We start from the raw sequence: 62,116 nt of genomic DNA, 5'->3' as shown, positions 1-62,116 counted from the left end.
AACAGATTTATTGAAATGTAGTTCATATGCTGTATGCTTTACCCATTCAGTGTATTGTTTTCAGACCATTACCACTCAAGAGTATTTTCATCAGCTCAGGAAGAAACCTGTGCCCATTAGCAGTTACTTCTTAATTCTCCCTCCTTTCACTTAGATCTTAGCAACTACTAATCTACTTACTAATTCTATGTAAATGAGATCATATGATATGCCTTTTGTATCTGGCTTCTTTTACCAAGCATGTTTTCAGGATTTATCCATATTGGAGTATATATCAGTACTTCATTCTTTTTTGTCGTTAAAGAAAATTCCATTCTATAGTTGCCATATTTACCCATTCAAAAGTTGATGAGCATTTATTTGTGTCCTTTCTGCTTTTTATTTATCATTAATAACATTGATTTGTGTTGATCTACCTTTATTTGTCATTAGTAGTGCTTCTTTGAGGTGGGTGTGGTGGCACACACCTGTAATCCCAGGACTTCAGGAGGCTGAGACAGGAGGATCACAGTCAGTTTGAGGCCAGCCTCAGCAATTTAGCAAGACTGTGTTTCAAAACAAAAATTTAAATTTAGAAAAGGGCTAGGGATGTAGTTTAGAGGTAGAATGCTCCTTAGTTCATTCTCCAATAGCCAAAAAAAGCATTTTTATATCTACTTTTTGAATAGATACCTAGGAGTAGAATTGCTGGATTAAATACATGATAACTGTATTTTGTTTTTTGATAGTTGTCAGAGTGTTTTACAGAGTAGCTACACCATTTTATATTTTCTTTTTTTGATTTTCTTTTTAATTTTTTTGTTGTAGTGGAGAGTGAATCCAGAGGTGTTCTATCTCTGAACTACACCACCATCCGTATCTTATTTTTTATTTTGATACAGGGTCTCTCTCATTAAGTTGCTGAGGGCTTTGCTAAGTTGCTAATGCTGGCTGTGAACCTGTGATCCTCTCTCATACTCCCAACTACTGGGATTACAGGTGTATACCACCAAGACTGGTTGCCAGTTTACATTTTTTTATGAGCAGTGAATGAGGGGTCCAGTTTCTCAACTTCCTCGCTGTTACTGTCTGCCCTCCCCCCCTTTTTAATTGGCCATACCAGTGAAGTGGTATCTCACTGTAGTTTTGATTAGCATTTCTCCAGTGACTAATGATGGTGTTCAGACATCTTTTCAGAGGTAATAGAGGTATCTGTGCAGATCTGTGGACTGAATGTTTATGTCCCCACATATTTATACCCCCATGTGATGATATTTGGGTGTGGGAAGGCAAATGTGTCATGAGGGTAGAGTACTTGTGCATGAAGGTAGTGAGTGCTCTTATTAGAGAAGGCACAAGAGAGCTTGCTTCCTGCCTCTCTGCTTTGTGAGTGCACAGCAGAAAGGTGGGCATTTGCTGGCTTGGTGGAATGTCCTCACTAGACCTGCTCATGTACACACTCTGATGTTAGAAATTCAGATCTCTAGAACTGTAAGAAATATGTTTCTGTTGTTTAAGCCATATGGTCTGTGCTATATTTAAATTCAGAAAGGAGGTCAAACTAAGAGAAATTTTTTTGGCCTACTTTTAAGAATTGTTTTTTTATTACTGAGTTGTAATCCTAGATGTACCTTATATAAATGTTTTACCCATTTGATTTTGTTGCTGGTGTCTAAGTCTGACTTCAATAATAGAAGTGTCTATTATGGGTAACTGGACATTTCCTTTGTTTTTCAAGGCTAGTTCCCTTCGCTTCTCCACCCACAAGAGCTTTGGTGTAGGTGTCTTACAGGACATTCTTTTTTTCTTCCAGAATATTTTGTTTCTAAAAAATTCCCTATGTGATATTATCCTGTATGTTTGGTTTAATCTCATTTCTATCAACTGTGTGTATCTCACCCCTGCAAAAAACAAACAAACAAACAAACAAACAAACAAACAAACAAAAACAACCTGCTGGGGGCTGTTCTTGAGGCTCAATTTCATAGGATGATCATAGATAGGTACCTCAGACCTTAGCCTACCCAGAAGGTTCAGTTTAGGAGGCATGTCATGGTAGCTTCAGGAGGCTGCCTACTGGAAGAATTCCTTTTGTGTCCAGGAGTGATGGCTGGGATTGTGGGTTAACCAGCTGGCTCTCCACATCACCCTTGAATGATGTAGGTGTAGCAAGCATCCCAGATCTTAGCCTTGACTCCAGAGTGAATAATTCTGATGTTTTCCTAGTAAGTTCAACATTCACTTTAATTTTCTGTGTTACTAGTTAACTAGTTTTCACCGGGGGTGAGCTTTCCTTAAAGGATTATCTGAATTTGGGGTAAAGAGATATGTTAATCTGAGAGCCTTTGGATCATGAATCGAGGTGAGATTTCCTTATCTGAATATATTGAGATGTACAGGAACTGTTTTCTACTTTAATCTGATAATGTGGGTCATTGTGTCAGTATATGTTTGAATATTTCATAGTTCTAACATGCCTAGGATAAATCTGACTTTGCTGTTTTGGTAACTATTGCTTCTTAGTTAAATCCCCATGTCACAACTAATAGCATTTATATGTTACTAACAGCTCTTTTTATGGTTACTTTAGCCATAGATTTGTCTGTTTCATTAATCTTTTCAGACAGCAGACTTGGTTTTTTAAATTTTCTCATTTCAGCTATTTTTATTATGGCCTTCCTCCCACATATGGTTTAGTCCAGTTTTTTCCTTTGCCTTTCCCCCCTGCTTCGCAGATTTGTTAATTAACTTTATTTTTGGTGTGGAACTGGGGATTGAAAACAGGACATTCTACCTCCAAGTTACACTCCCTGCCCTATTTTTTTCTATTTATTATTTATTTATTTATTTATTTATTTATTTATTTATTTATTTATTATTGGTGGTACTGGGGGTGGAACCCAGAGGCTTTCTACCTCCGGGCTATACTCCCAGACCTTTTTTATATTTTATTTGGAAACAGGGTCTCACTAAGTTGCTGAGAGCCTCACTAAGTAGCTGAGGCTGGCTTCGAACCCGTGTGATCCTCCTGCCTCAGCCTCCCAAGCGCGGGGATTACAAGCGTGCGCCACCACGTCCAGCTTTTTTCTCTATTTTAAAACATGTTCTCATTAAGTTGTGGAGGGCCTCAGAGCCTTCCACAGGCATCATTCAGTTTCTGGAACAACAGCCCTGCAGGGCTGTCACTAACAGATCTAGACTTGCAGGTCATTGAGCCTGTGCTGTGCTTCCATCCATGAGGCAGGACTGACTATAGGGCTGGGATGAGAACCCATTCCAAACTGTGGTAGGCATATCACTAAGCCAGGCTGTGGAAATATATAGATTTAATAATATATATAATATATAAATAAATAAATATATAGATTGGTGTGGGAGTGGGTGATTGGACAGGCATGCAAGGTCGAGAGGCTTTTCCAGTGTGAACAATAATGCCTGGTCTCTGCTCCTTCCTGTCTCAAGCCAGTGCTTTGCCAGTGCAGTTTCTTCTGCATGCTCTCAGAGAGATTGAAGTTACTATGTGACTCTGTTTAAACCTATGCTTGACTTCTTCCATTCAAATTTATTTTACCTTCTTGTCTATATGTGAATTTTAAACAGAAAACAAGTAAAAATACACATGCATCTTGCCTGTCATTATTTGCCATTCCTCTTCTAGCTAAAGCTTTGTGTACCTTAATTTGCTTTTTTTTTTTTTTTTTTTTGGTCTTTTCAGCTTGCAACAGAAGACTGGAAGTGACAGTTCGGAACTTTGCTGAGATTGCTCTATCACATGATGCAGATATGGAAGGACTCTCAAGGGAGGGCCCCCGTTTCTCTATTCTAGGTGGCAGTTGGGACTTTGAAAACAGGGAGAAACATTTGAGACAATCTACTTTAACTCAGGAGACTCTAGGGGCTCAGGAAGCTGTTTGTGAATACCTTGGTTTTGGGGAGAATTTGAGTGCAAGTTCAAATTGGGAGGGCCTTTCACTTTCTCAGAGAGTGCCTACAATAAATGGTTTCCATATACATGATTCAGATGTTAAAGTTTTGGATTGTGACACAGCCTTACACAGTTGTCCTAAAAATTATGCAGCCAAGAGAGCTGGTGCCAGTGGTAACTGTGGAAAAACTTCTAGCCGCTGTACGGAGGTGGTTCAGCATGGAGATCAGCAGAGAGGTAGACCCTACAGAATCCTTGGAAGTGTCACGTCTTTCAGCCATTTTACTCCCCTTGGTGATCAAAAAATAATGAAAAGAGGTAAGAAACTTTACAAAGGTAAGGACTTTGGGGACATCTTTCCCCTGAGCTCATCTCTTCATGAAAACAAAAGTCACTCTATTGAGAAACCCTATAAATGTACTGAATGTGGTAAATGCTTCAAACGAAATTCTTCTCTTGTTTTGCATCACCGAACTCACACTGGAGAGAAGCCTTATACCTGTAATGAGTGTGGAAAATCCTTTTCTAAGAACTACAACTTAATTGTGCATCAGAGGATTCACACAGGAGAGAAACCCTATAAATGCACAAAGTGTGAGAAAGCTTTTAGTGATGGGTCAGCTTTGACACAACACCAGAGGATTCACACAGGTGAGAAACCATATGAATGTGTAGAATGTGGAAAAACCTTCAATCGGAATTCATCTCTGATTTTGCATCAAAGAACTCATACAGGGGAAAAACCTTATAGATGTAATGAGTGTGGGAAACCCTTCACTGATATATCTCACCTCACTGTGCATCTCAGAATCCACACTGGCGAGAAGCCCTATGAATGTAGCAAATGTGGAAAGGCTTTCCGAGATGGCTCATACCTCACCCAGCATGAGAGGACTCACACTGGGGAGAAGCCCTTTGAATGTGTGGAGTGTGGGAAATCCTTCAATCGCAATTCTCACCTCATTGTGCATAAAAAAATCCATTCTGGGGAGAAACCGTATGAATGTAAAGAATGTGGGAAAACATTCATTGAGAGTGCATACCTCATCAGACACCAGAGGATTCATACTGGTGAAAAGCCCTATGGTTGTAACCAGTGTCAGAAGCTTTTCAGGAACATTGCTGGCCTCATCCGACACCAGAGGACTCATACTGGTGAGAAGCCCTACGAGTGTAATCAGTGTGGCAAAGCTTTCAGGGACAGCTCCTGTCTGACTAAGCACCAGAGAATCCACACTAAGGAGACTCCATACCAGTGTCCTGAATGTGGAAAGTCCTTCAAGCAGAACTCTCACCTGGTGGTACATCAGAGACTCCATAACAGGGAGGGCTCCAGCCAGTGTCCTCAGTGTGGGAAAGCATTCAGACGGAGCTCATCCCTTGTTCGACATCAGAGAACACACCCTGAAGGGCAGCCCATGGAACATAATGAACATGGGCCACACTTTTCTCCCAGCTTAATCTCAAAACCCTGCACAAAAGAGGTGTGTCTTCAGGCAGGGCTCTTTTCCTGTCAGTAGAAAAGAACTTCTGAAACTAGTCAGAGAACTGATGAATGAGACATTCCATGGTCCTGTTACATCTATTAGGATAATCCTGGACCTTGGGTGATAATGTGGAGAAGGCTTCAGGGATAATTCAGATTATATGGACATGGTAGTGCATACACTGGAATAACGTGAGAGTGTGGGGCAGGTACTTCCTGGGGATACCCATCTTTACGTTAGGGTGCTTAAGCTGGAAAGGATCTGTGAGTACATTCAGCAGGTGATCAGTAGGAGGAATCCTTTAATTGGGAGCATCCCTCTTTGTGTGCATAAGAAAATGCTCATTATAATCAATTCTCAAGTAGAATCAGGAAGAGGAGTTTTTGGCAGGAGCTCCTACTGTCGTTTCTGTAGCAGTAAAGATACATTGGTGAGAAATCTGCCACACTTTTCCACTCATAGCAACCACAGAGAGTTAGATTTTACTGATTGAATGTATTTCTGTATACAGAACACTGAAAAGTCATTTAGGAAGAGGAAGCTGGACAAAGATGTTGCTTTTAATAAACAGTGAAGTTGTCCCTCTTAAGACTAAAACAAGCTCTTTCCAAGATGCATAGGGCTACTTCCAAGACATATAGTCTGTTGTTTTTTTTTGATAAAACAAAATACCAAATTGTATACCTCATTGCCGATAAAATACCAAGTTGTTTACCTCATTGCCCTCTATTCCCACCATTGTTGCTCATTTAGAACACTTCCAATTTATCCTATTCAACCACTGAATCATAACTAAAGATTTTGTTGCCATGTTGAAAATGCTTAAGTATGGTGAAAAGGCACAAAGTAGGTTTACTCTCATTATACTCATAAAAAGATGTGCACATATAGGTATAGATTAGAAGTGAATGATGGAGAAATAAATACGTAGTTTTCTTAGGGGACTGGAATTGTGTATGGCTTCTTCCTCTTATAAATCTCACAATATCATTATAATAATTTAATGAGTAAAAAGGGAAGCCAAGAGAAGGTGAATTTGGGCTTTTAATTTAGACCTTCTTTACCAGTTGGGGTGGGACCAGGGTTGCAAGAAGTTTTAAACAACAGGGATGCATCCAGGCAGAAGCTTATCTAGAATCTGCAGTGTAGGGCATGAGAATCATTAGGTTCTTTGGGACATGGATTATAGGGGGCTGTCATTACATTAGAGAGGGCGTGTCTCAGAGAATAGGGAATTGGAGGCTGCTGAGAAGTCTGGGATGATCCTAGCATGTCCTCTTTGAGGTGCTGCAGTGCTTGCTGATTGCTGATTGAGAGCCAGACAGTTGGAATGGATCCTCTTGAACTTTTGACTTTCCTTGTCTTCTATTCCCTGGCTGCTGTGGAGTGAGAGTCAGCCTAAAGGCTACTCTATGAGCTGAGCTGTGAGTTGCATGAATTAGAAACCCAGTTGGGCACTTCAGGCTTCTCTGTGAGTGCACATGAGCCTCCACAGAAGAATGAGAGTGGCCTTGTCCTCACCTGCCTTCAGTTCTGTCTGTCCTGTAGTCCTTGAATGTGTAGGCAGTCTTTGGGTGAAGTGAGGAGTGACTGGTTGATATGTATGGGTGTTCTTTTCTTTCTGCAAAGATGGTTTTTCATCAGATTTCCAAAGGATGGTACAAAATCCCTTAAAGTTCTGAGCTGCCACTTCAAGGCAGAGAATCCTCGGGAGTGAATCATGGCCAACTCACATCTTTCAGTGCTTGAACTCACACAGTGTTCAGTGTTACCTGAAGGAAGGAATTTTCTGAAACTCATTTCATCACACCCCTTCTCCAGGTGCACCCCTTAGATGCCTTCCTGCTCCTTCATATGCAAGCCAGAGAACAGAGAGGAAGAGGCAGCAGTATATAGGAATTCCCTAGCTTAGACTGCTCTCTGGTTCCTCTGCAAACTGTCTTACGCTGACACCCCCACTTTGATTTTCAACCTCGGTTTTTTCATCATGTGTCCAGATTTTGGCTCAGAGGATAGGCAGAACATTGGGCCAACTTCTAGCTGAAGTTTCAGGAGTTTAAAAGGATACTGCTATGCTTCTTCTGTGTATGCTGTCATGCCACAGAGCCTCACAGCCAACCAGATAGGGGAGACTTAGGACAGTTACAGGACTGGAATGAGTGTGGCCCTTGGCATGCCAGCTTCAATGATTGTTGGCTCTGTGCCTGATGTCTCACTGCTGGGATTCTGAGGGCGTGATCCTCAGGGGCCAGCTGAGGTATGGCTTCAGTAACCAGCCTCTCCCAGATACATCTTCTCTTGTACTGGTCTGTGGCCTGTGTGTGGCACACACTTCTTCCTTTTGAAAGGTAGAATGAGCAGCTGGTCCTGGCCCATGTGGGCTGTGTCATGAGGAGGGTTGGTAGGCAGCATGGGTGGCTAAAAGAGAGTTAAAGACCTCGGTAAAGAGAGACAGGAGGGAGGAGATGGGAAGTGGGGCCAGAAAGGAAGAGGATGGCCCTGGAAAGCATTTGGAGAGTCCCACACTCTTTTTTATTTTTATTTTTTCAGTACTGGAGATGGAACCCAGGAGTATTCTACCTCCAAGGCACACTCCCAGCCCTATTTATTTTTTTGTCTTGTTATTTATTTTTTATTTTTGTGGTGCTGAGGGCATTCTACCTCCGAGCTATACCCCCAGCCCTATTTTTTAATGATTTTGTAACAGGGTCTCACTGAGTTGCGAAGGGCCTCACCAAGTAGTTGAGGCTATCTGCGAACCACCATCCTCCGGTCCCAGCCTCCTGAATGCTGGGATTAAAAGCATGTCCAGCAAGTCGTACACTCCTCATGGTGGTGATCTACATGCGATTGGAGGGCCTCAGGCACTTTTACTTAATTCCCTTGGATCATGAGATGGTGGTGCTGTGTCCTGGGGACCCTGGGTGTGGGATGCAGTGATTGCATACATAAGAGGGGACCTGGCTGACCTGGGTTCTTTAGAAGGTTCTCCAGGGATGTGTATTTTATATAACCCACATTCAGAAAAGTATACTGACAATTTCACCTAACTTTAGTCCAGTTCCTTTGCTTGAGGAAGACTGACCTTCGCCTTCCCTCTGTCCTTGTAGGATCCACTTTGAGAATAATCCTGCCAAGTCAATTTAGCAAAAATACCCCATTCCTCTGTGGGACCATCTTTGATATTTAATTGACTTCTGCATTCCTCCCCTTTGCTATCTTATCAACTTGGCCTGACTTCAGCAAGAATTCTGTGGAGTTGGCCTAATAAGGATTGCTTCTTATTCATGGTGTATCCTTTTAGTAATTTTTTTTAATCTGACCTATACCCTGTTTTTTTGATTTTCAGTCCCTACTTGACCTGAGAGTTGGAGGTTGAGTCTCTCTGAACCTCTACTTATAAGGCTCTCTCCCTCATACTATCCCCCTTGAATAAAGTCTGCCATAATGTTTACGACAAATGTCAGTCTTCCCCTTAACAATGCAGAACATACATGTATAGGTGGGTGTCTCCAGCAACCAGGCCAAGAACAGCCTTTACCTCCCATGGTAACCACTGAACTGACACTTATCCCAGAGTAATTTTGCATGAGTGGAACCATACAGCATGGACTTTTGCCCAGTAATATGTACACTGGACATCTGCTGCTGCATATCACTAGTTTATAACTGCTGTATGCTACAGTATTGTGGATTTACCTTAATGTATTCACCCATTCTACTGGAAACAGTGGTTCTCATCTGAGGGTGGTTGTGGAGACATTTGGATGGCCACAGGCAGAATGTTAGGAACTGATTTGAACCCAGTGGGTAGAGACCTGGGATGCTGCCATATCACTTGAATGGGAAGTCCCTGCCTCAGTTACTCAGCTCTGTGTGAATGGGCCAAGGTGTGTGCATTCCTTCCTTCCCTTTTTCTTTTGAGGTACTGGGAATTCTACTTCTGAGCTAAACTTTTCTATTATATTTTTACTTTGAAACAGGGTCTGAGTTGTGTAGGGCTTTGCTGAGTTGCTGAGGCTGGAACCTGCAATATTCCTGGCTCACCCTCCCAATTACTTTTATTACAGGCAGGTGCCATCACACCCATCTGGTGTGTTCGGTTTTTTTCTATACTTTTCCTTTTTGTTTTTGGTACTGGGGGTTGAATCCAGGAACATTCTACCTTTGAGCTATAACTGCAGGCCAATTAAAAAAAATTTTTTTTTAAATTTGAAACGGGGTCTCACTAGGTTGATGAGTCACACTCCTTGCTGAGGATGTTTCAGCATGAGGATGTTTCAGCTGAGGATGTTTCAGCCTCCCAAGTGCTGGGATTACAAGCCTGCATCACCATGCCAGGCTATCTTTTCCATACTTTTAAATAAAACCTCATGACTAAAAAGGATGGCCTCTTTAGGCAAAGAAAAATATAAAGGGCTGGGGGTGGGGTGTAGATCAGAGATAGAATACACCTATCACGATGCATGAGTTAAATCCCTGGTACCAAAACAACCAACCACTTAGAGCCAAGGAGAAAACCCAGCTGGGCGTGGTGCTACATACCTGTAACCCCAGTACTTTGTATATTGTGACAGGAGGATGATAGGTTCGAGGCCAGGCTTAGCAACTTAAACCCTGTTTTGAAAAAAGAGGCTGGGGTGTAGGTCGGAGGTAGAATGCTCTTGGCCTCAGTCGCCAATGTCTGTCTGTCTGTCTGTCTGTCTCTCTCACACACACACAATTTTGGAGCCAGTGCTTGGGAAGCTGAGACTGGAGGATTGCAAGTGAGAGTGCAGCCTCAGAAATGTACAGACTCAGTAACCTAGCGAGAACCTGTTTTAAAACAAAAAGGACGAGGGAACATATCTCAGAGATAGAACGCCCTGGGTTCAACCTCAGTACCAAAAAACAAACACAAGTATACACGAACGAGGAAGTCCCAATGGCCAGAAATGCACGAACGCGTGCCTAGTTGTACTGAAGGAACCAGGTGAGGTCCGGCACAGCACCGCCCCAAGGGCTCATGCCCGGAGGTCCAGCACCTTGGCAAGTGGCGCAGGGCCGGCGGCGCGAGCCAGGCTACGTGCTGGGAGATCGTCTGCCACGGCTTGCCTCGGGGCCGGCGTGTGGCCCGCGTCCTTCAGCTCATTCTTCCTCAGCCACCGCGAGGAGCAGAGGAGCCTACCTCTCAGAAGCCTGGAGGACGCCGCGACTGTCCCGCCCCGCACGCCTGTCAGTCACCCAGCGCCTGCGCTTTACGTCCGGCCCCGCCCCGCACGCCACTACGTCACCGAGCGCCTGCGCTTTACGCCGGGCCGGCCCCGCGCCCCGCGCCGCTCTCCCTCAGGCTGCCCGCGGGGCCGCGCTCTTCAGGGGTCTCCCGGAAACTACTTCTGGAACCGCAGCGCATGCGCAGCTGCAGTTGCTCGCCAATGTGGGCGTTGAGGTGCTGGAGGTAGGTCCGCTGCCTGGCCTGTCTGTGGGCTCGGCTTCTCTTTCCCGCCGGCCGCGGAGCAGAGCCTTAGATTTGGGCGTGGGGGGTGGGGTCGGCCCAGATTCCTTTCTGAAAGGACGAAGCGGCCCTCTTCTGGCGGGTCCGGGCTGGACGGGGTCCCGGCCGGTGCAGGGTCCCGACCTCCTGTCCCCCGGCGCGGACTCTTCTCTTGTGGGGAGTTCCGGCCTTCCTCCCCTTTGACTCGCCTGCCCCTCCTCTCTTTCTGCTCAGGTGCACGGGGCTCCTCGCAGGGTTTGGGCCTGAACAACCTGTGTCCACTCCTGAGGAACGTTCCCTTTTTTTTTTTTTTTTTTGTTCTCTTCCCTAGCCATCATGTACCATCCTCCTCAGTGCTACATCTCAGTCCCCGTCCAGACACTGTCCCCTCCCTGTAGGTGTGTGTGTGTGTGTGTGTGTGTGTGTGTGTGTGTGTGTGTGTGTGTGTGTGAGAGAGAGAGAGAGAGAGAGAGAGAGAGAGAGAGAGAGAGAGAGAATATGAATCCTTTCCCTTTTTGCCCACTACGAAATCTCCCCATTTCTCACTGCTGGGTGTTGACTCTTTTCTCTCCAAGGCCCTTGCAGTTTTGGACTGGATTGCCCTTCCCCACAGGTCTCATATCCAGAGCTGATTTCCTGGGGTCTAGCAACATCTCTTCAAAATCCCATGTCTGTACCTCGGAGAAATTTCTAGAGTTTTGCCTCTTCATAACACCCTTTCTCTCTGGTTTGGGTAACTCCCCTGCCCCTCTGCTTCTGCCCCTCAGAGGGTTTGTTTCTCAGGAAATTGAGAGCCTGTTGTGTTCTCTCTACTGTAAATTTCTCAAGGCTTCCTATACTCAGTAACAGCCAAAATTCTGCTGAGCCACAGGACTGAAGCTGCTGATACAGGCAGGAACTGTTGCCACTTGGATGCAGGTGATAGGAGACTTGTTAGTCCTGGCTTTTTTGAGTAGCACATTCTGAATTTGTTTAGTTTCTGAGTTGTATCCCGTGGGTGATTGGGACAGTCAGGGATACCAGCCCTAACTCAGAAAGCTATTCCTCGTCTGGGTGCATCTTCTATTGACAAAGTGAGCGATAGTAACAGATTATGTATTTTGTTCTTTGTTTGCCTCCTCCACTAGAGTGCATCTGTCAGGTTCACTACAGAAACATCATCGGTGCCTCGAACAGGGCCTGGCTTTACAAAGTAAGTGTTGAGTACATTTTTGCTGAGCGAATAAAAAAGGGCCATCTCTGTGACCACAGGGAGCGCGTTCATGTTCTAGAGACTTGAGATGAGACAGAGTTGGTGTGTGATACACCCGGCAAACAATCTAGTCTAAAGAGGATTTTATTTTAAAAATTATAAAGTTTTCCCCTTTATAATATCCATTTCTTGGAGGAATATGGAATTTCCTTGTGTGTCTTGGTTTGGAGTTGATATGTTTGATGTGATTTGAACCCTTGTGATCCGCTTCTCATTAATTTTCAGTAATAGATGGGGCTTTTAGCACCACAGTTTTCACTGCCACTTACTCTTCCATCCTGTGAAGATGTAGTTTTTTGTCTTGCCCTCCTTGTTGATGAACTTGTTGGAAGTTTTCAGTTTTTCAATATTTCTAACAATGCTTTAGGGGACATGTTGAATATGTTTCCTTGTGAAACAGGTAAGGGTTTTTCTAGCCTGATGGCTTTCAAACTTGTTTGACCAAGGCACTGAAATACATATACACAGTGGCCTGCACACATATGTAATTGGACTAAAATTGGATGAAGCAGTACTTAATAAGTGTGGCATTATTTGTGGTACTGGAGATTGAACCCAGGGGCATTCCACTCCAAGTTACACCCTCAGCCCTATTTTCATTTTTATTTTTTATTTTGAAACAGGGTCTCACTAAACTGTGAAGGGCCTCACTAAGTAGCTGAGGCTGGATGTTAACCTGTGATCCTTCTGTCTCAGCCTCCCAAGTACTGGAATTACAAGCCTGCACCAATACACCTAACTTTTTTTTTTTTTGGTGGTACTGGGGTTCCTGGAAACCCTTCTACCTCCGGGTTACACTCCCAGACCTATTTTTTATACTTTTTTAAAATTTGGAAACAGGGTCTCTTAAGCCAGCGAGGCTGGCTTCGAACCTGCACCATCCTCCTGTCTCTGCCTCCCGAGCTCGGGGATTATAAGCGTGCGCCACCACGCCTGGCCTAGCTTACTTTTAAAATTGTTGGTGATACTTGTAATTGAACCCAGAGGCGCTGTATTACTGTGCTATATTTTTATTTTGAGACAGTCTTACTGAGTTTATATAAATGTATATACAATTTATGTAAGATTTATGTAAATTGGGCATGGTGGCACATGCTTGTAATCCCTGCGCTTAGGAGGTGGAGACAGGTGGATCACACAGGTTCGAAGCCGGCCTCGCTGGCTTAAGAGACCATTTCCAAATAAAAATATAAAATAGGTCTGAGAGTGTAGCCTGGAGTTAGAAGGGTTCCATCCCCAGTACCACCAAAAAAAATAAAAATGTAAATAAATTTTATAATTTTTTTTGCAGTACTGGAGATGGAACCCAGGGACATTCTTTTTTTTTTTTTTTTTTTTTTTGGTCGTACTGGGGTTCCTGGAAGCCCTTCTACCTCCGGGCTACACTCCCAGACCTATTTTTACATTTTTATTTGGAAACAGGGTCTCCTAAGCCAGCCCGCGCGGCTGGCTTCGAACCTGCGCGATCCTCCTGTCTCTGCCTCCCAAGCGCGGGGATTATAAGCGTGCGCCACCACGCCCGGCAACCCAGGGACATTCTACCTTTGAGCTACACCCCCAGCCCTGTTTTAAATTCTTTTTTTTTTTTTCTTTCAGTACTGGGGATGGAACCAGGGATATTCTACCTCCGAGCTACACCCTCAGCCCTATTTTTATTCCTTATTTTGAAACAGGGTTTCACTGAGTTGCAAAGGGCCTCACTAAGTAGCTGAGGCTATACTCAAACTGGGATTCTTCTGTCTCAGCCTCCAAAGTACTGGAATTACAAGTGTGCACCACCACATCTGGCTTTTATTCTCTATTTTTTTATCTTTTTAAATTTTTATTTATTGCCAGGCGTGGTGGCGCACGCTTGTAATCCCAGCATTCGGGAGGCTGAGACCTGGAGGATCGCGGTTCGCTGATAGCCTCAGCTACTTAATGAGGCCTTCTGCAACTCAGTGAGACCCGGTTTCAAAATAAAGAATAAAAAATAGGGCAGGGGGAGTAGCTCGGAGGTCACATGCCCCTGGGTTCCATCCCCAGACCCGCAAAACAAACAAACAAAAAAATAAAAATAAATTTTTATTTTTTGCTGGTCTGGGGATGAAACCCAGGGGCATTCGACCTCTGAGCTACACGTCCTGACCTGTTTTTTATTCTTTATTTTGAAACAGGGTTGCACTAAGTTACGGAGACTAAGTAGCTGAGGCTGTCCGCAAACCGCATCTCAGCCTCCCAAATACTAGGATTACAAGTGTGCGCCACCATGCCTGGCTTTATTATTATTATTATTATTATTTTTTGAAACAGGGTCTCAAGTTATGGAGGGCCTCACTAAGTAGCTAAGGCTAGTCGCGAACCTGGATTCTCCTGTCTCAGCCTCCCAAGTACTGGGATTATAAGCATGTGCCACCATGCCTGGCTAAATTTTTAATTATAATAAAAGTTTTAATTTACATCTTTCTTAAGAAAGGAGTCCAGCCAGTTGTAGTGGCACATGCCTATAATCATAGTACTTGGGAAGCTGAGATAGGAGGATTACAGGTTCAAGCCCAGCCTCATCTACTTACTGAGACTCTCAGCAATTTAGTGAGACCCTGTGTCTAAAACAAAATATAAAAAGGGCTGGGGGTGTATCTTGAAGGTAGAGTGTTCCTGGTTTAATCCTCATTACCACAAAAATAAGTGAATTTTTAAAAGGTTCAGTATTGACTCTCCGTACCTCTGTGCATTTTATTTGAATCTAGCACGTATGAAGTACTGTCACTGAACTGCCTGTTCACTCCTTGCAGTGAGTAGTAAAATATTAAATCAAATGTAGAATTTTATTTATTGTGGTACTAGGGATGGAACCCAGGGCCATTCTGCCACTGAACTACACCCCAGCCCTATTTTATTCTTTTATTTTTGAAACAGTGTCTTAAATTCTAGAGGGCCTCAGTAAGTTTCTAAGCCTGGCCATGAACCTATGATCCTCCTGTCTCAGCCTCCCAGGTACTGAGATTACAAGCATTCACCTCCCCACCCGGCTAGAGTTTTATTTAAATAATAAATTTTCCTGTTGAATCTATTTCTTTTCTTTTCTTTTCTTTTCTTTTCTTTTCTTTTCTTTTCTTTTCTTTTCTTTTTTTTTTTGGTGGCGCTGGGCATGGAACCCTGGGCTTTGTGCATGCTAAGTACCTGCTTTACTACTCAACTACAACTCCAGCCCCAATCCTGTTGAATCTAAAGTAGAATTCTATTTGCCCTATTTTTATTTTCAACTTCTCAGAATTATATTTAGCTCATAGATTAAATAGGCTTGCCAATTACTGGGAATAGCAGCTGGTGGTGGTGGGGAGGAGATTCCAGACTTGGCCCAAGGAATCTGAGTATTTGGAACAGCTGTTGCCCAACACCAGTCTCAGTTCTTAGAGGCACATATTCCTAGCCTTCCTGTTCTCTGCTGCATTAAAACTACCTACTACCTGGGCGTGGTGGTGCACCCTTGTGATCCCAGCATTTGGGAGGCTGAGACAGGATGATTGTGGTTCGTGGACAGCCTCTGCTACTACTTAGTGAGGCCCTTTTTCAAAATAAAGAATAAAAAATAGGGCTGGGGGTGTATCATAGCGGTAGAATGCCCCTGGGTTCCATCCCTAGTACTGCAAAACAACAACAAACCCCCCAAAACAACAACAACAATACACCTACTGTTTACAAGGACTACAAAGGACTTTACAAGCTGGTACTTTCTCCAGGTGGTAACATGTATGGTTTCTTATAGCTTCCAGCTAGTATATTTATTCTCCTTAGAGAACTGATAGCGATCTCTTAAACACCTTTTCAGGAATCTGTTAAGTTCTCATGAAGTTGTTAATGAATGCTGATCCTTGTAGTACATCTCCAGGGAGTATTTATATTTCCCTTGACAAGTTTCTGAAGTAATCTAACAGAAAAGATGAAAAAAGGGTAGTGAACATTTCTCACTCACCATCTAGATTTAGCAATAAATACATTTAATATGTAAGACAGTTATATATTGTGTATTATATATCTGCCTTTCATGGCAGAAGAACAAACTCATTACTGCAATCCTGTGTGTGTGTGTTTGTGGTACTGGGAGTGAAATCCAGGGGCCTTCTACCTCTGGACTATACCCCTACCCCTATTTTAATTTTAATTTGGAAATAGGTTAGCTATTGTTGCTGAGCCTCACTAAGTTGCTGAGGCTGACTTCCAAACCTGCAGTCCTCCTGTCTCAGTTTCCCAAGTACTGAGATTATAAGCATGTACCACCACACCCAGCTCCTGCAAGTCCTTTTATTTGTGTTATTGATCCATGCATGAAGACACTGCCATCATGGCCTAAACACTTCCCCCAAAAGCAACCACCTCTCACTTTTGCCCTGGTGATGACGTTTGTTTGCACCACATAAATTTTAACCATTTATCTATTCAAAGACATTAGGGTAGTTTTCAGGTTTTGGTTACTATGAATAAAGCCTCTCTAACACTAGTATATCAATTTTTGTGTGAGCCTTCTTGAATCATTTCTCTAGGATATATGCCTGAGTGCAATTGGTGTGTCATGCAGAACACTGAGAATTTTAGAAGAAACTGCCAAACAATATTCCAGAGTGGCTGTACCATCTTATGTTCCCATCACCAGTGTGTGAGTGATCAAGTTCCCTTAACTCTTCACTGGTGTTTGATTTATTACTATATTTTAGTGTCATTCTGAAAGATGTATAATATCTCATTATGCTTTTAACTGACATTTCCTTAATGAGTAATGATAGTGAACTTGATTTCATGTGCCTATTGATGCCGTTTCATGAAGTGATTATGCATGTCTTTTGCTTGTTCTCTAATTGGATGTGTGTGTGTGTGTGTGTGTGTGTGTGTGTGTGTGTGTGGTGCTGGGGCTTGAACCCAGGGGCATTCTACCTTTGAACTACATTCCCAGCCCAAATTTTAATTTTTTATTTGGAAACAGGGTTTCCCTAAGTTGATGAGAACCCTTACGAGGTTGATTCGAACCTGTGGCCTTCCTGTCTCCCAAGTACCGGGATTACAGGTGTGTGCCACCAAGCCTGGCATTTTTGTGTGTCTTAAATACAGTCATCCCTAGGTATCCATGAGGGATTGGTTTTAGGACCTCTTTCAAATGTCAAAATTCTCAGTGCTCAAGTCCCTTTTATAAAATAGTATATTTACATATCACCTGTATATATTCTCTTATATATTTTAAATCATCTGTAGATTATAATACCTAATATAAGTGCTAAGTAATAGTTGGCATATTCTATCGTTTTGGTAATATAGATGAAATATAAAGTCTGTACATGTTTAGAACAGTTGTCATCCTCAGAGTTATTGCTATATAGTATACAATCTGGTTGGACAAATCTGTGGATTCAGAACCTGCAGACATGAAGTTCTGACTGTATTGAGTTTTAGGTTTTTTACGTGGTCCAGATAAGTCCTTTGTCAGTTATGTGATTTGCACAGATTTTGTCCTAGGGCTGTAATTTGTTCTTAATTTTCTGGGTTCTTGACCCCAAAGTTTTAAATCATTTTTTTCTTTTTGTAGTACTTAAGATTAAACTCGGGCTTGTACTTGCTAGATAAGTGTTCTGTCACTGAGCTACCACCCCAGTCCTTTAAAAATTTAAAATTTTTTTTTCGTTTTGAGAAAGTCTAGCTTGAGTTGCCCCATTGGCTTTGATCTTGTAATCCTCTTGCCTCAACCTCCTGAGTAGCTGGTATGCACCACCATCTCTGGCCAAAGTTTTAATTTTGGTGAGATCTACATACCCATTTCTTCTCTTATGGATTATGTATTTGAGTATCAAGTCTTAAGTCATAGTTATCAAAGGATTGTTCCATTTTTTTTCTATAATTTTTATAATTTTGTATTTTACATTTAAGACCATGATCTGTTTGGGGTAGAATTTATATATAATGGTAAAGGTCAACTTCATTCTTTTGCATGTGGTTATTCAGTTTGACATTTTGTTGAAAAGGCTTCACTTTCCTTTGAATGGTCTTGGACCCTTGTCAGAAGCCACTTAACTACCAGATGTGGTAGCATATGCCTGTAATCCTAAACTGTTTGGGAGGTTGAGACAGGAGGAATGCAAGTTCAAGGTCAACCTGGACAATTTAGTGACATCCTTTCTTGAAATAAAATAACTTTTGGGGCTCCAAGAGGGAGTGATTTAACCACATATGCATATGTAAGAGATTATATCCAGGACCTCTGTTTTGTTCTGTGTGTCTATATACCTGTCTTTTTGTCTTTTTGCCATTACGATGCTGCTTTGATTACTGTCCCCCCCCCTTTTTTTTTTTTGGTATTGGGTATTGAACCAAGGGATATTCTATTTCTTTCTTTCTTTCTTTCTTTCTTTCTTTCTTTCTTTCTTTCTTTCTTTCTTTCTTTCTTTTTTTTTTTTTGGTGGTACTAGGGTTCCTGGAAGCCCTTCTACCTCCGGGCTACACTCCCAGACCTATTTTATATTTTTTAATATTTGGAAACAGGGTCTCTTAAGCCAGCACGGCTGGCTTCGAACCTTTGCCATCCTCCTGTCTCCGCCTCCCAAGCGCGGGGATTACAAGCATGCGCCACCACGCCTGGCGGGATGTTCTATTTCTGAGTGACATCCCAAGTCCTTTTTTATTGTTTATTTTGAAACAGGGTCTAAGTTGCTAAGGCTGTTTTCAAACCTGTGATCCCCCGTTTCAGCCTCTAAAGTTCAGGGATTACAGACATGCCATCAGGTCTGGCTGCTTACTCTCTGTGTGTGTGTGTGTGTGTGTGTTACTAGGATGGAAACCCAGAGGCTTTCTACCTCGGGGCTATACTCCCAGACCTATTTTATATTTTATTTGGAAACAGGGTCTCACTAGGTTGCTGAGAGCCTCACTAAGTAGCTGAAGCTGGCTTTGAACCTGTGTGATCCTACTGTCTCAGCCTCCCAAGTGCTGGAATTACAAACATGCACCACCACACCTGGCTCTTACTGTCACTTTTGAAGTTATAAAATCAAGAAATGTGAAACCTTTTTTTGTTGTTGTTGCCCCTCCCCCCAGATTGTTTTAGCTGTGTTCAGAATCCCTTGAGATTCCATATGTAATATATATGTATGTATATTTCTCGTGGTACTAGGAACCAAACCCAGGGGTATTCTACCTCTGAGTTACACACCCAACCCTATCTGTGTGTGTGTGTGTGGGGGGTACTGGGGTTCCTGGAAACCCTTCTACTTCTGGGCTACATTCCCAGACCTATTTTATACTTTTTTTTTTTTTTTTTGGAAACAGGGTCTCTTAAGCCAGCGCGGCTGGCTTTGAACCTGCGGGATCCTCCTGTTTCCGCCTCCCAAGCACGGGGATTACAAGCGTGCGCCACCACGCTCGGTAATATATTTTTGAAACAGGGTCTCACTAAGTTGTGGAGGGCATCATTAAATATTGAGGCTGGCTGTGAACCTGCAGTCCTCCTGTTTTAGTCTCCCAAGTACTGGGATTACAAGTGTGTGCTACCATACTTGGTTCCATATGAAATATAAGATGGACTTCTCTGTTTCTGTAACAAACATTGTTGAGATTATATTGACTCTCTGGATTGCTTTGAGTTTTATTGAAATCGTTCCAGTATTATGTTTTCCAGTTTGTAAACATATGATGTCTTTATTTTATTTTATTTTTTTGTGGTACCTGGGGGGTAGGACCCAGGAGCTTTCTACCTCCGGGCTATACCCTCTACCCTGTTTATAATTTATTTGGAAACAGGGTCTCACTAAGTTGCTGAGAGCCTCACTAAGTAGCTGAGGCTGGCTTTGAACCTGTGCAATCCTCCTGTCTCAGCCTCCCAAGCACTGGGATTACAAGCGTGTGCCATCAAGCCTGGCTAACATGTCTTTACAGTTATTTGTGTCTTTATTTCATTCTGTCTCTGGGTTATACTCCAGCCCTTTTTTTCCCTCTCTCTTTTTAAATAGGTCTAGTTAGGTTATTGAGAGTCTCTCTACATTGCTGAGGCTGTCCCCAAACCTGTAATCCTCCTGTCTCAGCCTCTTAAATACTAGGATACAGGTGTACACCACCACCCCTAGCTCTGTTTTATTTTTTATTTTGAAACAGGGTCCCACTAAATTGCTAAGGCTTGCCTCGAACTTGAGTCTCCTGTCTTAGTCTCCCAAGTACTGGGATTACAGGCGTGTGCCTGGCTATTCCCAGCCCTTTTTATTTTGAAACTGCTACTCACTAAGTTGCTGAAGCTGGCCTCAAACCTGCGATCTTCCTGTCTTAGCATCCAAAGTACTGGGATTAAAGTTATGCACCACCATGCCTGGCTTCCATGTGGCCTTTAGTATGTTGACGTTTCCATCTATTCCTCATTTGTTGAATGGCGCTTTTATGTTTTTCTTTGTTTTGTTGTATTATGTTTTTAATAGGGAAGAGTTTTTAATTTTATCTAGTGCTTATTCTACATCATTTAGAAGGCAGGTATGCTCACCAATATAGCACCAATGTACTTTTTTTTTTGTGGTATAGGGATTGAACCTAGGGGCAGTCTGCCTCTGAGCTATGCCCCCAGTCCTATTTTATTTTTATTTATTATTTATTTATTTTGGTGGTACTGGGGTTCCTGGAAACTCCAGGCTACACTCCCAGACCTATTCTATATATATTTTTAAATTTGGAAACAGGGTCTCCTAAGCTAGCGAGGCTGGCTTCGAACCTGTGCGATCCTCCTGTCTCCGCCTCCCAAGCGTGGGGATTACAAGCATGCGCCACCACAGCCGGCTTTATTTTTATTTTGAAACAGGGTCTTGCTAGGTTGATGAGAGTCTCACTACTTGCTGAAGCTGTCCTTGAACCTGCGATCCTCTTGTTTCAGTCTCCCAAGTACTGGAGTTACAGGTGTGTGCCCCCACATGGACCCAGTGTACTTTTTCTGCTTTATTTGGGATAATCATTTTGTTTTATTCTATTAATGTAGTATATTGATTAATTTGTATATGTTTGAACCATCCTTGCATTCTAAAAGTGCATCCTATTTGGTTGTGGTATATAATCCCTTTACTTTTTTTGTGTGTGGTACTGGGGATGGAACCCAGGGGCATTCTACCTCTGAGCTGTACCTCCATCCATATTTTTTATTCTTTATTTTAAAACAGAGTTTCACTGAGTTGCAAAGGGCCTCACTAAGTAGCTAAGGCTGTTCTTGAACTGCGAGCACTCTTGTCTCAGCCTCCCAAATTATGGGATTATTAGTGTGCGCCACCAACCCTGGCAATTAATCGCTTTACTTTTAAAAATTCAGTTTTCTGGTGTTTTTACATCAGTATTCATAAGTGATATTGGTTTATACATATATTTTTTTCTTAGTGTATTTGTCTTGCTTTAATTTCAAGAAAATGTTAGCTTCATAGAAAGAGGAAGTATTTCCTCACTTTTTGGAAGAGTTTGCGAAGGATAGGTATTCTTTAAGTGTTTGGTACACTTTGGCCATGCAAGTGACTAACACTGTTGGGCTGACTGACATAAGCCCAACATAGGAGGACACTAATGGTGATAGCCTGTTCACATGGAGTGTAGAGCAAGTAAAGCTGTATTGAGAAATGCAGGTTAGAGTCGTGGCTACCTTTGTGGATGTGGGATGCCTTACAGAGTGATCTCTGTGGTTGTCCCTGTGTGTACATACAGAAAAACTTCAAGATGCATTTAAAACTCAATGAGAAAACAGAGTGGGTACAGTTAAATTTATTTCAGCCATCAGTAGCAGTATGGATGAGATAAAACACTGCTGGCTGCAGTGCAGTGTTACTTTGGGTTGTCGGGAATTACATTCTCGAGGACATGGAGGGCCTGGGCAATATCCATGCTTCTTAATCTTTTCTGTGAAGGGAGCAGTACTTCTAACTTATTTATATTATTGTCATTCACCAATATAGAATTAGATAGGTTAAATGTCAGAGACATCTCGAGATTGTTCTGAGCATTGTGTGCTCAGAATCAAGGTGTCATTTGAGGCATTTATCTCCTGATGAGAGGAACATTACCTGGCTGTGCAAGGCCAGGTGATGTGGGGGCTGCCTCTTCCAGGGGTGGGCCAAGGGTTAGAGATTGTGTGCCTGACTAGTCAACATGGCAAAAAGTGGCACAGCTGTGGGGAAACTTGGTTCCCTTAGAAGAGAGGACCTTTTGTTTTTTATAATTAGAATATTAATGACAGCACAAAGTAGAGACATTTATTGAGGTGCAGAACCTCTGCTGTCTGGGTAGATTACACAGACAAGAAAAAGAAATGTGCATGGTAAATGTGTGTAGGGAGAAAGGGGCAAGATTTCACCATTTCCTTATGTGTGGCTTTTATTTTCACTTGAAAGTAATTGGGATCCTCAGGAGAGGAGGCATTACAAGCAGGTCCCCCCAGGTGGTGCTAATAATAGTACAGCATCTGGATAGATTGCTTTTTGTGTTGGTACTGTTGTATTTGGTGTTGACTTGTACACATAAGAATCTATGGTTTGCAAAATGTTACCACTGGGAGGACCTAGACAAATAATGTAATGAATCGTTTTGTATTTTTTCTGTAAATACATGAGAACCTAAATCTCTCAATAAATACTTCAAGTTAAGAAATAAACTCAGCACTCCATCTGATGTTCTAACTGTGCAGCCTGAGCATACCCAGCTGTTGAGCCTCTTTGGCTGAAGGGGAAGGCCAAGGCAGAGAATACAAGCCCAGGGATCAGAATGCACTTAAATTTGTGGATGAGAATAGAAAACATGAGTCTGTGGGTGGATGTGGGGGTATTATGCTTCCTGAGACAAGGGCCTGGAGTGTGAGATGGGCACGGGGTCTGGGAAAGAGGAGGCTCATTGTGCTGCACTTGAGTCCAGTCCAGCCAAGACTCCTGAGGGATTTGAAAGGAAATCGGTATTCCTCAGGAGCCCTTAGTCTCTCACCTGCCTGAGAGGTCTGTAGCAGCTGCGGCCTCGGAAGACCTTTGAGTGCACTGCAGGGTCAGTACATGTACAAGGTAGTGGAGCCTGGGTCCAACTGCGATTGCGAGGTCTCTGACCCCATTTGATGCAGCCTCTCATGGAAGTCTGTGGTGGCTGAGGTCCGTGCATGAATCTGGGGCTTGGGTGTTGTGTGTGGGGTTGTGAGATTCCGGTGAGTGGGATAGATGGGAAGGTGATCGGGTGGCAGCATGATTAGGTAGAATGCCATTGGGTTCAATCTCTAGTATGAGAGAGAATAAACGAATGATCCATCCAGTTTTGTGAACAAGGAAAGATTCACCTTGGTGGCAGATCCTGGCTTAATTGTGGATGCTTATGAGCAAATCAGTAAGTTAGCTTGCTTAGTGACTAAAACTCTTAATGATACTCTTTTAGATTTTTAGCTGCAATAAATGAAAAATTAAGTACATCAAACTGTTTTTGGAAACAGGGCAACTGTTTGAGTATTTGTTACTGACCCATCATTTAGGGTACAGAGACTTCCCCCAAATATGTTGTTTCAGTATTACTGATAATTCTAAAAAGGTAACTAATTTAATATCTGATGTTCAGCAACAACTGGATTATATTTAGTACTCACAGGGTTCATGGGCACATTGTGGTTTGCTTCTCAGGAAGATTATTTGCATGATTTGTTATTATGTTTGTTTATTGGAATATGTGTATAATTGGATGCTGTATGTTTTGTCATTATTTGTCTAAGTGGTTCACTGCATGTACTTCACCACCGTCTTTTATTATCATTAACCATGTGGTTGGTTTGACAGTATAGAGGCGGAGTGTATGGACAGTTAATTTTCCAAACATTGGCAGAAAAAAAAAAAAAAGCTCAAGGGCACTTGGTATAGTACTTACCAGTACTTATGGAAATCAGTTTGCCCCTTTAGGTCAGCTTTCCTGGGCATACACCTTAGGAAGTATCATAGATAGATACTTAGGGGAGGCAATTGTTACCTTTTCCTAACATAAACCTTAAATGATGAGATTGACTGGGAATTGTGGTAAGTGGGAGTTAGTTTTCCCTCTTCTCAAGGGAGCTGGCCACTCCCTTGGGGACATAGAATAAAGAAGCCTCACATACCTAATATTAGTCATGAAAAAAATACACCCCTGAGGGATGAATTGTCTGGGTGCTCCACTTAATAATTCCCCAAAGACTAGTTTTTGGGGAATCTAGTTTCCTTCTAAGAAATCACTTTTGTTTCTAAGAAGTGAAGTCTAGCAACCTGCTTCTTTTTCTTAGAAGAACACACCTGAATGGGAGATGTTATCTCTAAACTATATAGCTAGTAAAGACATATCTAGAATATATATTGTTCATAAAGATCTCTCAAAATTCATTCTCTCTCTATATATAGTTTGCCCAAAAATAATATGGGCAAACAGCTGGGAATGTTGGTGCATGCTTGCAATCCTAGTACTTAGGAGCCTGAGACAGGAGGATCACAGGTTTGTGGACCTCAACAAAGTAGCAAGGACCTCAACAGCTTAGTGTGAGACCCTGTTTAAAAATAAAATAGGAGCCAGACATGGTGATCCTAGTACTTGGGAGGCTGACAGGATGAGACCCTGTTTCAAAATAAAAAAATAAAATAGGGCTAAGAGTGCAGCTAAGAGATAGACTGCCTCTAGGTTCAACCTCCAGCACCAAAAATAAAATAAAATAATAAAATAAAATAGGACTAGGCATGGTGGCACACTCTTGTAATACCAGTACTTGGAAGACTGAGACAGGAGGATTGCAGGTTCAAGGACAGCCTTAGCCAGTAGTGGAGCCCTCATCAACCTAGTGATACTGTTTCAAAATAAAAGTAAAATAGGGCTGTGGTTGTAGAATTCTTGTGGATCCAATCCCCACTATTAAAAAAAAAAAAAAAAAAAAACCAAAACAAAAAATAGACATGGTGATAAGCACTTATAATTCCAGTACTTGAGTAGGCTGATATAGGAGGATTGCAGGTTCTCGGCCTAGTGAGGCCCTCCACAACTTAATGAGATCCTGTTTCAAACTAAAGAATTAAAAAATGGGGCTAGGGGTGTAGCTTGACGGTAGAGTGCTCCTCGGTTTAATCTCCAGTGTAACACACACACACACACACACACACACACACACACACACACACAGAGACACAGGCAAAATACAAGAATGCATGTTTCACTGAATTGGATACACAGATGACAACCATGTAAATTTATTCAATATTATTAGCAGTTGGGGAAATGCAAATAAAAACCACAATAAAATTCACTCTGTACAGAATGGCTAAAATAAGAAATAGTGATAATACCAAATGGTGGCAAGAATGTGGAGAAATTGGTACATATGTTGGTGATAGGAATGTAAAATGTTATAGCTACTCTGGAAAAGACCATGGCAGTTTTTTTTTAAAACCACAGAAATGTGCTTAATATATAACCTAGGACTCGCTTTCTTGGGCATTTATCCCCAAAAAAGTGGATAAATAGGTTCATACAAAAAGCCATACCTGAATGTTCATAGCATCTTTATTTTAATAGTAAAATATTGGAAACAAAATCCATGTCCTTCAACAAGTGAATGTTTAAACTACTGTATACCACTTAATACTACTTAGCAATAAAAAGGAACAAACTGTTGATACACATTACTTTAACGATCTCAAGCAAATCATGTTCGGTGACCTGTACAGTTAACATAACATTTATACACCATCTGTAAACGCAAACTGTACTCAGGACATCAGTATTGCCAGGGGTTGTGGGTGGGCAAGTGGCTACAAAAGGGGCAGTAGAGCTGTTCTTTGTCCTGACTAGATTCGTGGTATATGAGTTAAAAATTTCAGAATTTGATTAAATGTTTCTGAATGTAAACAAAAATATACACAGTTAAATAAACTGCGGGTATACATTTTAAAAATAATTTCATAATGACCACAGTGACATTGTCAGAAGCTATCCGGAGGGCGGTAGTTTCCTATCCAAGTCCTGTGCCATAAGAGTGGCTCCCCCCCACCCCCTTTGGGCTTGGTGGCGCACACTTGTTATTCCAGTACTTGGGAGGCTGAGATGAAGATTGCAGATTCTTGGGCCAGCCACAGCAACTTAGGTCCTGTTTCAGAATAATAAAATAAGGCTGGGATTGTAGCTCAGAGGTAGAATGCCTTAGGGTTCCATCCCCAGCCCTTGCCCAGCTGCCTATTTCAGCTACTAGTCGTAGCTCCTCCTGAAGCCTTGGCAAGGAAGTTCTAGATTTGTGTGCGCTCCCAGGGCTGCAAAATCCTTTCTCAAGAGTCAGCGTGAGGGACTCAGTGCCTCAACACCTGTCTCTCTATCCTGGGTCTCTATCCTAGGATCCTGGGCCTGTGCATTTGCAGCTCCTTGCCTGCCCCGGGTGTTTGGGGCTCCCTTTGCCATCTGGGTCTCCATTTTCTTGTCTCTGCCTCTTTGTCCTCTGTATCTCATTCCTGGATCCAGGGACTCGGTTCTCTTTGTGGGTTTGAACGTCTTATGTCTTTGGGTTGCTGTCACTGCCAGTCAGCGTCTTTCTGTTTCTAGGTCTGTCTCATTTATCTCCACCTCTCAGATCTTCCGTGGTCTACTCGGCTCCAAACGCATTTGTTTACTCTGTTACCTTGGTAGCAAAATTGACGCAGGCGTAAGTAGGTGGTGCCATGGAGTTTGAAGCCCTGTCTGATTGGCTGTTCGGCACGTCAGTGCTGCCTCGCCTCGCCCCGCCCGCGCGGGGCATCCTGGGAGTTGCAGTCCACAGGGCTGTCCGTTGCGCACGCGCATTGCAGCCCGTCGCCATCGTGCTGCTCGTGCTCTCTCCACTGCTGAGCTGCTGGAACACGCTGGTCGCCCCTGCGCAGCAGGTGGGTCGGGCCACAAGGCGCCCTGCGGTGCAGCTGCCGGCATAGGCCCAAGTGCTGCCTTAAGAGGATTGGGGCAGGTTGTGACCCCGAGCGGTAGGGAGTAGATAGCGCCTTGAGAGGACATGTGGCCCCTGGGGGCGGGCCCTGAGGTATGCATGTGGCCACAGGGGGTGTCCCCCAGTGTTGGGCCGGGCAGAGCTTTGTGGGTCCTCCGGTGGAATGTGGACCGGGGGCATTTCCCCTGAGTGTAGAGCCAGGGCAGGTTGTCTGAGGTTCTTTTCTGTTGGGAGTGTGGCACCAGGGCGGGGGGGGGGGGTGGCGTCCCTCCCTCCCAGTGCAGGGCCATAGGTCCGGGGTCTTATAGGGCAAGAGGGGCCGGGGCAAGAGGTAGAGGCCTCGGGTGGAAATGTGTCCTCGGCGTGACCCCCCCGCCCCCCGAGTGTGGGACAAGGCTAGAGTTCTGGGGGCCTTTCAGGTGGGAATTTGGCCCTTGGGCAGTCCCCTGACTGTGGGACCTGGGCAGGATACCTGGGGTCTTCAGGTGGGAGTGTGATGGTGGGGAATGGGTGGGAATGCTTAAACTCAGGTCCCAGTGTGGGTCAGGGAGGAGTTGATGTTGAAAAACTGTAGACAGGGTGCTGGGATTGGGTAGGATGGAGCAGAGCTTACTTCAGGCTGGGTGAAAGGAGATTAGAAGAGGGGCATGTGGGTGTAGGAGTGTGGGGGTGGGGGTGAGGCATCCAGGACTGGGAGGGCTGAAGTGCTCCTGAATGGGGCAGGCAGATAGAGAGGGACGACTTGAGTCTCTTTTTTTCAGTTCCTGGGGAAGGTTGGGCTGAGGGTACTCCTGGTGAGAGAGGATGGGCAGGCTGAGGCTCCCAAAAGGTGTGTGTGTGTGGGGGGGGGCTCTGGGGATGAGTCACTTGGTCAGTGAAAGCCTGTTGGACCTGCTCCTGGGGCACCAAGACATGGGGATGCCTTGCCTTTCTCCAGTCTCCTGCTCATGGGTTCTGTTTGAGTTTGGTGCCATCTTCTTACCTGTACCCCTTTCTTAGGAGACTAGCACGAGTAAGGATTGTCCCAGCCTCACCCTGACCTGGGGGATTTGGGGTGGGGTGCGGAGCATCAGTCTTCCCAGTGTTGCCTGATACCAGTGGAGGGGCAGCAGTCAGAGCTGGGGACCACTGAGCATTTTTTTTCTTTTAAAGTTTAAAAACTTTGGAGCCGGGCGTGGTGGCACACACTTGTAATCTCAGCATGCGGGAGGCTGAGACCCAAGGATCCCGGTTCACGGACAGCCTCAGCTACTTAGTGAGGCCCTCTGCAACTCAGTGAGACCCGGTTTCAAAGTAAAGAATAAAAAATAGGGCAGGAGGTGTAGCTTGGAGGTTGAATGCCCCTGGGTTCCATCTCCAGACCCACACACACAAAAAAAAAAAGTTTAAAAACTTTGTAAGAACCTTAAAATTCTAAGAAAAAGTCTTAGAACTGCTCTGTACCATTTTCCCATATTCTCCTGTTAAATTTTACCCTTTATCCTCATTTCTTTTCTTCCTTTTCACTGCACCTCAGTTTCCTTTGCCCATTCCCCCACCCATCTCTCTCTCTTACACCCCCATCCCCCATGTACATACTGGCTTCTTGTAGCCAAGTTGGAGATCACAGCATCCTCAATTCAGACCTCCCACATTCCAATAGCATTCTGTGTTCCTTTCCTTTCCTTCGGTACTGGGGATTGAACACAGGGATATTCTATTTCCAAACTACACCCCGAACTCTTTTTTATTTTGAAACAGGATCTTGCTAAATTGCTGAGGCTAGCCTTGAACCCATGATTCTCCTATCTCAGCCTTCCAAGTATTGTGATTACAGTCATGTGTTACTGTGCCTGGCTCTGTTTGTATTTCTTTTCCTTCTCTGGAGCAAAATCGGGCCCTGAAATACACCCAGTCCCTATTTTCCTCCTGAGCCTTGGGTCTGTGGCTTCCTGGCTTTTCTGACCTTGAGGCTTTTGAGGAGCCCAAGCCAGTTGTACAGGACATGTCTTTAGTTCTCTGTGACCTTGTGAGAGAATATAGTGTGGGTTCTTGCCAAGAACCACAGAAGGCAGTAGAGATGTTAATGGTGATCCCTCCTTTCATGTTCTTTCATTCTTTTAAAGGTACACTTCCCATTATTCCTATTATTATTCATTATTATTACTTGTGGTACTGGGGATTGAATGGAGTAGTGGTACAAGGGATTGAATTCAGGGGTGCTACCACTGATCTACATCCCCAACACTTTTTATTTTGAGACAGGGTTTCCCTAAATTGCTCAGGCTGTCCTCAAATTTACAATCCTACCTAAGCCTTCTGAATCTCTGGGATTACAGTACCTAGCAACATCCCCATCTCTTTTTATCTTTTATTTCAAGACAAAGTCTTGCTAAGTTGCCCAGGCTGGACTGGAACTTGTGACCCTCCTTCCTTAGTCTCCTGAGTCTTTGGATTTACAGGTGTATGCCACCACGCTTGGCTTATATAAATTTGCTACCCATAGCCAGGCATAGTGGTGCATGCTTGTAACCCCAGCATTTGGGAGGCTGAGACCGGAGGATCAGCTACTTAGTGAGGACCTCTGCAACTTAGTGAGAGCCTGTTTTATTTTATTTTTTTTTTAAGATTTAAAGAAGTTTATTAAAAACATAGAAATACAGAAAATAGTTACAACCCCATGCCAAAATGGCATGAGGGGGGAGGGTGGCCCAGGACAACTCACCACTCCTCCAAGACCCTGTTTTAAAAATAAAGAATAGCTGATGTGGTGGCACACCCTTAATCCCCACGCTTGGGAGACAGAGACAGGAGGATCTCGCAGGTTCGAAGCCAGCTGTGCTGGCTTAAGAGACGCTGTTTCCAAATAAAATACAAAATAGGTCTGGGAGTGTAGCCCGGAGGTAGAAAGGTTTCCAGGAACCCCAGGACCACCAAAAAAAAAAAAAAAAAAGAATAAAAAATAGGGCAGAAGGTGTATCTTGGAGGTCGAATATTCCTGGGTTCCATCCCTAGACCCGCAAAAAAAAAAAAAAAAAAAAAAAAAATTGGCTACCCTTTGTCCTAGGACACGAGGCAATACATTTTTAATCCAGAGGTTGGGAAGGAAACTCTTTTTAAATTCATTTAAGTCCCAAGTTTTCAATTCTGTGCATATTTTGGCAAAACTGACACAGATGTGTTAAAGTAGGTTGGAAATCATAATTCAGAACTTTTATATTAACTAATATACCATAATTATATAGTTTCTAAATGACCAGGCTCAGCTAACTAGTGAGGCATTCTGCAATTTTGTGAGACCCTGTTTCAAAATAAAGAATAAAAAACAGGGCCAGGGGTATGGTTCACAGATAGAATGCCCCTGGGTTCAATCCCAGTACAATTAACAACAACAAAATTATATGTTGTATAATTATATACTACATACTACATTTGAATTTACTACATACTACATTTGAATTTATAAGTTTTCCACACCTAGTTTGATGAACTAAATGGGTTAAGCAGTTTCTGAGCTTAGAAGTTATTTATTTATTTATTTATTTATTTATTTATTTATTTATTTTTGGTGGTACTGGGGTTCCTGGAAGTCCTTCTACCTATGGGCTATACTCCCAGACCTATTTTTATATTTTTATTTGGAAACAGGGTCTCTTAAGCCGGGGAGACTGGCTTCAAACCTGCGCGATCTTCCTGTTTCTGCCTCCCAAGTGTGGAGATTACAAGCGTGCGCCACCATGCCCAGCTTAGAAGTTTATTTTTTAAAATTTTAAAAGTTTCATTTTTGGTGGCAGTAGGGGTGGAACCCATGGCCTTTCTACCTCCAGGCTATACTCCCAGATCTATTTTATAGTTTTATTTGGAAACAGAGTCTCACCAAGTTGCTGAGCCAGCCTCACTCAGTAGATGAGGCTGGCTTCGAACCTGTGAGATCCTCCTGCCTGAGCTTCCCAGGTGCGGGGAATACAAGTGTGCACCACCATGCCTGGCAGAAGTTTATTTTTAAAATGGTTGAATTTGCTGGGCGTGGTGGCGCACGCTTGAAATCCCGGCGCTTGGGAGGTGGAGACAGGAGGATCGCGCAGGTTTGAAGCCAGCCTCTCTGGCTTAGGAGACCCTGTTTCCAAATAAAAATATATAAAAAAAATAGGTGTCTGGGAGTGTAGCCCGGAGGTAGAAGGGTTTCCAGGAATCCTAGTACCACCAAAAAAAAAAAAAAAGGTTGAATTTGATAAGAAACAGTAAAATATTATGTGTGGTCAAAAGACTAATGTGAAAAGTCACAGATGAGCACGGTAGCATGATGAAACCAGAAAGCTCATTGTTTACCTGACAGAGAGCAGTAAGGAAAATATGGGGAAACAATTTCCCCACCCACATATATGATATGAAGAAATCATGAGGAAGTGCTAAGCTGGTGGTGATGGGGATACTGATGATGGTGATGATAATAATGGAAGTGGTGAATGCAGTAGTGATGCTGAGGGAGGTGGTGATGATGGTGATACTGATAGTGATAGTAATGGAGGTGGTGTTGGTGTTGGAGGTGGTGATGGGAATAGAAGTGGTGGTGATACTCATGAAGTAGTGTTGATGGTGATGGAGGTGGTGGTGAGGTTGATGGAGGTGGTGTTGATATTGGTGGTGGTAGTGATGGAGGTGCTGTTAATAATGGAGGTAGTAGTGATGATGATGGTTGTGCTGTTAATGGAGGTAGTGGTGATAATGATGGAAGTGGTGATGGAGGTGATGGTGATAAAAGAGTGGTAGTATTGGTAATGGTAATAGTGGTAATGATGGAGGTAGTGGTGATGCTAATGGAGGCAGTTGGTGGTGCTGGTGGTTGTGGCATTGGAGATGATGATAATGGTGGAGGTGGTGGTGATCTTGATGGTGATAGAGGTGATGATGCTGATAATGGAGGAAGTGGTGTTGATGGTGTAGGTGGTGATGGTGGAGATTGTGATGATGGTAGTGCTTGTGTCTGGGTCTTTTTTTTTCTTTTCTTTCTTTCATGAGGGAAATGGAATACATCTGGAATGTCTTCTCACAGCACTTAGTATTCTGCCCTTATCTCCTGTATGTCCTCCTGTACTAGCCACAGGGAGATGTTGAAAGTTGAGGGGAACAGTTGAAAGTTGAATCTCTACCAACTTTTTTCTTTTTTTAAGGATGGAACCCAGGACATGTACCATTCTTGGCAAGTGGTCTACCACTGAGCCACATCCCTGGCCTTTTTATTTTTTATTTGGAGATAAAGTCTTGCTAAGTTGCCCATGCTGGCTTTGAATTTGTCATCCTCCCGAGTAGCTGGGATTACAGGCATTTTGGGGATAAACTCAAATCAAATGTCATGTGATTTTACATGTATTTAACATGCATGATTGGAATGAGTTTGATATTTTTGGGTTTTTATATCTAATCGAGATTGTCCTATAATTTTTGTCTTATTCATAACTGATTTTCTTTTTAATTCTGGTGTTACCAGTCTTTGTTTTTTATTTTTAAAAATTTTTTGGCACCAGGGATTGAACCAGGGCATTCTACCTCCAAGCTCTACTTCCTGCCCTATTTTTTAAAAAATTCTTTATTTGGAAATAAAGGTTCATACTAAGTTGCAGAGGGTCTCACTCAGTAGCTGAGGCTGGCTGTGAACCTGGATCACAGCCTCCCAAGTACTGGGATTACAAGCATGCTCCACCATGCCTGGCTTAGTACTAGTCTTATAAAATGAATTATCCCCTCAACTTTTATGTTAACTTTTATCTATACAAGTACAAAACTGGAGTTGAACTACTATTTAACAAGCAGATTGCTTGAAAATTCTGTATGCTATCTGGATGGGGTGGGTGTATGGTTGAGCTCAGAGACCCTGGGGTTGTTCTCTTGACAGATGCTCCATGGCTGTATTCTCATGCTGGCATCTATCTCTTATGTTCTCTGCAGATCTGTGGGACCTAGCCCTGGCTGACCTCTCCTAGACACCCTGTTCTTGGCATATCCACCAAGCTAGAGGCAGTCACATTTCTGGTGCAGGTTGGAAATATGCTGCCTTTAGAGAAGGTGTTAGCCTCCCCCAGGAGCTCCCCGACCCCTCCAGAAGTCCAAGTGCCTACTGAAGGGTCAGCAGACACAGCCCAGCAGAAGGAACCTCCCTCTGAAACTCTCCCGGAGAGGACTCCTGCTGATTTAGAGTTCTCACGCCTGCGCTTCCGAGAATTTGTCTACCTAGAGGCAGCTGGGCCTCATCAAACCCTAGCCCGGCTCCACGAGCTGTGCCGTCAGTGGCTGCGGCCTGAAGCCTGCTCTAAAGAGGAGATCCTGGAGATGCTGGTACTGGAGCAGTTCCTGGGCATCCTGCCTGACAGGGTCCGTCCCTGGGTAGTGGCCCAGTACCCTGAAAGCTGCAAGAAGGCAGCTTCACTGGTGGAGGGCCTCACAGACGTCCTGGAGGAGCCAGGTGAAATTGCTACCCAGCAGAGAGCATGCCTTAGGGGAAGAGGAGAAGTCCTGGAAGGGTCAGAATTATAGCATAAAGTTTCAGCCCAGCCAAGGGTTTTCTGAGAGCTTAAGAGGTGCACAAGAGGCACAGGGGCAAGCATCCCTGAGCTACAGTCGTAGCTTCTCTGCCAGTAGGGATCCATAGCCATGCTATCCTGTCCTCACATCTGCTTTCCAGATGTTAGGAAGCAGGAGAAAGAAATGAAGATCAATCGAAGACAGGGAACAGCCTCTTAAAAACTGGGCAGATATTCTGAGTGAATCTCTGGCTAGAGCTTTTCTACATTGTCAGAGGGTGGGGCCCAAGGGATGGGCAGTGATGGGGCCCATGGGCTTGGGATCAGAATCCCAGGCCCATGCCTTGCTCCCTGCAGACATACTGTGTGGTTGTTCCTGATCTTTTACTGTCCCCTTGGTGGTAAACAGGGATGCTGTTGTGTTCCCCAGCTGGATCTTCTTCTCTGTTGAGCGATGGCGTGTATGAGAGGCACCTTGACCCCCTGCTGTTTCCACCTGGGCTGGGAAGCCCCAGTAGAGACCCTGAGGACATCCCATTGCCCCCTGATGTTCGTGAGTGACGGCCATCCACTAGCCTTTGGCTGAGCCTGGAGGAGGGGGCGACACTGGAGGCAGCACAGGATCGAGAGGGAGGCCGGGTCCTAGGGGCCTTGAAGTCCATTCTGTAATTAGGACGTGTTCCTGTGACTTCTTGTGAATATTAAATGTATTACTTCTTAATTAAATCACTCTTTTCTTTTGGGAGGGGAGGGTTACTGGGGATTGAACCCAGAGGTATTCTATATCTGAGCTACACCTCCTAGCCATTTAAAATATCTTTTTGAGCTGGGTGTGGTGGCGCACGCTTGTAATCCCCACGCTTGGGAGGTGGAGACAGGAGGATTGCGCAGGTTCTAAGTCAGCCTTGCTGGCTTAAGAGACCCTGTTTTCAAATTAAAAAAAAAAAGGTCTGGGAGTATAGCCTGGAGGTAGAAGGGCTTCCAGGAACCCCAGTACCACCAAAAAAAAAAAAAAAAAAAAAAAAAAAAAAAACAACAACAACAAAAAAAAAAAACTTTTTGTTTTGTAACAAGGTCTTGCTAGGTTGCAGAAAGTCTTGCTAAATTGCTGAAGTTGGTCCTGAGTCTGTGATCCTATCTCAGCTTCCCAAGTACTGGGATTACAGGCATGTACCACCATGCTAAGCCAAATTACTCTTAATTATGGCAGTCACACATGCCTTCCACAAATGGTAAAGAAACATTCATACATAAAGAAAAATAATCTTTCCACCACCTGGTGCATTCTAAAAGTAGAGTGTCTGGGTGTGTGTCCTTTCATGCCCTCTGTCTTGCAGGTTTGTGCAGAGGGCTGGGGGTCAGTCTCCTGAGAGCTTGATGTGGATGTACCCAAGCGCTTGCTGTTCAGATGGGGTGGCTCTTCAGCTGCTCAGCCGTCCATGTGCCCAGCCCTTCTTTGTCCTGAGTGGGATTTACTTCCAGTACTGTTTTCCTTCGTACAGGCTATGGGAAAAGGTCCTTATGTATGAGTACTGTGGGCACTCTTGACTATGGGAATCAGGGCATTCATTTGTATTCCAGAAGTTTATGCCAGCACTATGTAGTGTTTTTTAAGATTTCTATCAATTTAGTGGGTAAAGAAAGCATTGCCTTGCCTCTTTTTTTTTTTTTGTGTGTGTGTGTGTGTGTGTGTGTGTGTGTGTGTGTGTGTGTATGTTACTAGGGATTGAAACCTGGGGGTATACTACCTCTGAACTACACCCCGACCCTATTTTATCTTTTATTTTGAAACAAGGTCTCACTAAATTGCTAAGAGCCTCATCAAGTTGCTGAGGCTGGCCATGAACCTGCGATCTTCCTGTCTCAGCCTCTCAAGTACTGGGATTTACAAGTATGCTACCATACCTGGCTCTTCGGTGCCATAAATTGGCATTTTGGGGATCCTTACTGAATTTGAGCTTTCTTGTGTTTGTTATTGTTTTGTTTTGTTTTTATGGTCACTCTGCTTTGTAAGTTGCAGGCAGATGCAGTGCTGTGAAGTGCATGTGCTTGGCCTGTGCAGGGAGGAGAAGGGGGAGGTCTCCTGACTGTCTGGAGATGCAAAGTGACAGAGACTTTGTTTCCTCAGCTCTGCCTTGCCTTCTGCCATTCTGGCCTGATGTGGAACCCATGGTCGTGGATCAGGGGGATGCTGGGGAAGAAAAGACTGAAGAGGCCAAAGCTGAGCTGAAGGTGTGTGGGGGCCACATGGGTATTCTGGAGGCAAGGGTTCACAGCTGGCCCTGGGGGCTGACCTTGCCCAGCAGCTCCCAGGGCCTGTCCCCAAGAGGACGGTGTGTCCCTTTTTAACAATCAACATTGCTCCCTCTCTGGGTGTCGATACTTTTCCATAGGAGTAGATCATGGGCTCTGAGGAAACTGCTGTAATGGGAGCCCAGGCCCGGGACTGCAGGCACTGCCTGCATGACTCTAGGGTTTGGTGCCCTGGGCCGGCATTGCCTTGCAGCCTTCCCTCTGTGATTGGGACTGTGGTCCTGGGGACTGGGCAGAGGCTTTAGTCATGGCTGCCTTCCTGTTTTCACAGCCAAAGTCGTTTCCAGAGGAACTTCTTCACTCAAGAGAATGGGGCCATCCGGACTTTGCAGAAGAAAACCTGCAGAGCTACAAAAAACTGCTCCTGTGGGGTGAGGCTCATCTCCCTTGGGCTTGCTCCCACTCTAGGGTTTGCGGTTGGGATACCAAGGATGTTTCAAATGTGTTTGAACTTGGACTGGCTTGCCATGGCCTTGTCTTCACTTATGAGTTCTCCTTGGGCTCTGTAGCCTCTGTCCATGGGAACTAAAGCCTCTGAATTTACAAAGCCTTCCTAGCCCCAGGACACTATTACTCCCCCTCCTTGGTACAGATAGTTTTTGTTTTTGTGCTTGGGACTGAGCCAGGGCCTCGTGCATGCAAGCTCTACCACTGAGCTACCACCCCAGTTCAATTCTTTGTCCTCTAACTTCCCTTCCCCTTGCACTCTCCCATCTCCCACTTGCTGTGCACCCTTCCACCCTTTGGTCACTCAGGCACACCTGTCCTTTATCTCTACTGTTGTTCTCATAGTCCCTGCTCTCCTGTGGCTGTAGTACAGAGGAGAGAACAGGCTGCCACCAGGTGCAACCAGCCACAGGCCTCTTTAGCTACTCACTATACCTGTCTTAGTTTCTTGTTTGCTACTCTTTGAGTCAATGCCTCTTTTGGCCTTTTGGATTTTAACTCAGGACTTCAGTTTGCCCAGCCTGATGCTGCCTCCAGGTTGGAGACAGAGGAGACTCCACTGACTAAAGAATTGCCAGGAGGTGGCCTCCCAGGTGAGGTTGTGCTAGACAGATGGTGTGTGTGTGTGTGTGTGTGTGTGTGTGTGTGTGTGTTCCATTTTGGCATATGGTTGGGGCTCCTTAGCTCTGGCAGCCTCTGTGATGACCACTTTGGCTTCACTTATATCTAGTTGGAGGCAGGATCCAGTTATTTCAGTGATCTCTTGCTGCATAACAAATTTGGTCACCAAAGAACAGTGGAAATAATTGTGATCTGTGGGTTGACTGGGCTTAGCTGGGCAGCCATTGGCTTTACTTGGCAGCTTCAGGGCCACACATACCTCTGCATTCACTTAGAGGATTACCCAGGGCTGAAGTGTCTGGAGGCCTCACTGGCTCCTGGGGCTCAGTAGAGGATGATTGGGATTTTCCAGTTAGCACCTAGTGGCAGCTGGGCTTCCTACAAGGCCCTGATTGTATCACATGCTGCTGTCCCCTGGCCTCAGTAGGCCTGTGGCCAAGCCGCCACAGAGAAGCTAGGGCTCTGATTCCTGGGTACATGGTTTATTGGTGGCCACCCATGTAACCAGCTGGTTTACCACAGGGTTCTTTGATCCTTCCTGGTAAAAGATATGGCTCTGTGTGTGCCCTCTGTTGCCAGAGTCACCTCATGGCCAGGGGTAGCTGCTCCAGACCTCCTGTCCACACTGTTCTCTGCCGCTGGTCACATAGCAGCCTGAACTCTGCAGGGTTGGCTGAGTGACAGGCTTTCTTCCTGGCTGTAGTGAGCTCAGCTAACTCTCAGGGACTATAGAAGGGAACACAGAAGGGAACGGCTGACAGCCTTCTGAGACCAGCAAGGTCTGTGACACCACACTTGGTTGTCATGTGGTCTTGCTTGAGTTGTGAGAGGGTCAGCAGAGGCTCTTACTTACCAGCGCCTCTCATGTCACAGCTCCTTCCCTTTCGCTCAGACCTTCCTGCCCCACACATTATTTTCTTAGTCCTGCTAAGAGGAAGTAAGTTTCCATCCCAGAGGAATCAGACTGCTCACATTCTGACCTTGTTTCAGGTAGTGGGGAGCAGCAGGAAAACAAAGGGAACGAATGTGAGGAAGACTCTGTGTGTGAAACGACGATGGAGGGGCTTGCAGGGGATGTTCCTGTGATCGAGGGACTTGGAGGGGATGCTCCTTCGGTTGAGGGGCTTGGAGAAGATGTTTCTGTGATGGAGGGACTTGGAGGTGATGTTCCTGCAATGGAGAGACTTACAGGGGATGTTCCCAAGACAGAGGGGATTACAGGAGACATTCCCCCAATGGACCAGATTTCAGGGGACATTCTCATAACAGACAAACTTGGAGGGGATGCTCCTTTAGTCGAGGGGCTTGGAGAAGATGTTTCTGTGATGGAGGGGCCTCCAGGAGATGTTCCCACAAAGGAGCAGCCTGTAGGGGATGTTCCCGTGATGGAAGTGATTGCAGGGGACATTCCTGTGCTGGAGGGACTTGCAGGGGATGTTCCTACGATGGAGGGGGTTGCAGGGGACATTCCTACAATGGAGGGACTTGCAGGGGATATTCCCACGATGGAGGGACTTGCAGGAGGTGTTCCTACAACTGAGGGACATGCAGAGGATGTTCCCACATCAGAGGGACTTGCAGGGGACATTTCCACGTTGGAGGGAATTGCAGAAGATGTTCCCATGTTGGAGGGACTTGCAGATGTTCCTACATCGGAGGGACTTCCAGGGGATGTTCCTGCGACAGAGGGTCTTGTAGGGGACGTTCCTATGTCGGAGGGACTTGCAGGAGATGTTCCCATGTTGGAGGGACTTGGAGGAGACAGTCCCATGTCGGAGGGACTTGCAGGGGACATTCCCATATCAGAGGCACTTGGAGGGGACATTCCCATGTCAGAGGGACTTGCAGGGGATGTTCCTGCGACAGAGGGACTTGCAGGGGATGTTCCCACAATGGAAGGACTTGTAGGGGATGTTCCTGCAATGGAGGGACCTGCAGGCGACGTTCTTGCTGAAGAGTCATTAGATACTGCCCAGGAGGAGAAAGAGCAGCCTCAGGAGATTCCAGGTGCTCCAGATGAGAATTCAGGCTGTGTCAGGCCCTCTGAGAAGCATTCAGTTTTCCAGGAACCAGCTCTGGAAAAGGAAAAAAAGGAAGAAGCAAGCCTAGCCACCCCACAGCCAGGGGTTGGAACAAAGAGGCCCCACCCAGAGGGTGAGGGTGAGCAAGGCCCTGAGTCTGCCTCTGGTGAGAGCAACCATCAGCCTTCTAAGGACACAGTGTGCAATACAGATGGCCATGACCCTGGGCTCATGGGTAGGCAGGACCCAGGTACCTCTGCTACAGACTGCCCTGTGGCTGAGGAGCCTGAGGCATACCACTGGAAGCTCTACACCTGCAGTGAATGTGGGGAGGCCTTTGCATGGATCTCACCCTTTATGGATCATCATTGGAGACATATCAGCAAGAAGCGCCATGCCTGCCAGGGCTGCTAGACATTTCACTGCAGCCTGGTTGAGCACCCCAAGACCTACCAGGAAGAGATAAGTCCATGCTGGTGGGAGGGCCAGTGGCTCCCAGTGTTTGGGACGTGATGTTTTCCCTGTACAAACTGAGACACAGATAACCACTGTGTTGAGCATCCTGTGAGGTGACAGTTTTGCCTGGCTGGTAGTCCTTCCTAACCCTTGGGTGGTGGCTTCTTGTAGTATCTCTTGGATATATGTCTTAATGGGCTAAATATATGTTCTGAATGGGCTAAAAGTGGCTAAAGTACTCTGGACAGAAGGGCCTGCGAGAAACTCCCACCTCTGGTGAACATCCTGGTGGAATCTTGTGTCGAGTGCAGGTGGAGGACCCACTCCTCTGCAGTACCACCCATAAGCTGGGTCGCTGGTGTGCAAGTGTAGTCACCTCAGTGTGTGTGACCTGTCAGCACTGTGTGGAGGTCATCTTCGCTTCAGCTGCACCTGTTTGAGCTCCCCTAGTCTGTTAAACATCTCTTACCAGCTGTTTTGATCTTTTTGTAATCACCTGATGTTAAGTTTACATCTGAGTCCTAAAAAGCAGAAATTGTTTCCTTGTTCAACTTACATGTCTTTTACTATATGAGATCACAGAAATGCTTGGAGCCTAGTAATGCAAGGTTTTCAGACTGTGGGTTCCAGCCCATTAGTGAATTCTAGAGTCAAATTAGTGGGTGGCCACTGGCACTACACAGCAATGAAGTAGAATAGGTCAGAATGCATCATGTAGTAAAGACAAATACTGTTTTGTGACTTTTTCAGCTATGTATCTACATATGAGAATTGACTGTTAAAATGTCTTTCTTACTAAGAGGCTGTGGTCAAACTAAGAGACTGTGGTTAAAATAGGATGATAAAGGTTGATGAAGTGATCTGTCTGCCTGAGCAAAGGGAACTAGATTCCTTGGGTTCATAAGGTGTCTTGGTTTTGCATTTAATCTCAGATTATAGCATTGTTACCTGAACGTAAATTTATTTGCTCCCTGTAGATAGAGAAATGGTTGCCTCATTCTGTTGCTGTGTTTGAGCAGGTAATCAGTGTAACAACCTCAAAATCACAGAAACTTAACATAATAAATTATTTATTTCTACACTCATATTACAGTTCTTGGTTTCAGCTGTTGCTGTTGCTTGTGTATGTGCTGATGGGAGGGGCCCTCTGTTCCCTGCAGTGACTTGGATCCAGAGGGATCCATAGGAGCATGTGGAGAGTCTGCACCAAGTCACTTCCACTCAGATCCTTAGAAAGAAATGATCCTATTCTTTCCCCCCATACCATCACCTACAAGGGGCTAGTAACTGCCGAGGTGCCCATCTCTGCTGTAGTTACTGAGCCAAGTTTCCCTCTTAGCTTGTCCAGCCCACAGCTGAGGGTAGTTCTGCTAAGAGCCTAGTCAGGCCCTGTCCTCTCCCTTTCCCAACATGGCTTGTTGCCTTCTCTCCACAACTGGAGTTGTCCTTTGTGATGCATCCCACTCTGCCACAGAGGACTCCTTTGCCTCCTTTGTTACCACAAAGTGCAGCACTCTGTTGCTTCCACTTCCCGTCTCTTATTTCATTTAGCACACATGGATAGATGTCTGTACACCCCCTTTATTTTTTTAATACCTACCAACTTTTTTTAGTGTATGTATGTGTATGTATGTTACTAGGGATTTGGACCCAGGAGCATTCTACCTCTGAACCACACCCACAGCCCTATTTTATTTTGTATTTTGAAACAGGGTCTCACTAAATTGTGGAGGGCCTCACTAAATTGCTGAAGGCTGGTCATGAGCCTGCAATTCTGTCTCAGCTTCCCAAGTATTGGGATTACAGATGTTTGCTAACATGCCTAGCTGTAAGTTTTTTTTTTTGTTTTTTTTTTTTTTTTTTTTTTTTGGTGTGCTACTGAGGTGGAACCCAGGGGCTTTTCTACCTCCGGGCTATACTCCCAGACCTGTTTTATATTTTATTTGGAAACAGGGTCTCACTAAGTTGCTAAGAGCCTCACTCAGCTGAGGCTGGCTTCGAACTGTGCGATCCTCCTGTCTCAGCCTCCCAAGCCCGGGGATTACAAGTGTGAGCCATCACGCCCGGCTTGCAAAAGATTTTATTTATTTTATTTTTTGGTGGTACTGGGGTTCCTGGAAGCCCTTCTACCTCCAGGCTACACTCCCAGACCTATCTTTACTTTTTTTTTTTTTTTTCCTTTTTGAAACGGTCTCCTAAGCCAGCGTGCGCAGCTGGCTTCGAACCTGCGCGATCCTCCTGTCTCTGCCTCCCAAGCGCGGGGATTACAGGCGTGCGCCACCACGCCTGGCTTGCAAAAGATTTTATTTGGAAATAATTACCAACCTATAGAAAAGGCAAAGTAGTACGAGAGACATCTGCATACCCCTCAACCATATCCACCTGTCCCCTGGCATTTCCACCCTGAGCAGATGTTTTGCTGTGTCATACTCCCCCACCCTTCTCTGTGACCATGTCCATATTCCTCCTATTGAGCTTCCTTTGCTTACCTGGTCAGAGTGTTTGACTTCACCATAGCTTCTCTCCTAACTTAAATTATCTGTGAAAAGATACTATGACATCTGCATTTTTATGCTGATATGTCAAAATAGTAACATGGGATATATATAGGGATAAATATTTGCCTTTTTAAAAAAAAGTACTGGGCATTGAACCCAGGGACATTCTACTTCTGAGCTACACCCCCAGCCTCCTCCCACCCGCCCTAGACAGGGTCTAAGTTCTGCAAAAACCCTCTTGCCTTAGCCTCTCGAGTGGCTGGGACTACAGGAGTGCACCACAGTACTTAGTTTCTTGTTTTTCATTTTTTCCTCCTACTTAGGATGGAACTCAGGGGCATTCCAACACTGAGTTACACCCCCAGCCCTATTTTTTATTCTTTATTTTGAAACAGGGTCTCATTCAGTTAAAAAAGGGCCTAAGTAGCTGGGGCTGTCTGCAAGAAACAATCCTCCTTTCTCAGTCTCCCAAATGCTGGGATTATAAGTGTGTGCCAAGCCTGGTTTGATTCTCTTTGGGTGTGTGTGTGTGTGTGTGTGTGTGTATGTGTGTGTGTTACTAGAGATTGAACACAGGGGCATTCTACACCTCTGGCCCTTTTTAATTTTTTTTGTTTTGAAACAGGGTCTTGCTAGGTTGCTGAGTCTTGCTGCATTGCTGAGGCTATCCTCAAACCTGCAATCCTCCTGCCTCAGCCTCCCATTACTGGGATCATAGGCATGCACCACCACACCCAGCTTCTTTGGTAGCATTCATTCATCCATTCATTTGTGGTACTGGGGATTGAACCATACTGGGAATTGAACCAAGGGGTATTCTACCTGAGCAACACTCTCAGCCCTATTTTATTCTTTTATTTTGAAACAGGGTCTCACAATGTTGCTGAGGATGGTATTGAACCTACAATCCTCCTGTCTCAGCCTCCTATGTACTGGGATTACAAGTGTGTGCCACCACACCCAGCTTTTGGTAGATTTTAAATGACACTGAAATTAATTCCAAAGTCATTTCACACTGGACAAAGTGGGAAGCTGAGACAGGATTGCAGGCTTGAGGCTGGCTGCACAGCATAACTTTAGTGAGACCCTGTTCCAAAAATAAGAGAGCCAGGCGTGTGGTGGCACACACTTGTAATCCCAGTACTTAGGAGGCTGAGACAGGATTATAGGTTTGCAGCCAGCCTCAGCTACTAAGTGAGGCCCCCCACAATTTAGTGAGAACCTGTTTCAAAATAAAGAATAAAAACTAAGGCTGGAGGTGTAGTTTGGAGGTGGAATGCCCCTGGGTCCCATTCTTAGTACCTCAAAGGAAAAAAAAATCCTCTAGCATACTAATGAACAGTACTAGAAGTCTATATGCAACATGGTCCCCTCTCCTCAAAGAGAAATTGCAAATTAATTAGAAATCTATATGCTACGATTGTGATTAAAGAAACTGATTTAAGCACAGCTGATAAGTTTGAAGACCAGAACCAGCCAGTGCAGTATCTAATGAGGGCAACAAGTCATAATTTAAAGGTTGGGTTATTTAGGAGACTATGTGGATTCTGGGTTTAATCAAATGCTGTAACTTTCAAACTAAACTAAGATCAAGACCTTAATGAACACTAGAATGAAGGATCAATGAAAACAGCTCAAGAGCGGATTAATTTATATATTTCTAAAAAGAGAAATCTTGTAAAACACAGGGTCCCAATATGAGGTACAACTGCTTATGAGGTGATAGCTTAAAAGTATAATTTCTCCAATTTTTTAAAACAGCAACATCTTCCTTTTTTTTTTCTTTTTTTTTCCCCCCTGGTACTAAGGATTGAACCCAGGGGTATTCAGTCTCTGAGTTACACCACCACCACCAGCCTTATTTTCTATTCTTTCTTTCTGTTTTTTATTTTTGAGGTACTGGGGATGGAACCCAAGGACATTCTACCTCTGAGATATACCCCCAGCCCTATTTTTATTCTTTATTTTGAAACAGGGTCTCACTGAGTTGCAAAGGGCCTAAGTAGGCTGAGGCTGTCCACAAACCGAGATCCTCCTCTCAGCCTCCTAAATGCTAGGATTACAAGTATGCACCACCACACCCAGCTTTTTATTCTTTATTTTGAAACAGAGTCTTAAGTTGCAGAGGGCCTCACTGAACCACTGAGGCTGGCCGAGAACCTGGAATCCTACTGTCTCAGCCTTCCAAGTATTGGGATAACAAGTATAAACCACCAAGCCTGGCTAACTTCTGCATTTTTAATGCCCGTGAGTCCTGCAGTGAGATTTATGAAGAGGACAAAATGGCAGAATAGCTGTCTCAGAGATTCCATGGAGGTAGTTTTATGTTTTTTTTGTGTGTGTGTGTTTTGGTGGTACTGGGGTTCCTGGAAACCCTTCTACTCTGGGCTACACTCCCAAACCTATTTTATACTTTTTTATTATTTGGAAACAGGGTCTCTTAAGCCAGTGTGGCTGGCTTTGAACCCGCGCGATCTTCCTGTCTCCATCTCCCAAGCGCGGGGATTACAAGCATGCACCACCATGCCCAGCTTCGTTTTATGTTTTGAGTTATCCATATAGAACTCTTCAATCACACTGCACATAAATCAAGTTATTGCAAAATTATTAAGAGATAGCAAACTTGAATTCTGTTGATAGTATGCTGAAACTCTTGTCATATGGAAATCAGATCTGTGGGACTGGCTGCCACATACCCTGATTAACAACTAATACAAAATCAGTTTCAGCTGGGCGTTGTGGCGCATGCTTGTAATCCCAGTACTTGGGAGGCTGACAGAAGAATAATAGGTTCTCTACCAGGTCCTCTGTAACTTAAGACTCTATTTCAAATAAAGAAAAGAAAATAGGGCTGGGGGTATATCTTGGAGGTAGAACACTCCTGGGTTCAATCCCCCGTACCATACACACACAAAATTTTTTTGTGAGGTATCTGGTCATCCCATAAAGATACCACTCTCATTTCTGGAACACTTTGTTATATTGCTTTTTAGGAATATCAGAGCCATTTTCAACCATTCATATTCACCTTCCCAAGAAAAACAAATACAACAAGTTCTGATTTCATTCCATTCCTTACATGAAAGGCATTTGTTACGTTTCTTACGACTTTCAACATCTCTGGTTCTAAATATGGTAAGTCTTTGCACTCTAAATTTGTTCTTTCTCCTTTGTAGGTTCTATACTGTAATACTGGTGGGCATCAGGGTTGAAGGTTCTTGGCGTTCGTTCCCTCCCACATTACCCTATTGTTTGACTTCTAGAGCCTGGTAGTCCCATTTTTGTCAGTGTGAACTTTGAGCATGTGAAAGCTTGTGGATAAATATGTGAGTTATTTCTCCTGAGAACTACTAGGCCAAGTCTGTTGTGGAAGAATTAGAGTTGTAGCTTCCCATTGTCCCAGCACATGTGGAGGGGGCTAGCTGGTGTGGGTTCTCTGGTGCTTGGTGAGGGAAGAGCTGTGTGTGAAGGCCTTGCCGCAGGTCCTGCATGCATAGGGCTTCTCTCCTGTATGGATCCTCCGGTGCTGAGTGAGGTGGGTGCTCTGCCGGAAGGCCTTCCCACAGTCCTGACACTCGTAGGGCTTCTCCCCAGTGTGTGTTCTTTCATGCTGGCTGAGTGAGGAGCTGTGACTGAAAGATTTCCCACACTCATTACACCCATAGGGCTTTTCCTTGGTGTGGATCCTCTGGTGCTCTATGAGAAGGGAGCTTTGGCTGAAGGCTCTGCCACACTCATTGCATTCATAGGGCTTCTCCCCTGTGTGGATCCTCTGATGCTGGATGAGGGGTGCGAGCTGGCTGAAGGATCGGCCACACTCGTTGCACCCATATGGCTTCTCTCCTGTGTGGATTCGCTGGTGCTTGGTGAGCGAGGAACTGTGGCTGAAGGCCTTGCCACAGTCGCCACACTTGTAGGGCTTCTCCCCGGTGTGGATCCGCTGGTGCTGCGTGAGGTGAGTGCTCTGCCGGAAGGCCTTCCCGCAGTGGCTGCACTCGTAGGGCTTCTCGCCTGTGTGCGTGCGCTCGTGCTGACTGAGCGAGGAGCTGTGGCTGAAGGTCTTCCCACACTCATTGCACCCATATGGCCTCTCGCCTGTATGGATCCTGCGGTGCTCAGTCAGCAGCGTGCTCTGGCTGAAAGCCTTTCCGCACTCGCTGCACTCGTAGGGCTTCTCACCAGTGTGTGTCCTCTGATGCTGGATCAGTGGCGTGATCTGGGTGAAGGCCTTCCCACACTCCTGGCACTCATAGGGCTTTTCTCCGGTGTGGATTCGCTGGTGTTTGGTCAGGGAGGAGCTGTGACTAAAGGCCTTGCCGCACTCTGTACACTGGTAGGGCTTTTCCCCGGTGTGGACCCGCAGGTGCTGGGTGAGGTGGATGCTCTGCCTGAAGGCCTTCCTGCACTGGTTGCACTCGTAAGGCTTCTCCCCGGTGTGTGTTCGCTCATGCTGGCTGAAGGAGGATCTGAAGCTGAAAGATTTCCCACACTCACTGCACTCGTAGGGCTTCTCGCCCGTATGAGTTCTCTGGTGCTGGATCAGCGGGGCAATTTGGTTGAAGGTTCTTCCACACTGGGTACATTTATAGGGTTTCTCTCCAGTGTGGATCCGCTGGTGCTTGGTAAGTGCTGAGCTGTTTCGGAAGCCTTTTCCACACTCAGAACATTTGTAAGGTCTCTCTCCTGTGTGTGTCCGGTGGTGTTCAATGAGTGCTGAGCTGTGACTAAAGGCCTTCCCACATTCCTGGCATTTGAAGAGTTTCTCTTTTGTGTAGGTTTTCTGTTGAGCATTTGAGTCCAGCTTCTCCCTCCTCTGTATTCCCCACATGTGAGGGCCTCGCCTTTCAGGAGTCATTGATTGAGTTGGGGGTTTGGGGCTTAAACTCAAGTTTTCCTCAAACCCATTCACCTGGCACTGTTCCTGAGCAGATGTGAAGGCTGCCCTTGCCTCACAGCCCACTAGGCCCTCAGGACTCAATTCTGAGCTGCCTTCTGAGTCCTTATGCTTGGAGTGCCTCAGACCATCCCACAGGAATCTTCCTACCACGACGATACTATTGGATAGCTCTTCAAGGGTGCCTTGAAATTTGGTTTCTTGTCTGGTTTCCAAGTCTGAAAGAAACGAAAAGTAGAAATATCCCTTAATTCTTGTTCTGGGGAAAACATTTCTGGTATATGGAAAGATGGAAAAATTAAACTTATGATTTTGAAAAGTTTGAGACACCAAGTGTAATTGACCATTTAAGAATACAGTTTTGCTGGGCACAGTGGTATACGCTTGTAATCCCAGTACTTGAGAGGCTGACACAGGAGGATCATAGGTTTGAAGACAGCCTCTGAAAGTAAAGAGACTCTCAGCAATCCAGTGAGACCTTGTTTCAAAATAAAAATAGAAATAGGGCTGGAGGTACAGTTTTAAATGTTTTGCAAACCAAGAAAGGAACAGGAGGAGGAGGAGGAGGAGAAGGGAACTGGTATAAGGGTATGGCTAGAGCGTTCATGAGGAGCACAGAGGAGGAAGGAGTCCAAGGAGACAGCACTCAGAAAAAACATCCACTGAGGCACTGGGCTTAGAAAGAGCAGTGACAGCGGCCCTGCTAATGCAGCTCCCACCACGCCAGGTGGTGAGAGGGACGGAGCCCAGACCCACCCTTCCATGGCTGAGATCCATCTGTTGTCTTGGTGGATGACACTATTGTTCCACCTCACCTCAGATGCGCAGAAATCCATGAGGTCACCCAAGCTGGAAACAACTGAAATGTCCCATCACTTAGAACAGGGAAGTGACCTGTGGTCTAGAGAATACTCTGACCTATCTCATTATCTTACTAACTGGGGTCCCTGAGGATGCGGGGTTGCCCAGCAGACCTTGCTAGACATTGTAGGTGAGCAGCAAGTGCTTGCCTTCACTCTCCCTGGCAGCACCACCCTTCTGGCATGTGCCTCGCCATCTCCACACAGCCAAGGCCTCAGTACAGCTGCTCCACCTGGACATGGGACTGGCTAGAAGTGTGATGTGGCCACCTTCCCCAAGTCATGAGATGCTCCCGTGAAACTTAAAAAGGAAAAAGAAAAGCAAAGACAGGCATAGTGAATAATGGCTCCCCAAAATGTCTACACCCCAACTCCCAGAACCTGTGAGTATGCTGTCATCGTACACATCAAAGAAAAATTAAGTGATCGGCTTACCATGACAAGGTTGTTGTGGTTACCCAGGGACCAATGTAATCACAGGGGCCTTAAATGTGGAGAGAGGAAGGAGGCTCATCAGAGACTCAGTGGAGACCTGACCAGCTGTTGCTGACCGTGAGGGTAGATATGGCCATGAGTCAAAGGGCACAGGTGGCCTCCAGATGTTGGAAGTACACAGATTCTTCCCTACACCTCCAGGATATTGTTCTACGGACAGTAATCATGGCCCAGGGAGACCCATTTTTGGACTTTTGATCTCCAGAACTGTAAAATAATTTGCTTTGCCATAAACCACTAGGTTTATGATGATCTGTCACAGCAGCAATAGGAAGCTAACATACTGTGTGTGAACATGTTGAGGCCAGGGACTCTGTTGTGGCCTCCTCCCATGCTAGCCATCCTCTCAGAGCCTGGTGATGAGCCACTGTTCAAACAAGACAAGGGCCCAATGCCTGTTAGGTTGGGTGCTCCCACTTTCTAAAGAGTTGCTTGCTGGACCCAGGAGCAGAACAAAAGTCACAAAGAACAGAATAAGTCACGCATCAGAGGCCAACCTGGATCCCCAACCACCCAAGTACAAGTCAATAAATGATTCTTTGTTTTAAATGACTGAGGCTGGGGTATTTTAGCCAGCGCTGACTGATGCGTCATGTCAGGGCCTTTGCAGTTGCTGTTTCTTTGCCATCAGACCATCTCTAGGCTCAGGCATCAGCTTACATCACCTCCTTGAAGAAGCTTTCCTTCATTTCTCTGCCAAGGTACTTTCACTCCTATCCTAGTCTTTATTTTATCACAAACCACAATCATCTTACTCAGTGATTTCTTTCTCTATTATGTGCCTCCTCTCTAACTAAGCATAAATTCCTTGAGGAGTAACTCTGTATCAAGAAAAGAGTGTTCTGTAAATGTTCACTAAGAGACTGAGAAGTGAGTTTGCTGTAGAGAATTAGAAAGCACGCACCTCGGGGATCTCCAGAGTCCCCTGCCCACGGCCTGGCTTCCTGCTCCAGCAGGGAGATGACATCTGGCTTTGGGAACTGATGTCCTGCTTAGGAGGAGATCCACGGAGTGAGCATTTGCATACCAGGGCCCTCTGCCCACTCCACCTTCATTCTTCCAGATCCCACAATGAGTTCAGTATAATAGTAAAAGCCCTAGATGTTCCTCAGAGGCTCTGTTTCCAAACTCTTGGTCTTAAAACCCATCCATGTTCCTGGGTAGACAACCAAGCGCTTCTTCCTCCTTCATTCACTAACCATTTAGAAAGTTACCTGGCAACCAAACTACAACTCAGGGACTTTGGTTAGATAGCTGGGACAGAGACACCCTGTCTTTTCCAATGATTTTCGACCCAAGAAAGATACCATGGTTTCTATCCTGTCTTCTCCAAAAGGGCCCATTTGGAAATAGAAAGAGGTTGCTGTGGTCTGAATGTTGATGTTCCCCTAAATTCTTGTTAATATTGATCCTATTTTTAATATTCTATAAAAAAGTCAAGTTCCTGAAGCTCAAGATATAGCCCAGGTATTTTTTTGTGTGTGTTTGTGTATGGGGGGGGGGTACTTGAGATGGAACCCAGTGACACTCAGAAGGAGTGTGGGCATACTTCTGAACTACACCCCCAGCCCTATTTTATTTTTTATTTTGAATGGTCTTATTAAGTTGCAGAGGGCCGTGAAAAGTTGCTGAAGCTGACCTCGAACCTGCAATCATCCTGTCTCAGCCTCCCAAGTACTGGGATTACAGGTGTATACCACCATGCCTAGCTCAGGTATTGCTTTTAAAGCCAAGCCCTGCCTGTCTTTTGTTTGCTTACTTGTTTTGTTGATTTCTAAGTACTGGGGATAGAACCCAGGGGCATTCTACCTCCGAGCTACACTCCCAACCCGATTTTATTCTTTTATTTTGAAACAGGGTCTTAGTAAGTTGCAGAGGACCTCACTAAGTTGCTGCGGCTGGCTGTGAGCATACAATACTCCTGTTTTAGCCTTCCAAGTACTGGGATTACAAGCATAAGCTGCTACCACACCCGGCTAATCAGCCCTATTTTTATTTTGAAACAGAGTCTCACTAGGTTGTTGGGAATCTCACTACCAGATGAGAGTCTCACTGTTTGCTCAAACATACATCCTCCTGTCTCAGCCTCCCAAGAACTGGGATTACAAACATGTGCCACTACGCCTGGCTTCTGCCTTTTTTTTTTCCCCCTGCGGATTTGGGGATGGAACCCAGGGGCATTCGACCTCTAAGCCACATCCCTTGCCCTATTGTTTTATTCTTTATTTTGAAACAGGGTCTCACTAAGTTACGGAGGGCCTCACTAAGTAGCTGAGGCTGTCCGCGAACTGCGATCCTCTGGTTTCAGCCTCCCAAATGCTGGGATTACAAGCATGCGCCACCATGCCTGGGTTTCTGCCTATTTGCAACCTGAAACTAGAACCCATACTGCAGGGAGATCATTAGAGACACACACGTGGCCTTACCTACAGATACCAGGAGTCCAAAGGTCTCCAGCATCACATCACAATATAGGGTCCTCTGGGCAGGCTCCAGTTGCCCCCACTCCTCCTGAGTAAAGTCCACAGCCACATCTTCAAAGGTCACTTGTTCCTGAAATATCACACATATGTCCTCAGCAGAGTCAAGCGTGGCACTGGCTGCTGGCGGGGCAGCCAGTGAATGGCAACATTAACTAGGCTGGACGTGAGGGAGTTTTCTTGGGTCTGGAGGCTGGGGTCAAGTTTTCATGTGGGGCCTGGGGGAACTCCTGGAACACATATATGGGGGCAGGACCTTAAGATGTTAAAGGTCACACTTCAAAAAGTTTAGATGGGAGAAATGTTTCTCAAAGTCAAGAATTGGTGCTGCATACCCAACAACAAAGAGGTGGACAGTCAGAGGCATATTAGATAGTCATCAGGCACTTTTTTCTTGGGGGGTACCTGTGTAGGCATCTGTGTCTGGGCAGTGGTGTGTGTGTGTGTGTGTGTGTGTGTGTGTGTGTGTGTGTGTGTGTACCTGCCTACTCTTGGCACATTTGTATCCAAGATGCTGTGACCAGGAACTTTTCAGAAATTTTATTTTTTCTGGAGTTTGAAATATTTGCACACATGGGCTCCCTAATATAAAAATCTGAAATTCAAAATACTCCAAAACCTTGGGAGGCTGAGATAGGAGGATTGCAGGTTCATGGACAGTCTCAGCTACTTACTGAGGCCCTCCACAACTTAGTGAAGACTCCGTTTCAAAATACAGAATAAAAAATAGGGCTTGGTGTAACTTGGAGGTAGAATGCCCCTGGGATTGGTCCTCAGTTACACACACACATACACACACACACACACACACACACACACACACACCCTCCAAAACCCAAAACATTTTTACATTCAGATTCTGGATTTTTATATTAGGGAAGCTTAACCTATACACATATAATTAATGAAACAAAGCCCTTCAAAAAAATAAGATTAAAAAAAGTCTTGGCCGGGCATGGTTGTGAACGTTTGTAATCCCAGCATTCAGGAGACTGAGACTGAAGGATCACGGTTCATGGACAGCTTCAGCTACTTAAGTATTACTTAAGTTGAGGCCCTCTGCAACTTAGTGAGACCTTGTCTCAAAAAATAGGGCAGGGGGTGTAGCTCAGAAGTCGAATGCCCAGGCTGAGAGTAACAGGGCAGAGGCCAGGGCCAGAAGAAGCCTAGTGGGTATCCTAGTTAGGGCATCACTGGCCCTAAGAACCCCAAGTGTGAGGCTGGGGATATACTTACCTGGGCCCTGGTGGTAAGGAGCCCAGTAGTCATTCCCTGCTTCTCTGGCCTCCTGTAGGAACAGTCGGCTCCAGTTCTGGGGGAAAAGGGGATGTAAGGCTGGGCTGGCCCCTGTAGTGACTAAACCCCCATTCGTGGGGTAAGTAAAAAAGGGGTATTGGCCTTGGGACCGTGAAACCCAGCATCTAGGGCAAATCTGACAGGCCGCCTCACTTGGCATTTCCAAAGTGCCTGTCGTGTTCCTGGTGCTCTTCCAGGTGTTATTAAGGGTGATCTTTTTCCTTCTCCATTCCACATAAAGGAAGACTGAAGACCAGGGTGGGCATATCCTCTAGTTGCACAGGTGTTTTGCAGGGTAATTATTTCTGTTACCAACTGGAAACCAGATAGGTTCGGGATCCTCAGGCATCATTTAGTGTGCCTGTTTTTTGTTTCTGTTTTTTTTCCATCCATAAAAACCACAGTAGGGACCCAGGGCCTGGCCTAGGAGGCAGTGGCGCGGATTGCTGGACTTAAGATAGGACAAGAGCTGAAAATGGACCCTGGTTAGTAAATACATCATACTGTGATTGCTGCTGGGAAGGAAGTCTCTTGATGAGCACTGTTTTTGCTGTTTGCTTCTCAAAGGGCTCTGGGATGCCAAAGCCAAGGTCCCAGGCCAAAGGTGCCATGAACTTCCTTTCAGTTCCCTCTAGACCTGCCTGTCTGGTGAGCCCGCACACAGCACCAATTCTGCCCACCCTGCTCCTGCCAGGTCGTAGCCTGCACTGCATTTAAGGGCTTAACTCCTTTAGTTAGGTATCCATGAGTTTTTAATGTCTCTCCACTAGCCCTCAGTGAGCTACTGGTGTGTGTGTGTGTGTGTGTGTGTGTGTGTGTGTGTGTGTGTCTGTAGGGGGAAACTTCATGGAGAGCTTCACAGATGCTCAGAGGCCTGGAGAAAAACTGGCTACTGGGGGTGTGTGTGTGTGTGTGTGTGTGTGTGTGTGTGTGTGTGTGTGTGTGTGTGTAGGGGGAAACTTCATGGAGGGCTTCACGAAGGATCAGAGGCCTGGAGAAAACCTGGAATCCGGGACATCCAAATGTTTGCCTTATTAATGGAGGAGCTTGACAAACAGGCAGCGAGAACACACGCGGGAGGGAAAGGTTGAATAATAACAGGGATCTGTTTTCTGGGTCTCAGGAGGCTGGGATCAAGATCTTGGCTTTCTGTAGCGCACTCCCCCACTTAGGAACAGAAGCCCATCAGGAAGGTGCAGGCTCCTCGTTGATTGCATGGTGGGGCCTCGGACTGCACATCCCGCCCCGCCAACCTCACACTCGGGACGTCTCAAGGCAGAGGGATGCAGGTCAGACTGCCAGTGCCCCCAAGACTTCGAGAGCCAGCCCTTCAGCCAAACCAGGACCCCAGGCCCAGCCGCAGCTCCTCCTCCGGGAGGAGACCGGGCCCCGCCCCTCGGCCCCGCCCCATCCCGCCGAAGCGACCCCCATCCCCAAGCCTAAATAACAAAAGGGGCTCTTCACAGATGCTCATGAGTGATACCCAGCCGGGGCCTTAGGGAAGACCCGCTGAAGCCGCCCGGCTGGGACTCCCTTTCCCGGCCTCCACTATCACACTTACCCGCCGAACCGCTAGACAAAGGCCGCGGCCGCCACTAGCCAGGACTGCGCACGCGCGTGAACTGGTTGGACTACATCTCCCAGAGGCCCGCGCGGGCACTTCCGTTAATTCCCGCACTCTGCCCCAGCCCGTGATACTCAAGCCACAGTGGCAAGGCTCCGAAACCCAGCGCGGTGTCCCGGACACAGCCAGCTACGGCATCCGTTACCCACTTCCCGCTACACCGTAGGGCGAAGGCTACGGCCAGCAGGGGTACGCAAGTGGGCGCTGAACTACAACTCCCAGGGGGCTGCGCGAGAACTTCCGGTAGTCTGTGTGGGCCAGGCTAAAAGCCCCAGACCTCGCCTACATGAGTGAGCATCTGCAGGAGAGTTTTGTTGGCAAAGCAATGATGGAAACACACACATGCACCTATTTTTGGTTGTATGTTGTACTGGGAATTCAACCCAGGGTTAGTCTACCTCCAAGGGACACCCCTGCCCTTTTGGATTTTAAAAAATCTAAAATAGAGTCTCACCAAATTGCTGAGGTTGGCCTCGAACCTGTGATTCCCATTTCAGCTTCCTAAATGTACCAGTATTGGGAATGGCCTAGGAAGATTTGAGAAAGCTCTAATTATTAAGATATTTCAAAAGTTGGGTGAGGGGCAAATCTATGAAAGATTGGTTTCCATCAGGAAGCAAACAGCTACTGAAACTTAGATTGACTTAGCTAAAAGTAATCAGCAAGTCCTTAAGGAGAGGGGAGCTAGGACTTCCTCTTTCTAAATATAGATCTACATAATCCAGCTAGGATGGGAGGAGGGGATTGACCTTTGTGAAAGACACCTAGGCGGGAAAGTACACCTTGGGGCAGGGGACCTTACAGGGACATTTACTATGTCAGAATTATGTGAACAAGATGGAGGTCATGTGTATAAAAAGTCTGGCCCACGTGTTGTATCTTTGGTGAATTCACTTGAACTACCTCTTCATGTTAGGTAACATGAGGTTGTAACTATCTTCTGTATTTCTATCTTTTTAATAAACTCTTTTAAATCTTCAGCAAGAGTCCGGGCTATTGGATACTTATCCTTAGCTCAGGACAAGAACCTACAGTTTTTCTGTTTTTGAATTTTTGTGGTTTGAGGGAAATTGTGTCCGGGACCCCTAGGGTCCCCGGGGACAGTTTCCCTATACCGTAACATCAGTTTCCAAACCCTAACACTAAACACTGGCATTATAGGCACGTGCCACTCCACCTGACTTTCATTTGTGCAGGTTTTTAAACAAAAACATTCACGAAGGTCCCAAACTCAAGAGCCAGCCATGGACAATTCCCAGGCTTTTATTACAAGATATAAAAAATACCATGTGTAAGACACTAGTATTTAAAGCTTCTCTATACCTTGCTGTATAATTATGGAAGTGCATTTCAACAGCAACCAAATATACAAAGCTGATGTGCCCTCACTGAATCCTCATTCTCTAAATATTCGCCAAATTCTGCCAGACATTGGGCTCAAGGTGTAGCAACAAACAGTGGACATTCACCTTCCTAGAGTGGACTCATCACGATTACTCCTCAGAGCAGTAATAGAAGAGAATCTAAGAAAACCAAGCCCAAGCCTGTGCTTTTGCACACTTTGTTGGGGGTGTGGAGGGCGCTGGGGGCTGAGTGGCGCTTAGGGCACCCTTTGTCTATTGCTGTCTGCAATCTGGGGGCTGATATTGGGGAGGGGCATCATCTGTGTTCCTCGGAAGTCTTGGGAAGGTTCAGGCCTACTGGGGTAGAGCAGAGAACTGCAGCCTGGCAGGAGGGCTTCACCACTGACACCAGATGCTGACAGAGGCGCAGACGCATTCTCCAACACATTAGGAAATGGGTCTGATCAGGGGACTAACGGGACCAGCAGGGGAGGGGGCTTAAGGTGACACACATGGCAACTCCATCATCGGTGACAAGCAGAAAACCAGAGAGAGAGGGGGCGCAGGGGCAGCAGCCAAGGCAAACGGCGAGGGCACAGAGGATTGGGCCGGCTCCTGGAGAGGCTTCTGCCCAAGGCGTCCCACGGTTCTTCAATCACCACCGAATACATTCCCACCCACGCGGAGCCCGCCAGCCTCTGGGCACTGCCACGGGCACTATGACCCAGAGGGAGGCTGCTGGTCCGCGGGAACCACGCGGGTTCTCGGCTCCAAATAGGGAGTCTGAGCCAGAGCTGCGACCGCGGTGCGAGCGCGCCCGGTCGCGAGCGGACCACAACTCCCAGAACCCCGCGCGTCGTCGGCCGCCCGGGGCACCAATAGGGGCGCGCGTTCCGGCCGCCGCCGACGCCTCGCTTGTGACGCGTGAGACGTCGAGGACCAATCGGAAGCTGCCTAGGACATGTTCACCCGCCCCTGCGGTGTCTGGGAATAATCCGGGACTCCTGACAGTCGCCATCGCCGTGGGTCAGGACGCTGGAGAGGCTCGGAAGGATGGAGCAGAGAGTGTCGCCCTGTCCTCTGCATGGTCAGAGTGCCGAAATCCCGGCCCACGGCACTCTGCTGTGTTTGCTTTTGCTATAAGTTTCTCCCATATTTGTGTGGTGTTATTATTATTATTATTATTATTATTATTATTTTGTGTGTGTGGTACTGGGGATGGAACCCAGGGACTTTCTATCTTCGGGGTACACTCCCAAACCTATTTTATATTTTATTTAGAAACAGGGTCTCACTAAGTTGCTGAGAGGCTAGCTGAGGCTGGCTTCGAACCTGCGGAATCCTGTCTCGGTCTCTCAAGTACTAGGATGACAAGTGTGCACCATCACACCTGGCTTGTTAAAAATTTTAATGTAAATGGTCTAGTATGAGTAGTACAAGTATGTCCCAGGATAGGCTAGTGCGATCTAGTAATTAAAAACTTGATTCTCAGGCTTGGATTCCATATAACAATGATTTTTTTTTTTCAGTTTGAATGTGTTTCAGATTTAGTATACTTAAAATACTTTTAATGTAAATATATGAGTTTAGCTTTCAGTGCAATTTATGTCCTATAGTAGTACTGACAGATTTAGCAAATAAAAATGGAGAAAGCCCAGTTAAATTTCAAGCAATGAATACTTTTTAAAAATCACTATTTCCCATATTTAGTATATTTGAAGTAATTTTTATATATTTATTTAACTTATTTATTTGTGGTACTGGGGATTGAACCCAGGGGCATTCTACCTCTGAACTACACCCCTCAGCCCTATTTTATTATTTTTTAATTTTTTATTTTTTGTGTGGATTTGGGGATGGAACCCAGGGGCATTTGACCTCCGAGTTACACCCCTTGTCCTATTTTTTTTATTCTTTATTTTGAAAAATGTCTCATTAAATTGTAGAGGGCCTCACTAAGTAGTTGAGGCTGTCCGCAAATGGAGATCCTCCAGTCTCAGCCTCCTGAATGCTGGGATTATGTTGGACCTGTCGGCCCCCAGGAAGCACGCACCCCTTCCAGAAATCACTCACAGGCAGAAGTCGATGCAATTTGCAAGAGGTTTTATTATGTCCAGCGCTGGGGTCGCCTCTCAAGTTGAGGAATCGACCCTTAGCAACAGATGTGGGCAGTTTTTATACACTTTAATTACAGAGGCGCGGTTACCATTAGGTGTTTTATTATCATTGGTTCTTATTTTTAACCTGTCTCAGGATTGGGTGGTTTGGCCAGAGATATCATTTTTTAGCTCTAATGACAGTTTGTGGTAACCAAGGTCCTGTTATTCTGGTGAGTGGAAAGTCCCTGAATTGTTACTTTTGTCTTCTAACAACATTGATGGGGAGCTAGTTCCTGGAACACAGGGAAGTAAAGTCCTAGTAACAGCAAGTCCCAGTACCTGCAAACAGGGGCACTGGGGCAGAAAGTTCTGAATGCCGAGGTGGTTGGGGTACCGGGATCCTACATTCCCCCCTTTTTCTTTGGGTAATTCCAATCTTGGAATTACTGTTCTTCTCCTTCTAAGGGCATAGTCTGATATCTCTGCTATAGCATGAGAACCTGGACAGTGCTAATGCGCTCTCGAATAAAAGCAAGCAAGCGATTTATTGTTAAGCCTTTTTCTTAATTTGCTCATCGAGTCTTTGATGACCTCTGAGTGATTGATATAAAAACAGCATTTTTTAAGAGCTGCACACAGACCCCCTTGTTGGAGAAAGAGGAGGTCTAGTCCCCTCCTGTTTTGTAAAACAACCTCCGAGAGTGAGGAGAGGGATTCTTTTAGCTTAGAGATAGTTTCTTTTATGTCTCTTATATCTCTATCTATTGCAGCTTGAAGACTCTGGTAGTAATGAGGCAATTGAGTCAAAGTCGCCCCTCCAGTAACTACCCCTGCCACAATATCCAACCCTAAAAGAACAGATAAAGTTACGCTGACAGGTTCTCTTTTGACCCGTGGATATTGGTTTTCATAAGCATCCAAAAAGTAGTTTCTAAGTGGTATATCATTCTGGGTGTTAATCGGACCATAACACAGAAATCTTGGGTCTGATCTAGAATTTGGGCACTAATGCATGGGGTGAGTCCTGAGCCACAGGCCCACCACCCATATTCTGGTGGAAGTATATAACTTGAGTTTTTTACACCTGGAGGTTCACGGTAGGTCGATCTACACAAAGGTTGGTGGGCGCGGGGTATGTTGCCTAGGCATGTACCTTGCCCAGATACAGTGGTCAGGGTAATTCTGGCCCCCGCTGTGTTCCAGCGGCATTTGGAGGGTCGGACTGTGGCTATAGGGGCAGGAGGTTTAATTTGCCATGCTTGGTTAGGCCCTACTACCATGTGATGGCCTATGGGCTCTAATTTAAGCCTAATAGTGAAAAGGAGCCCATCATCATTTTTTTTTTTTTTAATAGAACCGGAGGCCCCATGTATATCCTCTAGCCCTTAATTTAACCTGACCTTTTTTCCCGGTTAACTGAATGAAATCTTTAGAGGGTGACACCAGTCAGAGCACTTGGGATTATTTCCCACCAAGGGTTTTTTTTCCCTTGTTTGTGATGTGTGTAATTAGCAGAGACTGTAATGAAGTCCCAGCTGGAGGAAGGTTTTCAGTAGGTGTCCCCAGCTTTTGCAGAAATAGTCTGCCTATCCTCCACATTTAGGATTAAGTGACCGGTCTCGGTGGAGCCCGGGACATACATAAAAGGTTAATACCCTTAACTTGTTCTTTTGGCTAGGATTTCCATAACCTCTCCAAGGGTCTAATCCAAAACGCCCGGGAGGGGAGGGAGATGAGGGCACGTGTTGTAAATCAAAATATCCCTCTAGGTCCCAGTCGGCCGGGGCTCCCATAGCTAGTTTGCAGACATCAGGGAAGAGGTCTGGCCACCACGTCCCCGGGGGAGCAATGTTGGAGCTGCTCCAGATAACATCACCCGCCCCACTTATCACTTGCCAGGTTAGGTTAAGGGGTTGATGAGGGTTGGGAGCCCTGGTGTTAACTAGATTTAGACACAGCATCAGTATCAGGAGGGACCTCATCTCGTTGGAGAGGCAGCTTCTGGAGTTTTAGTTTGAAGGGGTGATCTGTTCGCCACACCGTCCACAGTTCTTTTTGGGATTCAGGCACTGGTTTGGCGTGTGTTGCGTGGATCCAGGCTGGAATGCCGTCTACCTTGATGGCCGTTGGGGTCTGAGCTCGATGGCGTCTCACATAAACCGAGTCACTGACCTGGAACTGATGGGCAGTCTCAGGGGTCCCCGGCTCATAGACAGCTGCCAACTGTGACCATAGGTCCTTTTGCACCGCCTGTAGTCCTCTTAACCTGGCACATAAATTATTGTTATTGTGACTGAATAATTCGCCCTCACCCAGACTGGCGAGGGGGGCAGGGGCCCCATACAAAATTTCGAAGGGTGTTAAATTAAATTTTGAGGGGGTATTTTTGACTCTAAAGAGGGCCAAGGGAAGGAGCACCACCCAGTTTGTTCCGCCAGTCTCCATGGTCAATTTAGTTAAGGTCTCTTTTAGAGTTTTATTTATTTATTTTTTATCTGTCCTGAACTCTGGGGACGATATATACAATGAAGTTTTCAATTGGTCCCCAAAAACCTGGCCACTCCCTGACTTACCTGGGCAACGAAGGCAGGCCCATTATCTGATCCTATTACCTTAGGTGTGCCAAACCGAGGAAAGATTTCTTCCAGAATCTTCTTGGCAACTATCATGGCCATCTCCTTTTTGGTTGGGAAAGCTTTTATCCATCCTGAAAAAGTGTTTACAAAAACTAGGAGGTATTTATAATCATACCTGGCTGGACCCATTTCTGTAAAGTCTATATCCCAATAGACTCCAGGTGGTCTCCCCACAGGCATTTTCTTGGCTCAATTTTTGTTCTGCCAGCATTCACCTTTTGGCAGGGGACACAGTTGTGGACCGTCTCCTCGAGCAGTGGGGTTAGGCCAATTGATTGGGTTGTCAGTTTGTTTACCCCAAGGTGGGTCCATTGATGCATTTGTTGTATCATCTGCTTTGCTTCTTTTTTAGGCAGGATTAGTTAAAAGATTGCTCTGGATTTTCATCCTCTGCAACCACCAAGGCTTTTCTTTCTGATGTCCGGGGCAATGTATGATGATCACTTTGGTAGGCAGATGTAGGGCTCCAAGGAGGGCCAAGATTTGCCAAGGTTAGGAACCCACACTGCTGGTAGATAGCCCCATGTTCTTTGCCCAGTGGCAAAGACATACCTGCTGTCTGTGTAGATATTAATTTTTATCTTTTTTTTTCAATTTTAGAGGCTTGGTTAAGGCTATTGATTCGGCTGCCTCTGTTCTTTGTTTTTCTTCATCTAGGAAGCTGCTGCCATCTGTATATCAAGTTTTTTCCGCGTCTGGTAAAGGCTGATCAGACAAATCTTTATGCCACTTGTGTGTTTCAGCGAGCACCTGCTGACAATCATGCAGAGGGGATACCTCAAATTCAGGGTCTAGCAGGAGAGTAGCAGGAGTTAGCCCCACAGCGGGGATAAAGGTGACATGGTCAGAGTTCAGCAACAAAGCCTGATAGTGGGTCATTCATGCATTGGTTAGCCATCGGTCTGGAGGCGGTCGCACCATATTTTTAAGGGCATGGGGGGCTGTAAGTCTTGCCCCCAATTTAGCTTGTCTGCATCTCTGACCAAGGCTGCCACTGCCGCTACTATGTGTAGACAGGCTGGCCACCCTGCCGCCACTGAGTCCAGATTTTTTGATAAATAGGCCACTGGTTGCTTTCAGGGCTCCAGCTGCTGCGTGAGCACGCCTTTGGCTATTCCCTTATTTTCAATGACATATAGATGGAAAAGTTTAGTTACATCTGGCAGTCTGAGTGTGGGTGCTGAATTGTTGAAGGCTATCTGCTCTTTCTCGCCCCAGTTAAATGGGTGGGATACCCGGCCTACTCCCAAGTCCACTGTTCTTCAGGTAGTCCATGAATATTATTACCAGTGGCCCCTTGCACCCAAGACTTTTTGTCAGAGAACGGGCCGGAAGTTTGAAGCAGGACCGAATGCTGGGCACCGGTGTCCACCAAGAAATGAATAGGTTTTCCCTCCACTCTTAGAGTTACCCTAGGCTCGAGGAGGGGATCCGAGCCCTGTATTTTCTAGTTACTGTCTTCACCCAGGATCAGTATTTGGGAACTCAGTTCAGAAGTAGCATCGGGTTTCTTAGGGCCAGAGTTTCCCCCCTTTTTCTTTGGGCAGCCTTTGGCCCAATGTCTCTATTTTTTTACAGTAGGTGCACTGGTTTGTATCTAAGGGCCTCCTTCTGTTGCCAGGTGCCTTTTTTTCTGTCCTTTTGTTACTAACTACAGTGGCCAGGATCCAAGTTAAAAATTTTTCATGCCTTTGACCTTGCTTTAAGTTTCATGCCTCCTGTTCTTTCTGCTTTTGATTTTCCCCTGAACTGTTTTTCTTATCTTATTCAGATTTATGGGGCACCTTGCAGCCCCTTTTCTTACCTTACTCAGATTTGTGGAGCGCCTTGCAGCCCCTCTGAGACCTGCCATTAGAGCCTGGCGGTAGACTCTCAGGTGCTCCCTACCTTCTGCTGAGTTCATTAGGTAGGGGAGTTGGCCTCCAGTCGGTCCTGGGCATGTTTTTCCGAACCTCCAGTAGAATACGCTGTCTCTCTTTCGTGGTGAAGAGAGCCTGCAACAACTGCTGGCAGTTGTCCCAAGTTGGCTGCTGCCGGGCCTCCCAGCTCTCTCCCTACCTGAAAATGAAACAAAGGGCCGAACCCAAGGAGGAGGAGAAAGAATGAGATCTCTTTAATTTTGGCAGATGAAAAAGACTCTGTGGCTGGCTAGCCAGTTCCAAGAATCGGCCACTCGAATTCACATAAAGTCAGTCTGTCCCACTTTTGTCGCCCGCCACACAGAAGCCAGTCCAAGTCCAAAAACACAGACGCCACAGACACAAGAAAACAGAAGCACTCATTCCTTACGAGTTTTCCAGAGTAACCTGATCGCAGCCGTCCCAGACTGCGGTGGCCGTCTCCTGGCCACTTCAGAATGAAGATGGATCCTTTCAGATCCAACTTCCCAGATAGATTCTGGAGCGTCCTCCAGAATCATGTGGGGGCGGTTCTCCTGGCACGTCTGCCGAACCGCGTCCCCTCACTTGGGACCCACTTCAGCAGTTTTTGAGACCCACTAGGCAGT

The 62,116-nt window shown here is 45.5% G+C and overlaps 1 protein-coding gene across 1 annotated transcript; it reads left to right on the top strand.

Moving 5' to 3' along the window:
- Positions 1-33,054: 33,054 nt before the first annotated feature.
- Positions 33,055-39,343, top strand: LOC308268691 (uncharacterized protein; the record flags this gene model as incomplete). Its single annotated transcript, XM_080703797.1, has 6 exons — positions 33,055-33,469; positions 33,937-34,080; positions 35,656-35,759; positions 36,112-36,211; positions 36,791-36,880; positions 37,899-39,343. 6 exons carry the CDS (start codon positions 33,055-33,057, stop codon positions 39,341-39,343), a joined length of 2,298 nt encoding a protein of 765 aa, XP_080559923.1.
- Positions 39,344-62,116: the final 22,773 nt, after the last annotated feature.

Source organism: Muscardinus avellanarius (assembly GCF_963383645.1).
Source record: "Muscardinus avellanarius genome assembly, chromosome: 10".
Taxonomy (NCBI): domain Eukaryota; kingdom Metazoa; phylum Chordata; class Mammalia; order Rodentia; family Gliridae; genus Muscardinus; species Muscardinus avellanarius.
The sequence above is the reverse complement of the archived record's forward strand: the minus strand, read 5'-3'. Positions and strand labels throughout refer to the sequence as shown.